Source organism: Choristoneura fumiferana, chromosome 2, assembly GCF_025370935.1.
Source record: "Choristoneura fumiferana chromosome 2, NRCan_CFum_1, whole genome shotgun sequence".
NCBI classification, from domain to species: domain Eukaryota; kingdom Metazoa; phylum Arthropoda; class Insecta; order Lepidoptera; family Tortricidae; genus Choristoneura; species Choristoneura fumiferana.
The window spans coordinates 11227600-11299688 of NC_133473.1; the positions used below are offsets into that span (position 1 = coordinate 11227600).

The following is a 72089-nucleotide window of genomic DNA, read 5'->3' on the forward strand; positions in this document are numbered from 1 at the left end:
CAAAAAATCGCTTTTTCCGATGCAGATTGCAGAGTCGTTATTGGAGTCCTGGTGTTTCACCACCCGTTCCATTTCACCATATTACGCATTACGAGGAGCATAAATTGCTTAGCAACTGTGTTAAAATAATTGCAATTAAACCCGTGACACAGTATATATAATAGTACTAACGTACAGAATGGCCACGCTCCGCCCCGCACCGGTTCGAGTTACCCCACCCCTCAAGCGCAGATTGCAGGAAATGTTCAGCACGGCACTAAGTTCGGAAGCAATAAGTAATTTTGCGAAATGGTAACGGTACCCACCTAAGTACTTCCTTTTTCTAAATAAATAATGATTTTTGAAATTATCGCATTCATCTGTTCTCCGTGCTATATGGCCTCCCATTGCCACTTCAACGAGCTAATTCGCTTGGCTGGCTATGTCGATGACCAACCAACCAATACGTCTTTAACCAATGTGTGTTGCCAGTGATGACATATCGATGGTGGAAGTCTCAATTGACGTAAGGGACAAAATGCTACTTTTCAGGAGAGCGAAAAGAAGTTTTTGGTAATTTTCAAACCCTCACAGCATTGTTAATGTTTAACTTAGCAGGACGTTATAATTACGTAAAATCTTGAATTTTCTTGCTTTTCAACGTGAAACTATAGACATTTTCGTAAAAAGCTTAATAAGAAAAATAGCTGTCCCTTACGCCCGTGACGTACGGGTGTCATAGCCCCTTACACTCATAAACCGTAAATAAATAAATAATGTAGTAACCGATTTTTGGTCTTATAGGACATCATATATTTTATTTGCTACATATTTGGACGTAAGTTCCAGTAGTAAAATTAAAAAAAATAGTGAATTAACTCAAAGAACCACTTTAATTATTTAAAATAACGCGCAAAAGCCATATTTTTTGCACGTCCCCTTAAATAATATGTAATTTGTAACATTTTCTTAAGTTTTAGTTTTAGTTTTTGCGAGGTATATTAGGACACCCAAGGATGTCGTTCCCTTCCAAACACCGGGTGTTTATAGGGTTGATTGTACTTGTGGTAGTTCCTATATCGGACAGACGAAAAGAACAATAGCTGAGAGGGTCAAGGAACACATTGCAGCTGTTAAAAATCGCCAGGTAAACAAGTCAGCCATAGCCGAGCATTTGTTGGAGTCAGGGCTAAACCACTGGATTGAGCTTCACAATCTCAAAATTCTGTCCACGGAACGTCATTTTTACTCAAGAATGGTAGCTAGGCAGACTTGACACCCCACACTTCAGTCTACTCGTGACCACGGCAACTGTAACGTTGCCGAAACGTCGAGGTAAGTATTACTTGTGTAATAATAGCGTGATAAGTCCCGTTTGTGGTATTTTGACTATGAGCGCGAGTCCTTCGAACTACCCGCACTTGATCATTAATAGTACCAGCACTCGTATCACTAACTACCCGCACTTGGTGATTTTTATTTGTCACCCCATCACACCGACTCACAACACTCATCCCGACGTCGACACTTATTTATAACAGGATTCCACGAAGATGAAAGCTTATATCCATTGTCCCGGTTGACATTTTTATGCTTTATTATTTCAACTGCTTCACGTACCATTCTTGAGTAGAAATGACGTTCCGTGGACAGAATTTTGGGATTGTGAAGCTCAATCCAGTGGTTTGGTCCTGACTACAACAAATGCTCGGCTATGGCTGACTTGTTTGTTTATAGCTGAGGGTCAAGGAAGATATTGCAGCTGTTAAAAATCGCCAAGTAAATAAGTTTTTATCCCGGAAAATAGCATAGTTCCGGCAGGATAGCGATAAACGAACTGATGATGTTGTTGATGTCGATGATGATGAACTGATTTTCACTACCACCACTGGCGTACTAACGCTGCTTGCTTGCATTATTGCTTACATGCTTGCTTGCTTGCTTGCATGCTTGCTTAAATGTTTGATTGCATGCTTGCTTGCACTATTTCTTGCACATTTGGGAGTATTCTTGCTTGATTTGTTGTTTGCATGCGTGCTTGCCTTCTGGCTTCACGATTGCTTGCATGCATGCTTGCACTATTTATGCTTCCTCCAACACACTGCTTGCAGCTGTGAGGGAGTGGGACGCCAGCCCGCTTCATGAGCGCTGGAGGAGATACCATAGACCGGTCATCGCGGGATCGGGGTAGCCCGCGATGTTCATCTAACCCAGGCTGATAAAATTGCATGTTTGTTGAGTTGTTTGACAAAATTACATGCTCACTTGCAAGCTTGCTTAGGTGGTTGCTTACATGCTTGCTTGCTTGCTTGCATGCTTGCTTGCATGCTTTCTTGCATGCTTGCTTGCACTATTTTTTGCACATTTGGGAGTATGCTTGCTTGAGTTGTTGTTTCAATCACTATAAGTTCTAAAAACCATCTGTTTTGATGCCCCCTACGACATAACATTAACAAGGTATTTTAATGAACTAAAAGAAGCAAGCAAGGTATTTTACTTTAAGTGCCCCTTTCACCCAAAAGTAACCTCAATTTTTAAAATGTCTGTTTGTTACTGTCCCTTACGACCAACAATTTACTCTAGTTTTAGCTTTTGATGTCCCTTACGCCCATAAGAGTATTCCTTATTTTATAAGTTGCTGTTGTTTAATGCCCCTTACGACGTACCAATTACACCTTTTTTTTAAATGTCTGTTTGCTACTGTCCCTTACGAGCGACAATTTACTCTAGCTCTTGCTTTTTATACCCCTTACGCCCATAAAAGTATTTCTTATTTTATAAATTGCTGTTTTTTAATGTCCCTTACGACGTTCCGATTATACCATTTTTAACTCTCAACATACATAATTAATTATACAGGCCAATTATTATTATATATGCATCATCATCTCGGCCTATATACTTCCCACTGCTGGGCACAGGCTTCCTTTATTAGGATCTGTCAGGATAGCTTAAAATAAACAAAGTAGCTAAGAGAAATTTACCTCAACATCCTTGACTGAAATTCCATTACGGAAATGTTAGCTCGACGTCAAGCCATTAGGGGATTCATCAACTTAATCTTCTTTTTTTGTTTTGCTTTTGGCATCTTATAAAAAAATACGCGCGTTGACAAAGAACAAACGTAGGCAATCAAATACGTCCTCCGTGTTTGACGTGTCTGGCACGACTGACCGAATGTGCAATGCGCAAACGCTCGGCGCGTGGAAGGTAGGTAGACGCGTTAGTATTTTGATGTTAGGTACAAGAAATAGGTACAGGCGGTAAGGTTACGCCCAACAACTTCTTGCTTTTTTATCTTATTCGTTATAAAATATTGGGGTGTAAAGGGCAATGAAACAATAATTGACCCATACGCCCTTTTATTATATTTGTTGTTTTTTTTTTTAACGACATGAGCCGAGTCGTAAAGGACATATGAGACTGCCACAGCCCCTTACGACCCAAATATTAAAAAAATAATACATTTACGCCATTTTTCAGCTCAAATATTTTATATCATGTCCCTTAAGCTATTTTATTTTAAAATAATAAATGTTGATAACAGCAAAAGTAAGGGCCGTATCGTAACTTGAATACTATCAATCGACGGAGAAAAAAAAACTCTAATTTTCTATGTTTAAAAGTGATTTTCGGTATTTTGTCCCTTACGCCAATTGTGACTTCCACCATCGATATGGATCCGAGACGTGGTGCTTTCACTATTATAGATAGGTCTTATACTCGTAAATAGGCTCAGAATTGCTCAGCGAGCTATGAAGAGAGCTATTATGCTTGGGATTTCACTACGGGATCGAATCGAAAATGAGGAGATACGTAGAAGATCAACGGTCATCGACATAGCCTAGCGAATTAGCTCGTTGAAGTGGCAATGGGAGGCCATATAGCACGGAGAACAGATGATCGTTGGGACCGAATGGTTCTCGAGTGGAGACCGCGGAACGGCAAGCGCAGCTTAGGACGCCACCAACGAGATGGACAGAGGACCTGGTTAAAGTCACGGGTTCACGGTGGATGCAAGCCGCTTCCAACCGAGGCAACTGGAGGTCTATGGAGGAGGCCTATGTCTAACAGTGGACGTCCTATGGCTGATATGATGATGATGTAAATAATCAGAATCACGGAAACGGGTCGAACGATTTCGATGAAATTTGGTTTTCGGGGATGAAAAATCGATCTAGCTTGGTTTTATCTCTGGGGAAACGCTTATTGTCGAGTTTTAGCCCGAGCAAAGCTCGGTCGCCCAGGTACTGACTATTTATGAATGACTGGTAAAAAACAAGATAGCGATCCGATGCTGTCGATGTAAACAGGCGCCGTTTCCACCATTTAAAAAATGGCTAACTGCCAGTGGCGTGGCGCCGTAACAACTCGTTTCCCCCGGGTAAAATACATATTGCCATGTAGATAGGTAACAATACATATACATAATAAGGAGTAAGTATTGCAAAGCGTTTGTACAGAAACTGCAATCATTTCTCTATGGATAGTAATAATAGGTACTCTTTGAAGGTGATGTATCCTAACCCACGGCCACGTTTGTCTTACTCTTCGGGTTATCTTACGAATATGTTCACTCTACGCTACTGCAAACTGCTACATATTGCAAATAACCTGCCTGCACTATCAGAGTAGGTATTAGCGAGCAACTGATTAATTATGAACTTAACTTAAACTAAATTATTACACGATGCTTAGGTATTTATTAACCCGTATGATCGAGTTAGCATAGCTATGGCTATGCACTCCTTATAAAGACAAATACTAAATACCTACGTACATGTAATAAATTACAATGAGCAAGTCGATTGTGCAATAAGGCCGTTTCCTGAGGCGAGAATTCCATCTATGGCCAAACCGATACGTATTGGCACGTGGGCGTCGTCGCCCACAATCATCACAGTACAGGGCAATACTAAACATATTTTATAAGGCTACATCAATCATAACATAGGCTACCGAAGGATATAAATAAAGAATGACATCACAAAGTTTTTTTCCCCTTCAAATAGACCCGGCCTTCTAATGTTAACAACTCTAAACCCCTGACGCGAAAGGCGGTGTTATAAGTTTGACTCCAGACGTAATCTCTATCTCTCTGTCTGTGGCATCGTAGCTGTCAAACAGATAGACCGTTTTCACAGCGGTTTTTTATTACGTGAAAGCGATGAGTTTCCTTGCGGTGGCTCTTAGCTGTTTGATAGAAATTGGTTCAGCCGTTTTTAAGATATTGAACTATGAAATATGTATACCCACCTACTCAAATACCTGTTACAATGATAACGTCGAGGGTTTTTCAACTTTTGTAACTGTATTGTTTGTAAAGTTCAGGGGTACATTAGTGACATTAATGAAACTACTAGGTATACAGGGGATACCTAATAAATATTACCCTCTTTTTCATACTGTAACTGCTTAGAAAAGTCGATACTTAGGTATGTTAGGAACCGACTGCACCACGTTACCCAAGCCTTTCATGTTATTTCTATCTCAATGTTCAACAAGCAGAAACTAAGTAGATCAGTGTTTTTCAACGTGTGGGTCGCGACCCCCCGCCGGGTGGTCGCCGGGGGGTCGCGAAGCCCCTGTCAGTTGATGGGAAAAATGTTAACTAATAATATTTGTCACAAAATAAAATACACGAAAAAAAGCAACAGGTAACTAGGAGGTCGCGAAATTTTTCTTCATTAGTTCTACTCGTAAAGGGGTCGTGTCAAGAAAAAGGTTGAAAAATACTGAAGTAGATGAAAGCAGAGCGTGCAGAAATATCTGTCACGTCCTACCGGCCCTAGAAATAGTAGTATCAGATATTTATGCACGCATTGTTGTGTCAGATATTGGTGCTGGTGACTGTACAGTTGACGACGAAACGAGGGTACTTTTGTTTAGGATTGAAAACCTGCCTACCTGTAGGATATACCTACTATGGCCAAAGAGCGCGAGTGGGCACGTAAGAGCGAACTGAATTAATTAGTTCCTAGAGATAAATATCCAAATTTATAAGTAGGTATATAGGTACAACCTAGGGATTATTGTGCGTTTTGTGTAGGTATAATAAGTTGAAATCAAAGTCAGCCAGTTTATAGAGAAGACGTAAACGGTGTAGTTAACTAAATAAGTAGGCATATATTTACCCATCTAATAAAAAATTATGAATCCGACGCCTCATAAAACTTGAAATAAAAACTTAAATATTATAACATAACTTATTTTTATTTTATACCCCTATTTTTGTAATAAAAAATACCTCCTTCATATTTTATTCTCGGGCGCCATTTTCATACTTACTACCTATAGCTATGTCACTCTAGCACAGTGCCGTAGCGTGGGTATCAGCCGCCCGGGGCGGAAGAAAATTTTACCGCCCTCATGTTTAGGTTTTAAAAACCATAATACTTATACATAATACATTTTATTATTGTACCATTCAATTACGTATATAGAAAGGGAATTCCGCGATTTCGTCACTATAAGAGATTGTACCTAATGGTAAATTTCGTGCTCACCCTAAACGGTACGAATCGTAGGTGCGAAAAAATCGTGAAATGTACTATTATTATCTAGGTATTATTCAGTATTATTTATTTTGCCGCCCCCTCAAAATTGCCGCTCGGGGCGGACCGCCCCCCACCCCCGCACCCACTGCGCTACGCTAATGCAACAGTTTTGACGAATTTAATGACACCTCATTCCAGTCGTTTAGGCTTATAGAAAAGAGAAGATCAAATAAATAGGCACACATACATACGCTTCGAAAAATAACTCTCCGGGCAGTCGAGTAAACATAGCTCTACCTTCTAATAAATAAAGGAACTAAATTTACCCAGTGCCACAGAATAAGCGATGTATGTACGTACAAGCCAATGATCCCAAAAATGGAAGTTAAATACCACAATTATACAATATGGGAGTATATTACTTAGTTACCAACTATGTAGGTACCTACAGCTACTAATTATCTAGCTTAATGAATGATGAACTGTAAACACTAGTGAAGTCACAGCCAATTTACGTTGCAGGCGCCTCTACTTATAGTTATGTCAGTTGTGTGAAGGTCTTGGTTTCTGCCGTCACTGTGGAGTAACTTCTAAAAATATCTACCTACCGTCAAGGCAATATGCACTCCAACGAAAGTGTGACTCATGTAAACACGCAGAGGGTATTTAAATGTTTCTGGAACGATCTATGGTTGCAGTGGTTGTGGTTCCCAAAGTTTCCGGACCATGAGTCCAGAGGCGGCGCTAGACATTGGCGACGTGGGTCACCACCGAGGCCTCACGGCCGAAGGGCCTCACACCCGAAAGTTACTCGTTTTTTTTGCTCATTTAAAATCCATCATCTAATGTGTGGTGTGCCGAAGGGCCGCGCAAAATTTATTTTGCTTTTGCTTTTTACTCTAGTCTAGGAATTAAACGACGCGTTTTAGGTACCTATTACCGTTACGTGACGCTATACTAGGTAGCTACATATTAGTAATCTGTGCGCTATACTGACGTACTTTTAGAGAATGGGAAGTAAAAATACTTAGACAGTATCGACCTCTTCACATCACTCCATAAGAGCTACAGTGGTGTGGTATAAGTATCACAGTGGTCATTATAAAATTACTCTAGGTATAATGGGCATGTTTTTTTCATTTTCTCGAGTAGATTATTTACAATTGAGTTCATAAACTTGTGAGCAAATTTTTGATCAAAAATATCTGAACACGACCCTATTGTTAACGGCGTAGAAGCGTGTTCAGATATTTTTGATCAAACTTTTGCTCACAAGCTTATGAACTCGACTGTACCTAGACTAGAGGTAGTAGAGTACTGATCGAGCGAGATCGTCAATTTTCCAACTCGCATTAAATTTCGCCTTTACAAAATAACTACTTACAGTCTTATCCTATACATGTGAACCTAACGCCATACTCTACTCGCATGCAAATAGTTTTAATATTACATACCTACCTAAGTGCTTAGTTTGAATATCTCGGTTCTTAAATACTTCATAAATAAAACGTCTCCGTAACTGAAGATGTGGAATTAGCATGCATATTGGATTTCGTTGAAACTTTATAGGCTTGTGAGTTTAATGTGGGAGCAGGCGGTTCAGTTCTATGAAATGTTTCGGTCTGCTTGACGCCGGTTTGGCGTTGGCGTTGGTTGGTGGTTGGTTGGTTGGGTTTGGTCGCGACTATATATTATATTACACTACTTACTTACCTACCCATTTACTATATAACATAACTTCCTCATATTTTTACCGACAATGTTGAACTTTAACGGATCGCGAGCATGTAGAGAGTAATTGTATGTTATGTAGGTTCGTATAATGTAGATATAGATACACATACCTACACATTAGCTACACTGCGCAGGCAAGCCTCGCTCGAATTCCTAATAAGTAAAGCTCCTTGATTACGTTACGCTCACGTTCTTCGTTCCTAATTGAGAATGGTCGATAACCCGCTCTTATTAGTATTTTGTCAACGGACTTGTCCACGTCCACTGATATTTTTATCGCCACAAACTTTTTGTCTTGCAGGTGGCTAAGCAAAAACTGGAGTAGATGTTTCTTATCTATTTTTCATTGTAAGAACATCCTGCTTCCCATCATGGCGGGATGTGAACGACCTCAAGTTTATCGCTTTCATCAACATTCCGGCGCTGTTTCGCGGAGCAACTATTGCGGCTACTGATTTCATGCTTAATTGGAGGCGAAATAATGTCAAGTGGGATTTCATAAGTACCTATGTAATTAATTACATAGACTGAGGTCCGCTCCAGATACATCAGGCACCAAGTCTACTAGCTCAGATCTCTGGGATTTGGCATGGGTAGGTAGGTAGGTACGTAACCATTCAGCCATGTAAATAACTGTTCTTGCATACCTAATGGAAGCTATAAAATATATCTTCTAACATATAAAGAATTTACTTAAGTTAAGGGTTTTTTTTTGTAGGACGTCGGAATTCTAAAAAAAATACCTTGAAACTATAGACTGCTATAGCCCGTGGGCGTTCGTTTTGTTTAGGTCCGACTATATGAAGGGTCCACGGAAAGAACGTGTCTAGTCACCCAAGCAACTTTTTGAGTTACCTATAGCGGTTTGAAAGTTAGTCATCACGAACAATTACTATGGTTACCATTTATTTAAAAGATAAAAAAATAGATTTTATATTGTTTTCAGATTATTTAATTCAGTGGTAAGTCCCGTCTGTCCCACTAGTCCCATAAGTCATAGAACTTTGTGAGCTCTACATTTTGAGATTAAAATCTCAATTTTAAAAAAAGGTGACTTGGCATGTTCTTTCCGTGGACCCTTCATATAGTTTTGATCGTTTCGAAAGAACTCAACTATGAAAAAGATCTTCTGAAAAGATCGAAACTAGTCGGACCGCTCCTGGCTTATAATCGTGAATTAAACCGTTTAATTTAATAATTTTATCAATATGTCTCACTAGATTTGAAGTAATATTATAATAACAAAAAACAGTTTAACACTTCGTGAGGCAGATGATACGAAAACCCCATTATAATTCGATAGCGGTGTAGATTTCAGGCACCGCGAACAAGAGAAGCGTGATTTGTAACTCTACTGCATTAGATAAACGATAAGAAAGTTAGACAGAGTCGTGACTGCCGAGCGATTTATAAGCCAGATTTATTTACATCACATGCATAGCGAGAGAACACATTATCTGGCGCCTTAACACCGTCTCGTTTAATTATCATCGTCATCGTCATCTAATAATAGCATCCATATCCAAATGAATCGTGACCCACTGTGGAACCTTTTCTTAGAAAAAGTCATAGTGACATCGCATTGCTTGACAAGGAAATTTATTATGACACTTGCTGTGAGAACGTTCTACGGTGGGTCAGGAATCAAATGATTCGACTGTACAGTCAAAGAAACTGAATCACGTACGTACCACGGTGGAATTTTTGTGCTACTAATGTCATGTTGACATCCCATGCATCTGCCAAAGAAATCGTAGCGAAATTGAGTATGAAAAAAGTCCACCCTGGTACGTGATTCAGTTTCCTTGACCTACCTACCTACATTGAGCAAAATTAAATGGCAATTAGTAAAAGATTCTTTAGGCACTTAATCCTGGACAATGAATAACAGTGGAGTAAGACATTGTCTAGGCGTTAAGGTAGTGTTTAAGTAGTTTGTATTTAAGTAGAGGGTTGGACATTTGGTGTTAAGAATCACTTACTCATGAGCGTAGGTATCTACAGTTACGGACGACTGGACGTTAAGTCAACCATGTAGGTACTCTTAGTTTCAAGTCAGATTAGTCCAACTAAGGTCAAAAGGTTATAAGTATTTAAACACAAATAGTGAAGTGTTATAAGTATTTAAACACATGTCAAGTGCCCCACTTATCATTCTGTGTGGACAGTCAGCATCAAAAGTAGCTTAATGTCGCATTTACAGATTGATTTTGTACGTGTACTATACTAAGTACGTGGCACCAAGTACTTTAGTTTTATTGCTAGTTTTAGTCTTATTACTGTAAGGTTTCTAGGGTTTCTCTCTTTAAAATACCAAAGTACAAAAATGTGCAGCTACTTTTGATGCTGGCTGGACACAGATGCAGTAGAGACGTAAATATGCAAGATGTTTGCAAATTAACTTATTATTTCAAATCAAAATATTTCATGATGTGTTTCACTTAGTTTGAGTGAACACGCACCTTTATTTTTTTACTCATTCGAAATTAACAAATATTTCCATACATTGCGTCGGTGTTCAAATTTAATTCAAAAATATTAATTTTTCAGTGTTTTAATTTTTTATTCAAGGTTGTTCAGTCAAGCTAACCCAACCATCTGCTGAAATATTCCAAGGTACTTAATTCTAAAACTCTTTGTTAATGTAGTGTGTAGATAGATGATGAAGACATACGTAATCATATTTTCGGCGTCGATAAAACCATATCTAGTTAATCCTTATAAACAGCCGAATTATGATTTTAATTTAAAAATTACTTAGGTTCGCATGATTGACCTTTTCGGCAAGTACCTAGGTAGAAAAAATATGTTTCATAAATAGTACCTACATATTTTATATAGGTACGAAGCCATAGAAATATCCACGCAGCACCTGATATACCTGATAAATAAACAGTTGGAAGTACTGGTTAGCCATAAAATTGGCAGAGGCAAATAGCCTTGGCCTATTAGTCTTAATCCACGAAACGCAGCTACTAAACAGTTGAAATTATCAAATTAATGTTATTAGTAGGTAAATGTAGAGCAGACTTTGTATGAGCGCTCAAAAACAACTATTTTAACCAAATGACATGTGCAGGGAAGAATTCGAGACTGAACACAGACGCACCGCAATCATTCCTAAAAATAGTGGCAATGAATGCGTTCCCTTTCAACCATTATAATGTTTCCTGCACGACGTTTGTAAGCTGACAGTAACAAATGGCCCGAAGAACAGGGTAAAAGTTTTCTTGGGGAATACTATCCGGTGTTTACATTATTGAACGCACGGGCAGGGGATAGGTTCAACACGCCTCGCCTCGAGTAATATTGTCTAGTATGGCCTAGTTTAGGTATCAAACAAGTTACGCCATTAATGAAAAGAAGAGGAAATTGATTAAGTAGTTCATTTTGGGTAGAGCTGTCTAAGGGGCATATAAAGATGTAGAACTAGATCTAACACCTTTTTTAAAAAAACGACCAAGAGCGTGTCGGACACGCCCGAAATAGGGTTCCGTAGCCATTACCAAAAAATAAGTAATATTTTTCTAAGGATTTCGTATTTTGTACGGAATATTCCAAGTTTAGGTATGTTTTATACCTTAGGCTGCTATTTACTCTTAAACTATTAAAGAAAACTTAACCGTTATAGTTTTCCTTTTAAGTTTGATTTACTTACTACCCATCCCATCCCGGTATTTTTTTTATTATTTTTCCACCCATCGATTTAGATTTTAGAGGCGGAGGGGGAACGGGGGGTTGGGCGGACGCTCGATTTGAATGAAAAATATTTTGCAAACAAATCACTGAATCGAAAAAATACCTATCCAACGATATCCCACACTACAAGGTTGGATGAAAAAAAATCACCCCCCACTTTACATCTCTATGGGAAGTAGGTACTCTAAAAAAATAATTTTAAATTTTTATTGTACCATTTTGTCGGCATAGTTTACACATATATTCTTAAAAAATTACAGCTCTAGCATTGATAGGGTTACATATTTGAATATCGAAAGTTAAAATATCTACGGGTAAAATGTCGATGTTCAAAATATCGAAAATTAAAATATCGACTGTATCAAAATATCGAAAATTAAAATAACGAAAGTTAGTTAGTTTTCGAAGGGTTAGATAATCTACGTCCAATATATCGAAAATATATTTATCTACAAAAGTGACATCGAAAGATATAAATATCGAAGTCCAAAATATCGAAGTACGGAGTATCGAATATCTTATGTATGAACTATCACCTGACAGGGTCGACGGAGCTCCGCTTTGCGGAGCTCCTATTCCGCTCAGTTGAGGCGCTTCGCGCCTTGACGCAATACTAACCTAACCTAACCTATTGAACATGAATTAGCAAAAATAATTGGTTCGGTTAGGTTAGAACTGTGACCACAACAACGCACGAGCCGAGCGAGCGAAGCGAGCGTGCCGCGGGAGCGGCCGGCGAGTGCTAAAAATGACTAGATTATGTAAAATAAATGCTATTAAGAGAAAGGACCAAGAAATAAAGCAGATTTGTATGTACGATACTTTAATTTTCGACATTCAAATATGTTGACATTTACAACTTAGATATATTGGCTATCGATATTTTTACTCATTCGATAATTTAATTTTCGATATTTTGAACATCGACATTTTAACCGTAGGTATTTTAATTTTCGATATTCAAATATGTAACCATTGATAGTCCCTGAGCAAAGCCGCGAACGGACAGACAGACAGACAGACATAGCGAAACTACAAGGGTTCCGTTTTTGCTATCTTGGCTACGGAACACTAACGAGCAATTCTATTATATATATTATACATATATTAATCAGAATCTCGGAAACGGCTCCAACGATTTCGATGAAATTTGGTAGGTATGTGGAGGTTTTTGGGGATTACAAATCGATCTATTTAGCTTGGTCTTAATCTCTGGGAAAACGCTTGTTATCGAGTTTTAGCCCGAGCAAAGCTCGCCCAGGTAATATTTATTTATTTAAGAACTGCTTAGCAAGGATGTAGGTAACGCCTAACTTTGAATAAGTATAGGTAGTACCCGTGCCCGAAGGGTCCAAACGGTGCCTTATTGCTAAGCGGTTTATGAAGCAAAAAATGTATATTTCGACTTTCCGTTGACCTAGGCAAAAATTATGAAATTTGGCAAGTAGAACCTACCGTCGTATTTGTCTGTCTACATATGTCAATAAACCATCTAAAATGACCCTACATTTTGCTTAGGAGTGGGGCTCTGCTAACACTGGATACCTATTCATAACCCTAGGTGCGCTAGTGACTCGGACTTGGACGGTTTTTGTTTTAAATATACATATTGGACAACAAAGGAATGAGAAGTCGTCAGTTAGCTTTTTACCACACTGCGAAGAAGGAGGGTTTTGTGTTTGACCCGTACGTATGTATGTCTATTGCTATGTCCTCTCGTAATTATTCAACGGCTGAATCGATTTTGATAAATGATACGTCATCGGATTCGTCTTGATGACGCAAGTGACACTGGGTAGGTACATGAAATTCTTGCGAAATCAAAATGGCGCCAAATTGTGTCTTCAAAATATTTTTTATTCAAACCTATCGAGTATGGTATTAAAATGAAGGGATTTAAAAAGAAATTACAAAATTATATCAAGTCATATGTTTAAATTTAATTTGGAATAATAAATTGGCAATATTTCAATATCGATACCTATGTCCATTTCTTTGGTCCTCGCTGCAGCTTAGACGCTGGACAAAATAACATTATGAGGTATCATTAGCTTTGTCATAACTGTCGGGAGTGACATAGGGTATTATAATATTACAATCCGCGTCAGACGTCCGCGAAAAAAATATAGCGGGGAATTAAAAAATACATTTTGTATTGTAATAATGTGGATATCAAATTAAAGCTAATAATTAGCTTATTCTAAATATATGTGGGTTATAATTCTTCTAATCCACCATTTACACAGAAATATCAAAAAAATGTGAAATAAAACAATAAATTTAAAAAATCAAAAACCCCTGAAAAAATACCAAAAAGAAGAAACAAGTCTAGTGGTCTAGAAGTCTGTTAAGTAGCTAACTTAAAGTTCTACAGGTGGGACCCATTCAAACCGTGACCAGCTCAAAAACTCTTAGCACCTAATGGGTCCCGACTATTGAACTTTAAATTAGCTACCTACTTAACAGAGTTCTAGACCACTAGACTTCTTTTCTTCTTTTTAGTATTTTTTAGGCAGTCAGGTTTCTGATTTTTTAAATTTATTGTTATAGTTACCTATTATTACAAAATTTTGTACCGAAGAATTTTTAACTTCTTATTAAAATACTTACTTATAAAATAGGATAGAATAGAATAAATAAAAATATTTGGTATAGAAAAAATAATAATTATAAACGTGATAAGTACCTATATTTTACTTAGAGCGATTTTCGTTCTCAACTGGGTGTAAAAAATAGGTTTCATCCAACGTCCAGATTTTGCTATTTTACAACAATGATCCGTTACAGTTTATTGATTAATTCATCCATTTAACTAGATATATATCGTTGAGTATCTACCTGCACAACGACGCAGAACTTTAATTTCCTCTTATAGTCAGTTCATAGAAATATGAATCACCATGTCATAGGTACCTCATAGTTAACTTCGTTAACTTATAATTCATCATGGCACACAGGAAGTGACCTCGTCAATAGTATGGAAATAGTTTTAAGGAAATTTAAATTATATTTCGGCAGAAATATATGATAATGATGTAGGTACAAACTGAGCAAAACCATCCTACACGGTATCAATGTTCTCGAAACGCGGTCATATTTGTATGGTTTTGTTCTTAGTCGAGTTGAGTCATTGCCTTCAAGGTTCAGTTGGTCCAGTCTCGTTAAGTTTAAATGGAATTATGCGACACAATTCACATTGTTCTAAACTACAATGTCGATTTTGTGAAGCATGAGTGTGACGAATGTGACGATCCGAATTAGTGTAAATTAAATGATGACACCAATTCGTTGCATTTGTTTATTTCAGAGGTTATATATTCTAGCTAGAGAGACTAGTAAGTACCATACTAGTACGTACTTGCTTTAAGTAATACCTTAATTTATTTCAAAGAACAATACACCTATTACCTCTATTATTGAATAAACAGAGCAAATAAGGAAAAATAAATTAAAAGTACCCACCAAAATCGGTATCCATATCCTTGGGCAACAAACGTTTCAACAAATATTCATTGAACAAATGATATTAAACCATCAAAACATTTATTAACATTTGTATTTTTTTGTGTTTTTTAATGTCTTTTTGTGTTTTTTTTTTGGATATTTGAATTTTACAGCGCATTGGTTTTACTGTAATGCTGTACTTAATTTTTATTGAGAAATAAATAAGTACACCAAAAATTGTCATCAATCCGACTACTGGAAGTAACTAAATCATAACTCACTGGAAAGATTTCATGTAAATTTAAATAAAACCTCTTTACAGCGCATTGGTTTTACTGTAATGCTGTAGTTAATTTTTATTGAGAAATAAATAAATAAATAAGTACACCAAAAATTGACATCAATCCGACTACTGCTGGAAGTAACTAAATCATAACTCACTGGAAAGATTTCATGTAAATTTAAATAAAACCTCTTTCACTTCTCATGCTCCAAAAATGTTAAGTACTTTAGTCTCTGCATATCCCGATGGACACTATCTCACACTATCAAAATTATACTTCAACTAGCCAAAGAAACAGAACTAGCAAAATTAGATATTGTCTACATCCGCCATCTTCGAATGCTACAAATCGAATCTATAATTTTATTTTTCAAGCAAGTAAAACTTGGGCAGACGCTGTCAAATACTTTGGCATTGGCATTAATAACTAAGGTACAACGATGCAAGTAGGTGGGTACTTCAACTAAGCGACACATTCCTGAGTAAATTGGTCATGTGTATGACCAAGATTATCATCCTAATTCTGCAACGGATATATACTCATTCCATTCTGAAAAAAACATTGTTAGACCTAAGACGAACGTTTTCGCATTAAATTACAAACCAACTCTTTAAATGGCGAACGACTGTACCTAACGACGACAGCCCGCAAAAATATCGCAATGAATAATGTGCTTGTAGTCGTATAGAAGATGAACGCCTTAAGCAGAAGTGTCAGAACCAGATGAAATGATTCACTCGCTCAATTACGTAGGTACTGGGGAACTATACTACACTACACTCTGCAGGCACCTTGATGTGGCGCCTCGAATATCGCATGGAGGTATGGAGGAACTACTGGCGCGAGAAGGTGCGACAGGCTTGCTCGAATCATAAGCGAGCGACTACAAGTCGTGGAATGAGCGAGAAGCTGGTGTGGGTCGACTGTCGAGTGACGATGAGCGAGACCGCGGGCGTTCGAACAAGAGGCTATTTAAAACTGTGCGCAGGCCCGTAGCGCCGAGTCGACAACTAATGATCAGTGCTGCCTTGTCTGCCGCCGAGTGCATAGCGACCGCGATCTGTGTTTAAGCAAGAACATAAACCGCCAGTGTTTGTTTAGTTTTGACAGTTTTACTATACATACGTGAAGATGGCCGATAGCCTTAAAAGGAATATTCCCATCAAACTTGGCGACTTCTCAGTCATCGACACAGAATTCTCGAGCATTAGGGAGAGATTCGACGCCGAAATGAGGAAGATGGAGGAAGAAATGAGCAAATTCAGATCGGAACTCATGAACAGAGAAAGCAACAACTTCTTCAAGAGCACAACAAGGTATTTATTAAATTAGTTTACGTTAAAAAGAAGTATATATACCTAAATACTAAATAATAATAACACCTTCTAACTTAATGCAATACTTATAAGAATCTAATAAGAATCGATAGGTAGGGACTCAACTATTATTTCCGTAATAGGAACATAATTATAACCACAATTTTTTAATCGTGGTTCAATAGAGCAAAATAATGGCGATACTTAAAAGCGAATATGAGGTTATCGCACAGTAACAATAAAATTTAACTCGGGCATGCGTAACTCCCACATTTTGTTATTCCGATAGCGGCGGACCGGCGGCCCGGTTTCGGTTTTCCTTTAAGGGAATCTCGAATTAATGAGTTTTGGGGTTTCGCAACGCGTCGCCCACCTCGCCGACGTCGCCGCCGCCGCACGAAAGTATTTCAAAAGGCATTATTCGAGATCGCTCCGCGGAACGGCATCCACTGCAGACATCTCAGCCGCCTCCATTTAAAGCGTGCAGCGATACGTAAGCCCGACGCGGGATGATGTCATAAATAGAAATAGCCGGCCGCAGAGTTCCAACGGAGAATATTGTTACTAAAACACATGAGCGCGTGAAATTGTAAACATTATGTAAATTGGTAGGTAGCTTCAGTAGTGTAACGCGTTTTTCTTTTGCTTAATTACGTAACATCAATCAGCGTATTGCGTTAACGTCTATCTATGGGTTTACCTTAATTCCTGTCATATTTACCTAAATTGTTTGCTATTTAATGGTCACACGCGAATAAGCGATGACGACACAACATGTTTGTAGCTGTAAAAACTCAATGTAATCCTCCATAAGGTTCGCAAAAAACAAGCAAGGAAGGCTACGTAAAACCGGTTTATGATCGTGTTATCGAACTGCAATTGGTGGGTGGATATTGAAATGCGACGCAGACGCTAGACTGAGCGCTGGCGCCGACAGTTTATGCTTACGGTACCTACGAAGATACGGCCCATTTGGACTGGTATCGTTTAGATTAGAGAAAACTTACAACGAACTTAAACCAATTCTTTTCAATTTTGTCACCAAAGGAAACCATAATCACAGAACATATAATAGTACTAACGTACATAAGTTAATTGTTCGTAGCACGGGACACCAAAATCGATGCATACGTAATGAGGTACTCGTATAAGGAATTCCGTCACCGATGACTTCGGGTTTTTGTGAGTACAGCGTGGGCTTGACGGCTGATCTGATCCGCCCATGCCGCTGCGTAATGCCAGCGTAGGCTGTAGTCGTTATAAGTACTAATGCAACAGACGGGAATGTTGAACCGAGCAATCAATGTGTTAGACAGATAACGTTAAGTATATCAAGTATTTGCTGCCGGGGTGCATTCTTTAGTCGGTATCTGAGCAGCATATTAATGAAGAAGTAGAGGTAGTATACTTTCTTGAACTACCTACTGATAATCCGCCTTAATCTACGTCAAACGAATATGACGCTAAATACTGAATACTGATCGTATTACTAGTTACTTATTTTAACGGAAGTTACATAAACACATACTAGACCTGCTGGTTCTGAGACAGTAAAAGTAGTACCTAAAGGGCTTCATTGGCGGAATTTAATCGAAAAAATTAGTAGGTACCTACCTACCCACTTAATCGCGAATATTTATTTATTTTATTTATTAAATGCAATTCACATGTCAAAAGTACAATATAGCACTAACATTATGAAACCCGGAATGGCGCAGCAGAGAAAGAGTTTTCAAAACAATAAATTGGTATCTTGGAAATAATTAAAGTTGTGGCAATAATACAAAATCAAAATAGAAAAGAATAATTAAAAAACAATAACAGTAACATTAATAATTGAAGTCATGCAATACTCGTATGTCAGAATGTTATTGGAATACGTCAATAATTATTAGTGAATATTATGCTATAGGTATGTCAGGACGATTTAATATTAGTATCATAATGTCATATAGTCTTATCTTAAACGATGTGTCAATGAGTGGATAAACAATGGCATTGGTAAAACATGTTTTAATTTAATTTTAGATTAGGTAGGTAGGTAGGTTTAGGTAGGCTCTGTGATAATTATTCTTTAAAATATTCTTCAAGCGAGTAATAACTTTTTTTTTATCAAGAATTGCTTCAGTAGTTTGTTAAATTTAATATCATCTTCCTCATTCTTGAATTGGTCACTTTGTTAAATTTAATATCATCTTCCTCATTCTTGAATTGGTCACTCATTTTATTATAAATTTTAATTGCCATCGAGTTTGGAGATGATTTGTGCAGTTTTAGTTTCGATCCAGTCAGAGTAACTAAATTGTTTTTAAATCTTGTTTCAAAGCGTCTTGTTTTGTCTTTTTGCTTTGTATAAAACTGCGGGTATTTCCTAACATTTGCAAATCTCAAAGATATATAAGGATGTTAGTGTTAAAATTTCAAGTGTTACAAAATGCGGCTTGCAACTTTCCGGACTCTTAATATTGGCGAGTATCCGTATACATCTTTTTTGTAAAATAAATATATCCTGAATATCAGTGCTGTTTCCCCAAAAGATAATGCCGTATTTGAGTCGCGAGTAGGCATATGTGTAAGAAGCGGCGAGTGCAGATTTCATATTTGTGTTTTTTTTTTAGTTCACCTTAAAGCGTAAGCGAAACTAGACAATTTGGTTTTGAGCTTACTGATGTGCGCTTTCCAATTGACATTCGAATCGATTTCGAAACCGAGTAATATAAAAGTATTTACGCAACCTATTCTTGAGCCGTTAAATGAAAAGTTTATGTCTAGAGGAGTTTTTTGGTAAATATTTTGTTTTTGAAAAATTTATTTCTAAGTTATGGTCATTCATCCAATTTATAAGCTGATCAAAAAGATTATTTAGATCTTGGTGCAATTTTATGCTGCCCGTGCAGGAAGTTAGTATAGATCTGCAAGCAAGACATTCGTCTCTTTTATTATTTTTGGAAGGTCATTTATATATATTAAAAATAGTAAACAAGAAGTTACACTTCCTTGGGGGATAGAGTTATTTATCTATATTAATACTTACGTTAAAAAGTATTATTTGTATGCTAATAAAGGTATTGGTAACGTGAGCTATAAAGTTTAGACATTCAAACAGGCGTACATATTTATTTTAATTTCAATAGCAATTAAAAGCAAATCAGGATATTAAGTTACGTGCAACTCCTGAAGTTTTCTGCTTGTTTAATATAATATTTTATTGCGCTTATATATTTAAGGTTTATTTACCGATAGGCACCGCGCATAAATATTTAAATATAGCTACCTATATTAGCACTGCGTACCTATACGTTCGAAACTAAAGGAAAAAATAATAATATCAATAGGTAATTAATTTCCCTACTTAGCTATTACAAAGTTAGGGGAATACTATACCTAAGTATTTTCGAAGGCATCATCTAGTAATTTAAACATTGCAACGGCGGGGCATAACATAGACGCAGAAAACATTTGCCTGGTGCCCCTATCATTAATTGTTATTATGATCAATCAATATGATCATAGTTTTGCTGAAACGCCAAGATTAATAAAATAGGCACCTAAAACATTTTCCTTCCTATTTTAGTATTTGTATTCCTCTAAATTTATAACATTTATTTACAGCATAAACTAACAAGTTATATTGCTTTTTGCATGTCTTACAACTTTGAATCTGTTTCCTCCGGAGGAGTAACGAAATCATCAGAGAGGTAAACATTGCGAAGGAATTACATTATAGGTAGTGGGTAACCATTAACGTTCACATTTGTAAATGTATCTATTAAAATAACTATTAAGCTCTATCATATGGTTGTAACTAAGTTTTTCATCACACTTGCTCGTCAATGACGTTATTCCATGCCTGTATACTAAAAGACAATGGCCTCAATTGTTCCCGCGGGAATCATGGATTTACGTATAGTTTTCCTCCCCAAGGGAGTTATAAAAACTTAGTTGGTACGTCATTTCAGACTAAAGAGGTTTCAAGTCAGCCAACGTTTTATTTACATCTTTAAAACTTAGATATAACCTAATTATACCCAATAAAAATTTGCCACGCTTCATGAAACTTCCTTATTTGACTCGGGTCATTAAAAGCCCTCCGCCTCCGGCGTCGGGCTTCTAATAGACTCTCGTTAGTAATCCCCTTCTTACGCCCCTTAATGCACAATGTACTAATATCTATCTGTAATCAGTGATCTACATTCTTAATAACTAACTATTTATATTTATTGGCCTTTTTATCCTTGTATTAGTTCTACGTGTATTCTGTGGTTGAAGAATAGTGTAGACGATAGATTTTATATCATGTTATCATAATGTGGATTTAATTAGGTCACATACTCTTTAGTACCTAATTAATTACCGTCGTTCACAAAATCGGCTGGAGTTACCACAAAACAAATACACTTTTCTTAAACATTAGCCTAAATTAATCTTTATGTTCAACAATAGCCTAATTTTTTGTGGTAACAGGGGTAAACTTTTTGGTGGTTCCGTTGGTATGTGTTGGTGATGTCTTATTGTTGATAATTTGCCTAAATCCTGTATTCGTATTGTCTGTTGTTGCTCTCCCGAATTCTTGGCACAGAATGTGATGCATCACAATTAATTTTCTTTGGTATCTTAGTGTAAATCCGACTTGGCAGGTTTGTATCATTTACACACGTCACAAATCGGTACTGCCAAAATGCATGCATGATAAGAACTTTTAAAACAAAGTCTCAACTACTTACTGATAACCCAGGTACAATACCTATTCACTACCTACATTGTCATTGGAATGAATACCTATCTAGAATTCATACAGTAATACACATAGTTTAATGATAATGACTACCTATGACCTTCGCTTGCTTCACCTCGATCAAAATAATGTAGAACTGATTTGTTTATGCACAAGCCTTTCTCGAGTGTAGGAGCAACTGGATTCATATTACATTAAAATATGCATGTACTTAGGTATCACAATCGCAGTGAATTTTCACTCTCGGCAAGTAGTTAAACACTTTAAATACCGAAACGGACGGACGTTAACGGAGTAACGGACAGAACAAGAAATTCCATTAACCTGAAAGCCTGCATCTACTATAAAATTAATGTCCACTCAGATCCATATAAACCCGTGGGAAACGAGGCAGTAAAGCACCACAATGTTGCCAATGTCCCTGCTAGTAGGTACATCACGTTATTGGTCACAAATTAGATTGAATGCTGTGCTAATACCGATGAGCTCACTTTGTTGACATGACCTTGTATCTGCAATGCGCATGACATCATCGTTTGTGTGGTAAATCAAATATAAAAAAATAACCTAAACAGTATTGAACATTACTGTATATTTAATGACTTGAATGCTTCTAGCTAGTTGATGTTTAGTAGGAGTCAACATAATATTCCTAACGTAATACACATAATGTTTAACGTTTAGTTAGAATGTACCTAGTCGGGCGATGGGAAACCACTTCACGTGTTGTTCTAATAACACAATTAAAGTTTAATCGACTGTTGGCACGTGAAGTGAACGTGATAGAATTTTTGCATGCTCCTGACATGAACTAGTTGGTACGTTTATGAACATTATTCCTGGACAGTCATGATTGCATGCATTCAATGAAAATGTGTCACTACTGAAACTGCAATTCCAATATTTCTTATTTTCGTTGCATAGTTAGGCATACAATTCATTTGTTGGTACTTTATTGAACAACTATGAGTATAGGTACTAAGTACCTATATTTATGCATGAACAATAAATTTCGTTGCAGTTGTAGCAAGATTGTATTGAATTCATTAAAAATATTTATCTATTTCATAGTTTTCGTGCTTGTTGCGGGTAAAACGAGCATTACCATGACTGCAGTTACGTATGTTCTGTAAATAGTTTTCTGTTTTCATTGGAAAGCATCTTACCATCAGAACATAACCATGTTTGTACCAATATCAATTCAAACAGTAAAAAGTTTCGTGAAAAAATAGCACTCGAATTCAATTTAAACACTGTTAAAAGAAATACCTAATAAAGCAAATGTATAAACAGAAAATATTAAAATTCTGGCGTTATGGTTACAAGAAGCACAACATCGCTCACCTAGATTCATACAAATCACTTGTTTACGTACCTGAATCAACTATATAATTCTAAATGTTGATTTTGAATGTCCACAGCTCGACCACATCGTCACAGCATAGCGACAGCAGACAGCTGGCCGAACCCAGCCACTGGGACAGCCTCAACTCGCCGCTCATCCAGGATGAAGGCGATGGCAAATCCCTGAAACTTCGCTTCGACGTCAGCCAGTACACGCCAGAGGAAATCGTCGTAAAGACAGTCGACAACAAACTTCTTGTAAGCATCTGATTTCTATAATTTCACACCAGTTTTAACTTCTGAAATCTTTGTTTGTGACAAATATTTACGGTAATTTATTACCTCGACACTTTCGTAACGACTAGCCAAGTGCTATCTCATATTCCTTTCTTCTTCTACGCGGTCAAATGAAGATAAATTATGTTAAAAAAATTCACTTTAAAATTTGGCTGAAATCCCCGAGGCAGGCAAATTGCCAGGTCTCGCTATCGCTTTTATGCACGCCAGAGAACATTTAGTTTCGTTTTTTATCGGGGTTGACGAACGGGCGCCGGGGACAAATCCGAGTGTTGTCATTGCTATTTAAAGATTGTGACGTGACGCAAATTGTTTTCCAGGTGCACGCAAAACATGAGGAGAAGTCAGACACGAAGTCTGTGTACAGAGAGTACAATAGGGAATTCCTTTTGCCGAAGGGCACGAACCCGGAGGCGATCAAGTCGTCGCTGTCGCGGGACGGTGTGTTGACGGTGGAGGCGCCGCTGCCGCAACTCGCCATCACCGACCGCAACGTCCCCATACAGAAGCACTGAGCCCGTACTAGCCGAGCAGTTGGGTCCAGAGCAGCTATTCCATACCTACTGTTAATAATTTATTTTAATTTACGTATTACATTTACTGTTTAAGGATTATCGATTGGCGAAATTCTTAGATTTTTATTTGGAATCTTTAGAGAATCTCTGTTAACATTTAACACTGTAATGGGTCACTTTGTTCTCGTGCTAACCAGCGTGAGTGGCACGGATGCCTTTGCACTGTCCTCGTCGTTGCTTTCACTGTGATTGTTAGGAGTCTCGCATTCAATAAGCAGTGCATTTTGAATTGTTTTATTGTGAAGAGTGATTGTGTAATTTTAATTAAGCACTTTCTATGAAATCCGAAATTATTTAAGAGCTTAAACAAGTGTTCATCACCAAATTGCTGTTAAACGACAATCAATTCCAGACTTTCTTGGTCAACTCTTTTTAGGTACCTACAGATTTACACTAACGTAAAGTGGAATAATAAAGTGTCTTATACAAAAAATAAGTCCATTTTTGCTTAACATTAGTTCATAAGAAGAGCCATAACAAGCATGTTTTGAATACACGAATTCAAAAGCTTATACGAAGTACACGTTTATAATTTAGTACAAACAGTTGTTATGAACGTTTTAGATGTCAATAAAACATTTTAAATATCGTTGTTAGCTTATTCTCTCAGTCCGAACTCCAAAACCCATATTTCATAATATAATATTATTATGTACCTAACCTACCTCCCTCGGCACATAAACATACTTATTCCGAATGGTACAAAAAATACCTACAGTAAAATTATTAGTCCACGTCGATTAATTTAATCTATATAAAATATAATATAAAAGGCAAAACTGACTCACTGGGTTATATATCAAAACATCGAAGAAATAAAATTACTTAGGTTACTAATTTACGATATACCTAGTTCAATTCTATTATAATCTTACTTCCAACGCGATATTCTTTAGAAGTTAGATAAATTATTATCACAAATAATCTTAATTGAGTTAAAACAGTAGCCCAGTGTGAGTTTATTTGTTTAAACCGTGACCTTCTGCGAGTAAATGTTTACAGAGAACAATGAATAGGTGTTGGGGCAAACTGGGGCCGTATTGTTAGTTTCCAGCCAACTCGTCAGTGGATTGTTACCGCATGACGTGAATTAACGGAAACGGATGTTGCCAATATTAGCCGAAACAAACCGTCAGGTCACTTTCAACATAACTCCAAACAATTAATTTTGCACAGTGCATAACTGCACAGCGTTGCGTAACAGTGCTTCGCAAACAAGGAAGTTCAACAGAAAATTTAAAAAGTCTACTTTTTGCGTAGACTTTGAAAACTGACTCTAACAGTAAACAGACTCTACAAAATTACTTGCGATTTCAATAAAAAAGTATTAATAGATAATTTCATCTGTTTAACACGTACCTATACCTAGTGCCATCCACGAAGACGCATGATTTTGTCTAAATTAGCTATTAAAAAAGAAAATAAAAATAACAGTATTTCAATAAAAAAAATACACGTACTTACATTTCATTAATAATCCTTAATTAATAGGATTGCTGCAGTCAATGTTTATAATTTTACTTGATTATTTGGAATGAATGGATACAATAATTATAATTTTAATATTTTGCTCTGAGTAGGTAGGTATACAATATTTATTTAAGGAGGTAGGTTTAACCATCGCACAAAGATATGCTTAATCTTGTTGTGTTTGCTATTCACAATTTCTTGCACAGTTTCAATGTAAATTTATTAAGTATGCGAGGCAGAGTGGACGTCCACACTCTCTGGCCATAAACATTATGACATCTGGGTATAACATAGTTTGGCAAGTTAGATGGATTTCTCAAGTTCTTTGGTCTATTCTTCCTATTTAACTGGTATATTTTATCACGGTACTGCGTGTAATGACATTGTAATAAGAACCACGGCACGCGTCATCGTGAATGACTCTACCTATAGCGGTGTGTGTGTTTGTTGCTACCCCTGCACGCTAAAATGTAATGTTTGGGATTAAATTGGGTACATAACCTAGGTATGTGGATAGCTGGGCGTCTAGAATAACACATATAGGAACTTTTTATCCCGGTATTTCCACGGGATCTATGTAAAATTACAGAATCTTAACCACTAGGTAAGTGCCGAGACAGCATGCACGAGTGTTTGTCATACAGCGTAAATGAACACCAAGATGTAAATTGTTTTTTTTTTTATTATGACAGGGAGACAAACGATTGGAAATTAAATTAAATCCCTGAATTTCAATTCGACTGCCAAATCTAATGGTTTACGTGAACGAAGTCGCGGGGTAAAGCGTTGATATTGTAAAATACTGCACCTATTTATTGATGCCCGTAATTAAAAAAAAATGACATTATTTTTTTAGTAATTATCTTAATGATTCGCTGTAACTATAAAAAATACATTTATAAAAACACAAAAAAGGAATCGCTTGATTATTTTTCAGTAGGCTCCGAATATCTTTGGGATTAAATAAGGATAGATATTTTTTATTGAGTGGTGCGGTCAAAGAAACTGGTTGACCTACCTGTTGTGGAACCTTTGTGTTTGTGCTACTAACGAACGTCATGTTGACATCCCATACATATATAGGTATGCCAAAGAAATCATAACGAAATTGATTATGAAAAGTTTCCACCCTGTTACCTACGTGATTCAGTTTCTTTGACTGTACTTGGAAGAAATATATAATTGACTAAGATATGCAAAGCCGTGGTTGGCCTAGTGGTTTGTCCTATCGCCTCTCAAGCAGAGGGTCGTGGGTTCAAACCCCGGCTCCCGCTCCCCGGTTTTCGAAATTCATGTGCGGAATTACATTTGAAATTTACCACAAGCTTTGCAGTGAAGGAAAACCTATTCAGTTAGGTAAAGGAACTGCATGAACACGCATATTTTGCATAAGCTTAGCTATCGTAAGGTCGCGGGTGAGCAAGGAAATTCTTTTAGTTCAAGAGAATTATAATTGTTTTATTTAAGTTTTATGCTATTGTATATGTCGACGGCCGATCGTAAAATCCGCCAGATCACGAAATTACCTACCATATAGGCATATCGTGAAATGGCGCCATTTCATGATATATGCCTAAAAGTTGGCCAGGCATATCACGATGTGCCTGAGAAACAATACAATACGGTAACGCATTCGTCAATATTCCTAGCTCTATACCGGGCACATCGTAATATCAGCCAATAGACCCGTAGGGCTAGGTTTTGAGGCTTCAAAAATATTAAAGTTGTTTCTTTTTCGCACATAGATTCCGGAGCATTTGCCCAACCTAATACAAAAAATTGTGTCATTTTGGGTACCTGAATAAGTAGAAATTTAGGTATTAGTGTTTTCCATTAGTATTGGACGAAAAAAAAATTAAAGACGAAAATTTTACTTTCTTATTAATACCTGAGCAGTAACTGAATGTACATAGGCATTTTGTGTCATATCCATACACGGGAATCCTGATTTTTAAAAAGTACCTAACATGTCGCCCAACTAACTCTAAAAGAATATTACAGTTTGTTAAAAAGATGTCAGACGGTTTAGAATACTGATATCTGTTATCCAAAATATTTTGTGTCAAATTCATCCACGATATTTATAGTTTTTTTTAATACAATACCCTGTAAAACCCACAAAAGAAAATTCAAGTTTTTAGAGTTTACGTGTCTTGATTATTAACGGTGTAAAAAACACTATTCATAATTTGTGTCATTTTCATCCACGGATTCTCATTATTTGAAAAGAAAAATTGTCTATCGATTTTTAAACAAGTTCCTATCAAACGTATATGTCGCTAAAGTCGAACTTTCAAGTTGACAGACACGTCTATTGGCATTATTGTTGTATGACATCCAAACGATTATCAACTTTAAGGTGGTAGACCACATATTTGGCTGATGGTACGACGAGCGAAGCGAGGAGTGGTTAGTATGAATTGTGACCACAAAGCACGAGCCGAGCGAGCGAAGCGAGCTTGCGCGGCAGCGGCCGGCGAAGTGCCAGAACCGATATGGCGGCGTTTCATGGTATGCCTAGGAATTTCATGATCTGCCTAAACGTCACTAGGCAAATCTCTGAACGGAGAGTTTTGAACGATATGGCGGATGTCCCTTAGCCAATTCTTGAAATGACGCCATTTCACGATATGCCTAGGAATTTCGTGATCTGACGGATTTTACGATCAGCCGCCGACATATAGATATCTATTTATCTACACGTGCTAAAATTTGTTTACATTGCCACCACCACCTGTTGCAATCAATTCCTTGTTTTCTTTCCGTTGTAAACGGTTCCCTGGCAGAGATCGCCTTTAAGCGATAAGGTCACCATTGCTTACGTTATTATATTCCATATAGCTGGAATATATAAGGTAAGAAATGCAGTATAAAATAAAGAGTTATTGTCATGTATTTTAAGCAGTTTAAATCTGTACGATAATACGATTGCATGACATAATACCCGGTCTCATTAGGTAGGTACAAGGTACGTCGTCGAGCGCTGGACGCAACAATAACGACCGCATCTAATACGCGTACATGCCAGTCAATTAATTATGTTAACCCTAATTAACGCTGAAAACTATTTGGTTCATTGCCAAGCGCGTCTCTACTCGGGTTTTAACACAAATAGGTGACAAGGCCGGCCCGTTTATGAGATTTGCTTCGAGCGGACGCCCATAACTCGGTGTCTTCGAGAGATGAACCCGAACCGTGCGGATAATTCACGAAACACGATTTAGTCCACTTGTCTACATTTATTTAGTAGGTAGTAAAGTTACATTAACGTCACATAAACATACTTACACTGTGACATGAACATGAGTGACAAATTCATGCAGGTAGGTGGTTACTGAATAATGAAAAACAAAACAGGGGCGCCACTGTCACGTACAATACAATACAATAACTCTTTATTGCACACCAACACAAACAGCAAGCAGTAAGCAGTAAGCAGTTGGTACAGAAAACACAGGTATCTGAGGTAAGCAATCCACGCACGCACGTATTCAGTTAGGTAGTTGCTTTTAACTTTTTGGATAGGTACGATAAGTTTCTGATAGGTATCACTTTCTTTATTAACCTCATCACCGCCAGATTTATCCAGTCGCGACAGCCAAAGGAATACCTCATGCGCCACGGTCATCTATGCATGACCAATTAAAATTCAACTGGCTTGATTTAAAAATCAAGTTGAATTGTCGCTGGTTTCTCTGTGGCGTACAGAGCACGTCACTTCGTTTGTTTTGTGGCGGTGGCGAAGTTAAGTTACATATTTTATCTACACCCATGTAGTTAGCCATTATGCGTTCAAAAACCATAGATAATGACCAGTATTACGACATTGCATTCTATTATGCACACGGCAGTAACGTACCTACCTAATGGTCTTTACGATACCGTTATCGTCATGAACATTTCATTTCATTTCATTTTCATTGAATCAGGTTTCCACGTGACAGGCTTAGCCTAGTGTGGAACCAACGGAAACCCTTCTTGTAATTTGTTTTTGATTTTAATAAACCATTTTGATTTTGATTTTTTGATTTGACATTACCGCACCGGAGCGGTGGCGCAGGAGCTCGTGGGGCAGAAATAGTTCTGTTTGCAATGCAGGTCATTCTCAATGGTTCTTGAACGCATGATAGAGGATTTAATATACTTATATGGATGTACATAAAGTATAATGTATGCCACTGTACATATTTAGGCCCTATTACGTAACAGTTGCATAAACTAATATTGTTCTTTGACTACATTAAACCGTAAATAGGTACTGACACTTCGTTAAAAAGTCAAATAATTAAAAAAGGCAGTAGATGCAGTGTAGACACTTCCCATTGATATAGAATCAACGGAAAATGCCCTTTAGATTTTGATACGAGTAAGTACCCCAGTTTTGTAAGAAAATATAAATATACTATACAAGGTTGTAGGTATGTTATGTATTAATCTCGAGGTCTTAGAAACTTTGGTTTTTTGGCCATCTTCAAAAACGGAAAAGGTTATGAGTTATGAATGTATTCGACGAAACATGAAATATCTATTCTTTTAGCGTAACCGTAGCCTTAAGTTTTTTTTATTAATTTCAACTTGAAATCTAACTATTCCTAGGAAAAAATAGTCCTGACAGACACGCGCATGACGCGCAACAAACAGATCCTATAAATATGGATTCCGTTTTTATCCATTTGAGAACGCTAACCCTAAAATAACCAACGGTAGTCAACTGAGCCTTACTTCCGAAGTGAGTTTCAGAAATCCACAACGGCTCTATTCGTCTATTTCATCTAAGGCAGTAAATTTAAATAGTAACATAAGGCGATGCAACTCAGGTGTAGGCGTGAATGAGTGTTTCCTTGGACCAATAGACGTGACGCATTCGTTGCCCCGAATTAGGCCACTTGCCTGAAATACTGCACACCAAAATGTCGACAGATACAATGTAGTTATTGTGACGAAATTAATTTAGCTATCTTCTCTTTTTTGGCATACGCATGATTAATAGAGATTTAAGTATTTGTTACCATGACTAAGTTTGAACTGGGAATTGGAAATATAGTAAATAGGGAAGTATGATTGATGACGAGATGGACGGATGACCTGAGGCCGTATTGCCTAACGTTTCTGACGCCCGCGATCGCAATCAAATGACAGTTTTTGTATGCGAAATCTGTCATCGGTTAAAAATGACTAAAATTCTGCTGACGTAATACCCCTTTTTAACCCCCGCCGTAAAAAGAGGGATGTTATAAGTTTGACGCCAATTTCTGTTTGTCTGTGGCAACGTCGCTAACAAACGGATGGACCCATTGCGATGCGGTTTTAGGTATTACGTAAAAGGGAGTTTCGTTGCGGTGGTTCTTAGTTACGGTTCATTAAAATCAGTTCAGCCGTTTTTGTGATATCTTTGAAATGACAATATCGGAGGTTTTTCCTTGGACAATTTAACTTTAATTTGTTGAAGTTATTAAATAGCACAAAAAGTTACAATAAATGGGCAGATGAGATAAAACCATTTCAAGGATGTTATGGAGCTCCGTATCCGGAACCGAAACTATCGGATATCCGAAATAAAAAGCTAATCGTAACCGACTCCGATATAAAAATTTCGGATAGTTTCGGACAGGGGCGGAGTCTAAATGCGACATGTAACAGTTTTTGTTTTTGCCCGGTCGAGCCGACATAACAGCTGCGCGCGTCTTCTGCATCTATTGTTTATTATTTCTATTGCTGTCGTAATTTACGACTCGTAACTATTACAATTATAGTCAAGTCATTTATATTCCTATTCGTAGTTATTATATTTTTACATTTCCTTAAAAATCCAACCGAAACTGCATCCGTAATAATTTAATTTAATATCCGTAACCGAAACCGAAACCGGTACTATGTTAAACATATAACCGTACCTATCCATATCCAGATTAGAAATGTTATATCCATATATAGAATTCCTGAACCATTTGTATGCTACATTAGAGCTGAGCAGCATGGATTGACAATAGAATTTCAGGAAGTATGTACTTACTTAGTAGTAGAAAACAACGAAAATTGGCGCACCATGGACACGGCACAAGTGACATCCTTGTAGCGTGACACGATGTATATCTATGTCAAGTATGTGACGCCAAGATTAAAATTTGAAATACACTAAAAGTCTTGAATATATTTTATTACTTTTTAAGCAAATACCTGGCTATCAACCCCAAAGAACAAATAACTACGGCTTGTGAAGCATAACTTAACACTACTTCATGTATCGTTTTTTCCTTTATTAAATCCGCAGGTTGTGGAGTACTTTTGTTTATCTGAAATTAAAAATGCTGAATTTAACTTTTACTCAAATGGTACACTGCTTGTACATAAACATCTATGACATAGATTCTATGTGAATACACAAATAGGTACAACAAACAAGAATAGTTATAATTATTTACATATCGTGTCTTAATACATAACTACCCTTCCCCTCGCTTCTAGTAAATGGGGCTACATTATCTTTTGTAATAGAAAATAATGTAAATAAATGACATACATTTTTGAGATGTTATTTGGGTGAAACAGTGTCGTAAACGTAATTTTCATAACTATGTCCCTTCTGTTCCTGAAAATTAAGAATTTTTCGTAAACATATTTTAGGGTAACTTTTGCCACCTCTGTCATATTGTTACTTTTTCATCACCATCATCATTATCTCAGCCGTAGGACGTCCACTGTTGGATATTCCTCCCCTATAGGCCTCCAGTTGCTTCGGTTGGCAGCGGCTTGCATCCACCGTGAACCTTGTCATCTGTGGCTTTAACCAAGTCATCCGTCCATCTCGTTGGTGGTCGACCTACGTCCTGCGCTTGCCGATCCGCGGTCTCCACTCGAGAACTTTTCAGCCTCAACGGCCATCTGTTCACCGTGCTATATGGCTTGCCCATTGCAACTTCAATGAGCTAATTCGCTTGGCTATGTTGGTGACCCTTGTTCTTTTACGTATCTCCTCATTTCTGATTCGATCCCGTAGAGAAACCCCAAGCATAGCTCTCTCCATAGCTCGCTGTGCAACTCTGAGCCTATTTATAAGGCCTATAGTGAAACACCACGTCTCGGATCCATATTTCATCACTGGTAACACACACTGGTTAGACTTTCGTCTTAACGCACTGAGGAGTTTTGGACGAAAAGACATTGCGGCTGCCCATCCGAGTTGGATTCGACGATTGACCTCCTTCTCGCGTCAACAACTTCAAGAACCGAATTCCTAACCAAAACAGGGGTAGGCACCACATGGACGTTCGACATGACCTTTGTCTTGTCCTTATTCATTTTAAGGACCACCCGTTGGGTGACTCGATTGAGGCCTTCGACCATCGTGTTGAGTTCTTCCATCGACTTTGCCATGACCACGATATCGTCGGAAAACCGAAGGCGAGTGATGTATTCGCCGTTGATATTGATGCCTAGCCCTTTCCTTTCCAGAAACTTGAAGGCATCTTCCAAAGCGGCAGTAAACAGTTTCGGAGACATGACATCTTCCTGTCTTATACGCCTTTTTTAAAGGGAATCGTCTTCGAACTCTGTCTGTATGTGGCGTTTTTATACAAACATTTCAACACTTCGATATATCGATAGTCGATACGGTATCGCTGGAGAGACTCCACCCACGTTTCGACCGCGTCAAAGGCTTTCTCGAAGTCCACAAACGCTAAACATAGCGGCAAGTTATACTCCTTGGTCTTCTGTATGACCTGCCGCAGCGTATATATGTATGTGGTCTACGGTACTATAGCCTTTTCGGAACCCGGTTTGTTCGGGTGGCTGCAAGTACTCGAGCCTGCGTTCGAGCCGATTTACAATGACCCTGGAAAACTGCTTATAAACATGGCTCAACAGCGAGATGGGCCTGTAGTTCTTCAATAGGGTGTTATCACCTTTCTTGAAGAACAACACCACCACGCTCTTGTTCCACGCTTCTGGCGTTGTGCCTTCGAGCAAGACGGAATTAAAGAGACAGAGTGTTACTTTTTATTCTTTTACAATTATGTTAGATTGGAATGACAGTTGTGAACAGCTACTGTTGAAAAAAAATAATATCTCCGCATTCAAAATTTAGGCGATTTTCAAAACAATGAGCAAATCTATTCTTTAATTTTCGGGAACAGGCGACACGTTTTTAATCATACATTGGTACTAGTACTATTAATTTTTGCCAGGAATTTCGTCTGATAAGAATGCATTTATCGCTATCCCGCGGGAACTACGCGATTTTTCGGGTAAAAAACTACCCTATGTAATCCCATAGTTTCAAACTATCTCCAAACTTTCATATAAATCGATTCAGTGGCTTAAGCATCAAGAGGGAATTTATAGAAAGACGGCATTCTTATAATTAGCAAGGAAAGGCAACATAGTACAAAGAACCCAGATCAAAATATTAGTGAAACAAAATATCAGGCACTTAAAATCTAATGTGTCCAGTTAACCACTTAGCCTTATTCAAAATCCTTAATTGAGGTTTGAAAGCAATTAATATCAAGAAGCACGCTTGCTAGCAAAGTTGTTGAGCTGCTAGACGGATTAGACGCGTTATGTGGCCAGACAAATAATCCTAATCTTGACAGCAGTGACAGCTTACCAGGAAAAACTCCGCCTTCCGATCCGCAGTAAAAAGCCTAACATCCCTAATTTAGAGGATTTTGAAAACAAGTTTTTTTTTAATCTTAGCCCTCTTCACTATAAATATCTTGTACTATGGTTTTTTCTCTAGTCAAAGTCAGCTGTTCAAACGTTAGCAGAGAGATAAAAGGGACGGTCCTTCTTTAGCAGAGCTCGACATTAGCGCAACAACTTTATGAATCATTTAGCAGTTGCCTTCAAGGATCTAACGCTGCTCTTAAAAACTATAAGTAACATACCTTGATGAGTATTCCTCTCATAATTTTCATTTCTCTTCTAATATTGTTAACGTTAGTAAGCATCTTCTTTGCTGCATTGCTCAACTTTAGGAGTGTTGGTGAGTCGGGCGGCTCAAATTTGATTTGATCCTGAATTCTTTTGTAATCACGAAGTGTATACTGTAATGTGGCATCCATGATGTACAATTGTTGAAGGTGCGCCCCAAGAGTTGTTAAGCAGTCTAATACACTGAAAAGATCGTATGTTTTAAAAGGTTTTACGTAATTTCAAAAATGTTGCACCTTAATTTTGATACACTTCCAGTTGTCAGATTGACTTGATATTTGGTATACATGTGTAAGGTTGTGTGATAATGCAAGTACAGTCAAGAAAAAGGACGGTCAGCAAACAAAGCTTGAATTAAAAATGTACATTTAAACAAAAAATATTTTCAGTTAAGTCCTTGATAAGTAAATGGGTTAAATGATTTTTACTAATATTATAACTAAAAGTAGCTCTGTCTGTCTGTTACTTCTTCAGACTTAAGCCGCTGAACCTAATTAGATGAAATTTGGCATGGAGACTACGAATAAATAATAAATAAAGGATACAGGATAGTTTTTATCCCGGAAAATTGCATAGTTCCTGCAGCGATAAGTGTATTATTGGCAGACGAAGTCACCGGAAATAGCTAGTCGTAAATATAAAATGACATACCTATAGTTTTGAAGTTTTTGGGCATAGAGTCCCGCCACAGAGTTAAGATTCCAGCCTTTGATGTGAAAATTACGCAGCCCCAAAATCAGTCTCTGTCGTTCGAATGGCATATTGATTCCTAACTTTATCATATCACTTTCTTCCAGCAACAGAAATGTTTTCAGGTCTATTCCACTTTCGTTTATTATCGGGGCTAATCTCTCGCAATTCATTCCATAAAGGAGATGTTGAATTTCACATGTATAATTGGGCCTGAAACAAATAACCATGACAGTCAAAGGTTTGTGGATGACTGCTATAGCTGTATACTAATAATGTATTTTAAAAAGAGCCTTAAACCAGATGACCAAATATTCCTTATTTCTGTCTCATCTTATTAGTTGTTCAATATTTATTGTAAGTAGATTAAAAGTGTTTGATCCTATTATGATCCTACTAACGTATTCAATCAATGCTGTATGAAGTTGATAGATACGCTAAATTAACACAAAAATAGACCTTAATTTACAAGAAAAAATATAATCAGACTTAGGTACGCAAAAACCGGAAAGTAGACAGCTAATAAATGTTCTTGATTTAATCGAATTTCAGCAGTCTCAGATCTATAGACCTATTGTAATGGAATAAGAAAAACCAAGGCCTGCATGCAACAACCACTTACTTGAACCCCTTTTCGACACCAGGATAGAAATCATGCCAAGAAGTAATTTGATTAATGCTGTTAGCATTAGCTTCATCCGAGGCATCATTTATTTTCAAATGTTTGTGCAGGATTGCTAGAATATCTTGGTGGTCATGTGTTTGAGCTATTTCTAGTGGGGTGCGTCCCGACTTATCTACTTCGGTTAATCTAGCACCATTTTCTATGAGAATTTCCAGGATTTCTGGTTGGTTGTGGTGTACGGCCCAGAACAGAGCCTGCGAACAGCAAAATATAAAGAATTCAGGACCATGCCACTAGCATGCAGAATAAAAAAGAACAATGGAAAATACAGTCTTTTGCTAAGTTTTTTTAACATTTTTTTTCTCACTTTCTTTCCTTGAATGTCTTGGCCATTGTATGAAAATAACTAACATAGCCTAACATGTAATCTAAGAATTTAATTTGCTACCACTATATCAACTAAATTACCTATTTAATTATATCTAAAATCTAATATATGAAAATCTCATGTCAGTGCTTATAACCAAACTCCTTTAAACGGCTTGACCGATTTTTATGAAATTTTTATGTAGATTCAGTAGGTCTGAGCATAGGACGTAAACTATTTTTCATACTTCTACGCGGACGGAGTCGCGGGCAACAGCTAGTTAACCTATAAGAACAAGTAAGTTTTTTATAATTTCACAAATTTCCCTGATATTCACCAGCCAGAGCTGTTATACTATTTCAAATAAATATTACTGCATATTTATGTAAACGAAATACACATTACAGAAGAAATTCGTTAAAATACTGAGGCACTAAAAAGCTAAATCAAATTTCACACATGAAAATATGAAAACTGATGCAGTTTCTGTGCCTGTGGAGGCAACATGACATTGTCATACTCACAGTCCAACCATGTTGATCTCTCATTTCAATGTTCACATTCCAGTCTATCAACTTTTGAACAAGTTCATTTCTGCTGCTGCTAACGGCTCTCATTAGTGGTGTTTGTCCATATTTGTCACCAATGTTTAATATACATCCTTTGTCTACCAGGCTATTGAAGATGTTGAGAATTGTATCATGACTAGCACTGCTGTTTGAACAGGCCACCATAACTGGAGTTACCGAATCTGGAAATAGGAATATTTAGTGCATCAGTAAACTAAGGAGTAAAAGTATCCACTTACAACAGTTGTTATAAAATTAATAGAACAAGTCAGTGGCAGGTTTAAGCACCTCTTTTCTTGTTTTTAATGCAAATTTGTTATTTAAGACTGCTTAATTTATTGTTTCGTTCAAGTAGTTTAATGTATTATCTCACTCTACACTATGATTACAATAATAAAATTGATGTCATTATTGTATTTATTCATTAGTACTGACAATGAGTGAGCCATCTAGCGAGGCAGCCATTTTTGGTGTGATTTTGAACCCTTGAAAATAAATCATCCTTCACTTTCATCACTTTCAAAAACACCTTATCTTAAAATCTCAAGTTTAGTACTTACACACAGTAAATTAAAACAAAATAGGAAACATTTTCTTTGAGTGTACTTCATTTTTTATAACTTGGGCTGGTTAATACTAAATTGAAATACAAACTGAAATATAGATGCACAGAAAAACCAGAAAAATAAGACCAGCACTGGGAATCGAACCCAGGTCCTCGGCATTCCGTGCCGCGTGCTATACCGCTACACCACTGCTGGACATTAGGTTTTACGGGATGACCGTAAAAGTAAAAATTTGGAATTGAAATAAAAAATACAAAGATTCCAAAAAACCAATCTGGTTAATACTATCTTTGCCAAGGAATAGTTAACAACCCTAGGTCGAATTTTTAGAGAACTAATTTATTTACCCTTTACCCTGGCAACATCCTTAAGAAGTACACTTTTCTTCACAGGTAATATTTACCTTATTAACTTTGTTTCATACTATGAAAAGATTATCATGAAAAAAAAAATAGTTAGTGTCACCTGAGTGTAAGTTAGGATCTGCTCCATGGTCCAGCAGGAATTGAACAATTTTATCTTGCGCATGGAAGCAGGCATGCATCAGTGCAGTCCAACCACTGTCCAGTTTCACATTGGCATCATTGTTGAGATCTGTAATTTGAAACCATTTTTATAAGAATAGAACTAAATTACAAATATTGCATTTATAATGCCTATGAAGATAATCTGTGCAATTTTTTTTACCTTTCTATATGTTATTTCTGAATAAATAGGTACAAATTTTACTTTTGATCCCTTCTGAAATATAACATGAATGGGTTGCTTGACAGAAATATAGCTCTTCAATCTCTCGGGATATTAAGTCAGCCATTGGGCTTTTATTATTATTAGGAGTATTATGCTATTTCATTTCTTATATTCTAAGGGCCCGTTGTTTGATCAATAGTTAAACTGATAGTTAAAATGTATGGCAAACCTAACAATAGTTAATGCATTTCAAAGGAAATTTGACTATGTATTAGTTATCTTTAACTACTCATCAAACAACAGTCACTAAGTTGAGAGTGAGGCATTGTTTATGGAAATGCAATATCACACTACTTATATCAGTGACCAATTCTTTTTTATATCAGTGACCAGCCATGGGAACCAAAAATCATCTTTTTAAGTATCTACGTCCAGGAAAAACATATCATAATTACCACAAGTAATGATGGTCTCAACTTGGGGCAGGTTTCCGTTGATGATAGCATCTTGTAAGTTGTTTTCGGTCTTTTTCCAAGCACTTTGCTGCTGGACAGCGTTATATTGTCTGGCCTGTAAGTTTACAATTAAAATTATGTTGGAGATTGCTCATAACCAGAAAGATAGAGGTGACTAAGAAAGTATGTTGAGGGAGATACATGGCACGACTGAAAAAAAAATTGAAAATAAATTGATTTGGCATTCTTTTACACGTTTTATGTAAGTACATAGCCCTGCAAAACTGTTTTCACAGATTGTCTGCAGGATACAGTCTCTATAAGAACATAAAGTATTCAATAAATAACTTGTGAAATTTAGAATTGCATAAATGATTATATTGTTACAATTATGTTAGGTACTGTGTTATGGAAGAGTTTCTAACAAAAGTATGTGATTTTTAAAATAAGTCGGTACAATAAGAACTCACCGGTTTTTCGTAAAATCCATAATCATCACTATCCGAATCGTCGTCGGAAAAACCTGCTGGACGAAATGTCGACATCCTACCACTGAAAATTGTGGAGTCAGTTCTTTAAAAAATCCAGTATTATTTCTATCCTCACTTGACAAACAATAATAATAAATTAATAACAAATACCGTACCGGAGAAAAAGCCCTTCCTTGTAGTGAACGTAACGTACGGTACGTTATTACTGTCAGTTTCAGTGTCAGCTTGACAGTGACGGACAATGACAAAGTGACGTGCTTCGGTCCGAATCATAGAATATTTCTATTTGCTGATTGAAATATTATTTGATGTAATTACATATGTAATGACTTATACAATTCCAAATCTGTGGACACTTTTTCATGATTAAGTTATGTACTGCGAAGCTACAATAAAAAAAGTTTAAAAAAAAATTATGGACAATACGACAAGATTTTAATGAACGTGTGACGTGCATGAGGGTGCTTTATTTCTTTTATATAATTTTTAAATAATACCTATAATTAATGACTTAATCTTAACCCGTCGAACGCCCTGCGCGCCACAGTGGTGCGTATCTAAGTACTCGTGATTAGTAAATTTTTGTTACTAGTTTCGATCACCCTTTAACATAGGATATTAGTCCAAAATAACCCAAAAAACTCGTTGATCGCGCGACGGGTTAATATTTAAACTAAAAACTACGAACAAGTTACAACAAGATAGCCGCATTAGTTTCGTTTTTTGTCGTTCATATCTTCTATATTAATAATTTCGTACCGGTCTACGGTAGCCTCGAACGAAATGCACATCAAATTGAAGAGCGTAAAAAATTAGTCAATCCGAGTCGACAACTTGTAGGCGGAAAATTCGGATTATCGAGTATTTTCAATATAAACTTGAATAAATTACTAAGTATATAATGGCGTTGCGAAGTAAACATGTCAAAGTCATCACATAAAAGTGGCGTTAGTGTCACGTCATCACGTGTCACAAGTGTCACCGGTTTGCATTTCGTTCTCCGTTGTGACCTCTTAAGGGCGCCACACACGGTACGATTGGTCGATTTTCATCAGATCGATCGTACAGACGAATTGTACCGTATATGGGGCCCTTTAGGTCTTATTTCTTTGATTATGAGACAGAGACATCATAGTTATTTGGGCAAATAAGATTTAGGAGAAATATCTACTTACTGGTGAAATACCGATACGTAGGTTAGCCGTTAAAGTGTTTGTGATAATAATTAAGGCTGGGAATATACGTCAGATTTTTCGATAAGTACGACAGTCTTTACTGGCAAAACATTTTTTCAAACATATTATGAGTCTACATTTTACCCGAGCGAAGCCGGGTTTTCATCTAGTCATAATTATGATCTTGTTGTATATTTGTATGAAAGCACTGGCCAATATTGATAAAAAAATCGTCATAAATTACAACAATTGCCATTAGGTACAATGAAAAAAAGTATATTACTGTTTTAATTTTCTTATGGCTTTAAATATTCGTAAGGCCAGCACTTTATAAATTGAAAAATAGGTTTACATATTTATATTATTGCATTAAAAATAGGTTTTATATATCGTTATTTCGGTAAAAAGTAAAAGGTATCTCAGGGGTCTTTATAAATGGTACTTTGTTAAAAGTAAAAGTTCCTCTCTATAGGGACTACGCTTTGAAGTCCATGCTTAGTAGGCAACATTAGTACATTACTGTAGAGGCCGGGAAGTAGGGGGTTGCCGGCCAAACAGATATAGACAGATAGGGATGCGAGGCCGGCAACCCCAGGTTCCGGCCAAGGCTTGTATAGTGCTTTTCTCCAACATTACATGGAATAAAATTAAAAAAAAAAACAAGAAATGAAGCTGGCGGGACGCTAGTCTCGTGTGTAAGCGCGTGTCTCGCTGGCTGCTGGTGGCGGGCGGCTGCGGGCGGTGGTGCTGGGCGTGGGCCGCGTGCGTGTCGCAGAGCGCGCGTTGAAACAAAAGATGGTCGCATTGCCGGCCAGCGGCCTGCAAAGTTGTATGAAATCTCTTTGCAGGTCGCTAGAGTCGCAGGCTGCCGAGTCACATCGCCTGCAGCGCGATACTTCTCAGCCTATTATTTGTAACACAACGTCAATATTTCATGTCATGTTTGAGAAAAGTAATTTTTAACAGTGTATTTGGAATGGCAAACAGAATATTTAATAAATTACCAAAAACTATTATTAAGTTGGAAAGCATAAACGAATTTAAGCAGGCTTTGAGAAATTATTTAATATCAAAAGCTTACTATTCAATTCAAGAGTATTTAAATGACACTCATAATTTAGATTAGAATATATGCAGATAAGTAGTTACTATTATAGTTAAATGAAAATGATACAGACAACTTTAAAATATTTTGCATGTCTTTCTGACAAAACATGCTAACTAATGTAATGTATAGACAAACGTTACTCTGATGCATAATAATTTATTTCCATCAGCGGTTTTTTTTTACCAAATCATTTTATTGGTAGAGTTTTACAAAAATACGCGTCAGAGCTGTCTTTCATGCGAAATATTTCCATTATAAACCACCACAAACAGTGCAACTTAAGTATTTACATGTATCAAAATATTAGTTATTATTATTCAAATACCATTCTACAAAATGTCTAAATTGGTCTTAATCATTTTTTTTCTCATTTATTAGAATGTATTTTCCAATAAAACAATTTTATTATAAATCTACTAGTAATGTTTAGTCTGTAATATTTTTTTCAGCGCTTAATAATAGCTCATTTAATTTTGTCAATTTTCTAAACTTCGCTCCTTCTTCCTTCTCTCTTCTATAAGTAATTTATAAAATTTAAAGCCTTGACTGACTGACTGACTGATATGCTATCCAGAATTAGAAAGGGGAGGCTTTTACCCTGCAGTGGGACACATTATAAGCTAGTTAAAATAATAGTATTACTTAGTTTAGTGCATTATTGTCTACGTGTACGAAGTCGCGGGCAAAAGCTAGTTAAGTATAACATTCAAAGCCTAATGCAAGTAAAAATGGTAAGCACCTACAATATACCTACAATATACCTACTTGAATTTCAATGAAATGATTATTATGAAATATGTGCCTGCAAAATAATGTCGGTTATGTACTTGAACTTTTAAACATATCTCACATCTGTGTAGAGCTCTTAGAACAACACGCAATTTCTTTGCTGTAGCCGTAATTCATTAAGAAAATTAAATTGCTTTCCCCGTAATGGGCTACTTGAATTAATGCCTCTTTTTAATTAGCGTTAAGCGAGCTTCTGGGCGGAAGTTGACAGTTGTGACTGCTGTATACTTAGTCTCGAACCACTAAGCTAACTTTTAAAGGCCCACCTAAATTAGTCGATGGTTTTTAAGATATAAGTACGAATAGTAAGATACACGCGATAGGCCCATGGAGTTATGAGGGTTTTCCGACAGGCGAAATATCGTTAGATGGCGTTAGTATCGTGAGGTCCGTTTGACGTTTCAGTCTTGCTTGCGATTGGCTTATTTAGTTTTTTAACCAATCACAAACATGACGCAAATGTCAAACGGACCTCACCAACGCCATCTAGCGATATTTCGCCTGTCGGAATAACCTCATTATTCGATAGGTACTCATTATTTTACAACGCTACATTATTTTTGCCCGAGAGTGTAGTTCATAATTAACTGACTCGTTATAGGTTAATACTTTAAAAAATACTACATTATGTACTTTAGTTTCCTGTTAACCTTAGCGGTCCTCCGACACCGACGACGCTTAGATAAAAAAATATAACTAGGTACTTATACTAAATTAACTTAGGCTAATTTTGCGGGAAATCAGCATAGTTCCCGCGGGATAGGAATAAACGAATTCTTCGCAGATGAAGTCGCGGGCAACAGCTAGGTAGTGCATAATTATTTTTTACTTATTAATTGTCTTTTTTAGCGGCGTTTTTAATCAGGGTTTTTATTTTTATTTTTGCTGGCGGTTTTTTATGAACAAAATCAGATTGAGTTTTCAAACATACCTATTATGTCAAAATAAAATGTAATTTAAATCAAAAGCACCAAGGAGTATTGATATCAACTTCGAAGCAAATCAACCCCAAAAATTCAATAAAATACGAAACACGTCTTCCATCAATTCTGTTAAAGAATGTTTATGCAAGATTTGAAGTAGATTAGACCAAGGAATCACGCTGTCCCATACAAACTTCGCCCCCCCTTTTTACCCCATTAGGAGTAGAATTTCGGAAAATCCTTTCTTATCGGATGCCTATGTCATACAAGGAACACACCCTCCAAGTTTCAGGTCTCTACGATCAGCGGTTTAGGCTGTGCGTTGATCCGTCAGTCAGTCATTCAGGACAAAGCATTTTATATGTATAGATAGATAGATAGATTAGAAACAACAAAACTATTTTTTTCCTGTTTTTCGTTTCTCCTGAAAAGTTGTGTTTTGTGCTTTACGCCCTTTGAGCCCCAAGGTACCTATCGATGCTAGATATTTTTTCGGTACCTACCTGGATATTTGGGACACTGTGTAAGTGGAATGTACTAGCTTCTCCCTTTAGATCCTAGTTATCCAGGTTTTATTTATATAGTCCAGAAAACTACAATGAGATATCCGGAGCGCTACTACGAAATTCGAAAATCGAAGTTCGTATCGTACAGTCCCGCCGACACTTATATTATTTAATAGGAGAGTGAGAGGGACGGTACGATACGAACTTCGATTTTCGAATTTCCTAGTTTTCGTTGCGAATTTCGTAGTAGCCCTGCTGCTTTAGCGCATAGTACATTTGGCAGCTGCTAGCTGCTACGATATTCTGTCACGCGCAAGCGCGCTACGTCGTAGCATAGAACAAAACGAAATGGAAGGCGTCGTAGCGACAGTAGATAAGTACCTACTACGCTGCGACAGCGACTTTTCTTCGCACAAAAATCACTAAGGGTTTGTTGTTAAGGGTTGTAAGTGCCTTCTATAATAAGAATTTCTAGCCATTGTTGATTGTTTCAAACAGGCGTATAATAGTTATTTTTTGAAACTTATTTTTATTGCACAAGATTCAACAGTATGTCGTACCTAAGGTTCTTGTTTTAATTTGTAACGTAAGTAAGTTCCTGTTGTGCCGTTTTTTTTGCAAATAAATTTATTACTTCTTTCTTTCTTTTCTAAATCAGTTATAATACCACACACACACACACACACACACACACACACACACACACACATACGCACACGCACACGCACACCCAACGGGGCACGCACAGCACACGCACGCACCGCACGCAGCACACACACAGCAACACAGGTTTGACACACACACAAAACACACAATCAGTGACAGGTTGCTAGGCAGGCACCTACGAAACCTACGCTTTGCAGCCACTTTCAGGTTTGAAGTTTGACAAAAACGGTATAATAGTGACAGGTTGCTAGCCGGTCACCTACGGGTTACCTTAACCTATATCCTCAGTCGCCTCTTACGACATCCACGGAAGAAATGGAGAGGTGTTATTCTAACCAGACACCACATAATACGCGGGGGAGGGATTTATAATACCACTGTGCAATTGATTTCGATAGATCATAGATAATTGAAAATTGAAATTTCTGGTTCCGTACGTTATTAACTATCAAAACGCTACATCGATGTCGTTCGAATTTGTGGTCAAAACCAAACTATTTCATTTCACAGTTGTATGACGCGATAGAGCTATAGTTATCCTGTAGGGACGTTAGCCTGGACTGACTGTCCATTTAACTTTGGCAATAGGACATTCTAACCGTGCCGTCGTTTTATGTATTTAAAATTGTAATTATATTTGTTAGGAAGAATAAGGTGCGATTTTTAAAAATAATTTCGATCCGCATTGGCGATCCCTTACTTCAAATACATAGTGAATTACTGTGTTAAAGATGTAGTCGTGTTAAATGCTTATGGTGTAAATCATAAACTCGTAAAATTGAAAATCTGTTGAAAAAAAATTTTTAACAGAGGTTTTTCCAAATCAGTGGTAGATTTTATTTACATTAAAAAAAACTTGTTATAACCTAAATTGAATAAAGATATTTTTTGACTTTGAATACACAAAAAAAACCGTTTTTTTATATTTGCCATCCAACAGAACTCTAAAATCAAAACAAAGCCCAGAGTACCCCCGACAATCTAGAATAAAAAGTGTGAAGTACTCCTCGAGCTTGGAAGTCATTCTGCGCGTCGGAACGTAAGGATAATAGGCAACAGTTCCAATTAGGCGTGGAGGGCGTTTGTTAACATTTAATTAACGTCACAGGGCATTGTGTCGGCCGCCGGCGCCGCGGCACAGGTTGCCATACAGCCTCGCTAATAAGCTGTAGGTGGTTACCTTTATAAATTAGGCTAAGCTTATAAAACCTATCACATATATCTACATATTCTTATCTGAACACACTTATCGCCCTTGAAACTATAGTTTTGTTCTTATTTAGGGTTCCGTAATCCTAAAAGGAACGCTTATAGTTTCGCCATGTGTGTCCGTTGGTCTATCCGTCCGATTGTCAGCAACTTGGAGACTGTTAATGTTAGGAAGCTGTAATTTTGCATATAGGTAGGTACTATACTAAGTAGGTACAGAAGGTGGCAAAATAAAAATAACGAAAAACATTTCTAGCAAATTTTTGGGGTTCCGGAGCCAAAATGGCAAAAACGGAACCCTTATAGTTTTACCATGTCTGTCTGTCTGTCCGTCCGTCCGCAGCTTTGCTCAGGGACTATCAATGCTAGAATGCTGTAATTTTGCACGGATATAGTACAATTAAAAGATCTTAAAGCAAATTTTATTGGGTACCTCCCATAGACGTAAAGTGGGGGTGATTTTTTTTTCTCATCCAACCCTATAGTGTGTGATATCGTTGGATAGGTTCCAAAACCAATAGGGGTTTGCTAAGATGATTTTTCGATTCAGTGATCTGTTTGCGAACTATTCAACTTTATAGTGCAAATTTTCATTAAAATAGAGCGTTCCCCCCCCCTTTAAAATCTAAACCGGTGGGTGGAAAATTTTGAAAAAAATCAGGATGGTAGTAAGTATATAACGTTTTAAACTTTCGTGATTCTCACTTATAGTCAAAATACCTTAAACGTGTAACGTTGCCGAAACGTCGAGGTAAATATTACTTGTGTAATAATAGCGTGATAAGTCCCGTTTATGGTATTTTGACTATGGTAGTAAGTATATCAAACTTTCAAGGAAATCTATAACGGCTAAGTTTGCTTGAGAATTATTAGTAGTTTAAGAGTAAATAGCAGCCTAAGGTATAAAATATACCTAAACCTGGAAGATTCCGTATAAAATACGAAATCCTTAGAAAAATATTTTTTTTTTTTTCATAATGGCTACGGAATCCTATTTTGGGCGTGTCCGACACGCTCTTGGCCGGTTTTTATAAAAATCTGTGGCGAGATGTTTGAGCTGTCGCAGATGTCGTGCTAACGACGCGCCCGCGGTGCCACCCCGACTTCAAATAACTCTTTCTGTATCTAAATCTTTCGAGAGGGTGTTTGTTATAATTGGCTGGCATTGCCCCTTACAGTGAAAGAATTCATTTACTTTCTACTATTGGAAAAGTTCCGCAGTGTGTTTTTATCGGCGGTTTTTGAATGAAATAAGTATTTTCTTAGAGTAGGTAAGATGATTTATCGCAACGCTCGGCGGCCGCCCGCTGCCCGCTGCCCGAGCCCGGACGCGTTATTAAACTTTTCCCCATATTAAACATTCCGGAGACGAATACATTTTATTGTTGCCTCGGACCGACGTCAGAGGCCCCTACAAAGCGAAACTCAAAGACGGCAATTGCGAAATAAATTGAAAGCAATTTGATATTGCGTTGTAAGTAATAGCCGTCAGCAACCTACGAGTCTGTAGGAGACATTTTGTAGCTACACAATTTGGTTGGATTTAGAACTCGTACGTTCAATGGGTCATTTGACTGGGTTTTTGTTCAAATGGCACGGATCGTCGTTGCTATTGTATGAGAACTATCAATCTTATTATTATTGAAATTCATTGATCTCAATGCTACGTAACCGCCGAGTATAATATAACCGTATAAGTAAATATAAGGTTAGCGGGTCGACCTCGGAAGCTAAGAATTAAGGCGCTAAGCAATCAGCGCTTAGATTTTGTTGCACTGTCGCTATTGTTGAGCAATTAAATAAAATATGTACACTGTACCTAAAATAATCATTCATGTTGACATCAAATTACTTAGAGCTCTTTTCAGTCAAACAATCAGTATTATGTATGCGCTCGTCCTTCCTGTCCCGTCAACTTGTTTATTTTGGTTATTTCATGGCGACGCGCCGCCGGTACCTACCTATCCTTTCCTTATTAGGCTGAGGAAAAACAATTTTAAATAATTTTCTGGAACCTAAATCATCTACAGTCGCCTCGGCATTAGCTGATCCTCGCGATCGTATTAATATCAGTCTTAATTGTTTTTTCGTCCCGTCCATCTCCTCAGCGTCTTCATCAGTCGACGTTCTAATCCAAAATCTCATTTCCGACGAATAATTGTAGGAAATAGAGCTCGCCTTGCGTCGCAGTGGAAAAATCTGAAGCTATATTTTGAGCCGAGTGGCGTGGAGGTGTTATAAAGTTATAATTTATAACTCACCTGCCAGATGCTCTATAGCTTTTGATCAGAGTTGTGATATTAGGTTTGTCCGAACGGTAACTGAATTACCTACATCTCGACTTGTCTACAATTAACACGCGATGTTTGGATTTTGTGACACATTACAAGTTTTACTTAGTAATTCAAATTTCATGGCTTTTGAAAGTGTTTAATTATAAAATTATACGAGCCGTTTCCAGAATGCTACTAGCCGTTACCGTATTTTTTTTTATACGACTGAATGGCAAACGAGCAAGTGGGTCTCCTGATGGTAGAGATCACCACCGCCCATAAACATCTGCAACACCAGGGGTATTGCAGATGCGTTGCCAACCTAGAGGCCTAAGATGGGATACCTCAAATGTCAGTAATTTCACCGGCTGCTTTACTCTCCACGCCAAAACACAACAGTGCAGGCACTAGTGCTTCACGGCAGGATTAGCGAGCAAGATGGTGGTAGCAATCCGGGCGGACCTTGCACAAGATCCTACCACCTGCAAAACCATAATTTCCATACTCGTATTATCACCGCTCATCATAATAATAATCCTTTCGGGATATTTATTTCATAGGCAACCCTTAGCTTATAAATTCTCAAAACTAGTTACTAAACGGTTCTGTACCTACATACAAGACATAGTCATAAAAATATATTTATTATAAATAGTATGACAGAATCAGCAAGATCCCGCATCTCGATAGCCTGATTACCATAAAGCAAATTTCATGTGAAAGAACGAAACATACAGCAAATCAGGGAGCGTCTAAATAACTCAGCCAGCTCTGTATAAGTTATCGAGGTGGACTCGCCACGCTAAGAGATTGGACCATTATCTTGTATCTGCCGATTTCTACCGAGTCTTCTAACTCCTTTGAATCACTCCAACTAATGAATGTAAATGCGCCGTAAAGAAGCGTGGCTGATAGTTGTTACTTGTTTACTTTAGTCATGCAATGATATTAGTTTTGAATCAATGATATCAGTAAAATATTAGATTTTTTCGCTTTTAAAAGCGAAACTTAAGCGAGCTTTCAATTTCATAAAATAATTAAATAAAATAATTTATAAGGTACTTAATAAGTATTTTGATATTTGACATGTTTTAGTTCAAAATATTATTATGTATTGAATATACCTATAGGTATTAAAAATGCAAACAGTGCCATCTTTCGTCCTGGGTGAGCAGTATATGTAATGTGGTCTATATAGAAGCGTCTGGCTCTATCGTACAGACGAGGCCGTATTGGCGCCTAACGTTTCTGACGCTCGCGATCGCAACCAAAGGACAGATTTTGCAAACAAACACTGTCATTTGATTGTGATCGCGAGTGTCAGAAACGTTACGCAATAGACCCTCAGATGCCTTATTCCCTAACGTTTCTGAAGCTTGCGATCGCAATCAAATGACAGTTTTCGTATGCGAAATCTGTAGTTTGATTACGATTTCGAAAACACATATTTGGAAATTTCGTCGTGAAATGAATGCATAAAATGAAGGTGGTGTCCTTGCACCACCCCCACGTCACGCGCCCCGGGCTGACGAAGACTCAAGTTCGATTCACGGCTCCGCATTTCTGTTCTGTTTTTTTTTCAATGTGTTCAGTTACAGCTTATATATATATAAATTTTTAAAACGTTTCTTGCGTAGTCGGTTAAAAACAGGAGGTACTTAGCTTCATCATCATCATCATGTCAGCCGAAAGACGCCCACTGCTGGACATAGGCCTTCTTCAAGGCTCTGCACTCAGACCGGTCTTGTGCTTTCCGCATCCATCGCTTACTTGGCTTTATAGATTTTAATTTTGGATTGAATGTTAAGTCTGTAGAAAGTATTGTAAGGAGAATCGTGAGAGTTACGAGGTAGACTTATGGCTTCAATTCAGCGGAGGAGAGATAATGCTTGCAGGCAATCACATAAGTGGATCAAATAGCTGTAGTCCATTTGGATAATGAACTAGCGACTCTGTAGCCTCAGTGAGTTCTTTTTATTGTATTACTCTTAGATAATATTTTATTACATGAGAGTAATTCTAATATTGTACTGTTTAAATGAGGCAGCATAATATTTAAGTAGGAACGTGAAAAAAAAAGGTCATTACTTAGATAATTAATTGTCGGTAAAAAAGGTAAATGCTTAATTTAAATTTACGCTTGATGATTTTTTTACTTAGTCAACGGTAAAAATGGTATAAAAGTTCAATTTATAAACTGACGAAGAAAAAATACGATTATTTGTATGGAATGTGATATTACGCTATTTATGCCTATGCGGTATTAGCATATACATACATACTTAATTCTGAAATATGAATTCTGTTTTTGCCAATCAAGGTACGAAACTCAAAATAAGTATAGTGACATGAAGAAAATAAAATTACGGCTTACTTTTAGAATAGTGGTAGATTTTTTTACATTCATAAGTAAATAAATAAAATAAATATCACATATTATGGGACACTTGACACCAATTGACCTAGTCCCAAACTAAGCAAAGCTTGTAATATGGACACTAGGCAACGGATAAACATACTTATATAGATAAATACATACTTAAATACATATTAAACATCCAAGACCCGAGAATAAATTATTCATACAAATATCTGCCCCGGCCGGGATTCGAACCCGGGAACTTAAGCTTCGTAGTCAGGTTCTCTAACCACTTGGCCATCCGGTCGTCAAAAGTGCTTGTTATAACCTAAATTGAATAATAGTAGATTGTTCAGCAAGGGACTGAAACAAACCATGATGACACGAGATGTTTAGCCACCCGAGCAGACTAAGGGTGGCTATACTGTAGTTCGAGTGTTATTATGGTTGTTTAGTCTCGCGCTAAACACTCTACTTTTCACTTTGAATGCGAGGAAAAAAAGACGTTCTGTTTAAAATTACTTTTTAAAAACGTACGCTCCATACGAATAGTCTGTTCAAAATTCAAATTCTAAATAATTTGTTCCGCGGGTTTCTCTTCTTTTTTTTTAAGTGACGCTTTAAGTTCTAGCGTATTTAGCCAACAGATTCAATCTTGAAAACTATTTTAAAACTTATTGGACCATGCATAAAAGTTTTTGGTATAATAAAACATTTTTAATACAAGCTTTTTTTGCTGACTGTACTTTTTGTTGACTGTATTTGTATTGTCACCCAAACTGCATTTGCATACCAAATTATAAGTCGATGCCATTAACCGTTGAATAGTTCCGTCCTGTGGAGACAGACAGAAACTAAATAAAAGCATTATCCTTAATAAGAAAGTAGATTCATATTCGAAATATTTGCACATTGGTGATATACAGGGTGGATTTCGACGAGGGACCTTTGCGGAGATATTGCATCATTTGAGTGATACACAGTCGATTTATAATGTGAAATGGACAATTGGCAACACATTAACGTAATATCCTGACGTCTCAAGATTGTTTACAAGTAAGAACATTGACCCAGCCACCTGTTTAGGGTTGGCACAAAGTAGTTTTTGGTATGAATCTTTAAAAGGCTATAACTTGAAAACGGTAACATATATTTCCATAGTTTCTATGGGGGAAATATAGTGCTAAGGTTGAACTATCTGCCAGTTCCGCAAAGGTCCCTCGTCGAAATCCACCCTGTATATGTAGGTACAGTTGTCCTTTTTAAGGTTATTTCCACGCCCTAAAATTTTCTATAGGCAATCACTTAAAATGGCGATAATACTCCGTTATTGACTGTTTAGGGCTTTCCGTAGTAAATTAAAAAAATACTTTAATCCCTTTAAAGAGATTAATGAGGAGCTTTAGTCCCGATATGCAGACTAAAGTGACATTTTAAGAGCATGAGAAGTGAAAAAATACTTAAGCTAGCGCAAATAAGCCTAATGAGCCTATAATATCTCAAAAACGGCTGAACCGATTTTGATGAAACGTGTCTAAGGAACCTCGCTAAAATCGCTAAAAAACCAGCTTTTAAATAAAAAAACCGCATTCAAATCGGTCCATCCGTTTAAGAGCTACGGTGCCACAGACAGACACACATAGCGGTCAAACTTATAACACCCCTCTTTTTGCGTCGGGGGTTAAAAATGCCATGCGTGTATTGTACTTATTTGCAGGTTTGCAGTTAGAACCCTTTTACAGGGTGTTCCGTCCGTAACACCGCAGCAAGGTTCGTTTCGTACGCGCCGAGTAATGAGTTGAAAGCAGATCCTTGTCGCATGCTCTCATCGTAACGTGTTACCCACTCCGATATTATTATCAATTCGTTTCTGAATTAGGTACCCCACCGTACCGTGTAGCGTAATGGAGTCTTCTTTAATCACTTAGTCTTACTTGCGGTATCACTACCATCTTATGGGAATAAAAATATGACCGTGTATGCAACTTGCTCAGTGTTGCTAGTTATATTTAAAAACTGTGAAATCATTTTACTTTGTAGAGTTGTTTTAAATTTTTGCTATTTTCATTAATCATTATTTTTTGTTAATTTCAGATTATTTCCAGTCTATTCGTAACCACGGTCGGCTGTTGCATACAACAGAAGTGCTGTAGTAATATATATTTTTTAAATATTGTACTTAATTAAGACCTGAGGCTTTATTGCGTAACGTTTCTGACCTTCGCGATCGCAATCAAATGACAGATTTCTCATACAACAACTGTCATTTGATTGCGGTCGCGAGCGTATGAAACGTTACGCAATACGGCCTCTGGCCTAAACGCTTTTGATTTCATTCAGAACTCTGCAACTTTACCGTCAGTACTGTAGGAACTAGGCTGTATACCGCTGGCAGGTGGTAAAACTGGCAGGTTAGATTAACCTTGTTTTGTATAAAAGGATAGGATTTTTTATATTGTTTTTCTAGAATTTAACTTTAAAACCGATTGACAGCGGTATACATGCCGGGAGCACAGATTGCTCCCGACAGCCTGAGCGGCTGGAACCATTTATGTGAATCTATTTATAAGTGCTACCAAGTTCTAAAATAAATCCAAATAATTGAAGAATAACCATTTTTATTTTGAACTGAATTTAAAGTCACGCGCGTTGATCCCCAGTACCTAAGCTCTTACCAAGTTACAGTCCCCACAGTACCTACCTTATCAGATTTGCCGATTATTTTCTCTTTGGAATGTTATTAATTATTAATCGTTATACTAGTATCAAAGAACAAAACTATAGCAAAAGAGTATTACGTAGTAAGCAAGTACGAGAATACATATTATATCCAGTCATTTCGTATACCTAGTGCCATCCACGAAGACGCGTGATTTTGTCAAAATTAGCCATTAATGGCATTGTAATAAGAACCACGGCAGCGTCATCGTGAATGACTCTACCTATACCTTCATGTATATCGAGGCATGTAGGCAAAGTGGTATCTGATCAATCCATTATCGGAGCTTGAGCTGTGTCCAGTAGCTGTTAGGCTCGCAAGTTGACGACACACATTTTCCATTGCCCCCCCCCCCACCCCCTTGTCCTTACTCAGGCCCAGATACACCTCTTCCATAATTCAATCCATACCGAATCCATTGTGCCTCGATACATGGTACGAATAGTTAGTTATGTATACGCAAGTATATTTTTAACATATAGTTATTCGCAAGATTAAGGACCAAAGTTTTGTGTGACGTTCGAATGTTTTCTTTGAGTATTTATCTAGTTGAATACTCAAAGAACGTTTTGATGATCTGTAGAACTTGTTTAGTCTCCACATTAAATTTGGTAAAGAAAGACACATTAAATATTACACAACATGAGTAAGTAGGTATAAATTAGTAGGTACATACAAAGTCAACATTTAAAAAAATCAATTGATAACGGACTAGTGTAAATAAAGAAAGCCATGCACTAAGCCAATAGCCATCCGCGTTTTCTTGATCCAGTCCATTTGGGCGAGATCCATTACTTGGAGAGTGGTGGCAAGAAGCAATCTCATTGAATGACCGTCTTCACCCCCGCCCCAACTCCCGCCCGCCCGTCACTGATCCACGCCAATCGGTAAATATGCGTGTTTAAATATGCATGACGCTCTTAAGTATATGACTCAAGCACCCCTGTCCTAACACCTTGCGAGCTTTTTTGGCGGTGTCATGTAATAAATAGATATATCTAAGACTGTACCCATGCACAATGCTGTGTTGGCTATTTAACAGCATGCATTGAACAGTGGTAGTTTTCATTTCAAACTGGTTGGAAATTTAGTGTTGATCGCGTAAAAATTTAACTTAGGTTTTACAGTCTGTAGCTGCAGCAACATCATCGCTTCAGCATCGTACGTATTAGCAACATTACGATTCAAGTAGGTATATACATACATATTTATCCAAAGTCTTGTTACCTATGTACATTCTTATATTAAGTGTTCGTGATTAAGTAAATGATAGGTAACAGTAGTCGTAGTAGTCGGAGTATAAAAAAGTTATTATAGTTTGCGCTTTAAAATATGCCAAAGATTTTGTTGCTATTATGTTACTAACATTCATTTTAGACGTTAGATTTACACTTTTTTTGTTCTTGTATTATTATTTAGGCTAAAGTAATGAATTCTAAAAAATAAAGGCAAAATTATAACCCAAGAATAATGTCTGTCGGAAACAAAAATATAAGTTATAGATTAGTATGTAGGTATGTACTAACGTATACATATAGGGCAGATTAAACAGAGTACCTTTTAGTAAAGTACGGCTTACGGAACGCAAATAGACTGCAATATCCAAGTGGATTCCTATTAGGCTGGTTGTCCGCAAGGCTTAAGTAATAACTTATATCTGACAGAAGCGAAACTTGGAATGCACTTCGCACGAAGCGACTAGACTTTTCCATTAGGGGCAATTATCAGGCACAACGAAGGATCCCGTGCTTTTGCCACTTTGGAGCAACCCCATCTCGGCGACGGAACCTGTTAGAGATAACGTCATAAAGTCGCCGATGCAGAGAGCCGGACTAACGTCTTTGCTGTTGCGATGCCCTCACCTCGAGATAATGGACGCCCCTCGCCACCCGCCTCACCCCAGCAGCAGTCCGTGCACTCTGTGTGTGATTTAACGTCGGACTTTCCATCAGTCCAATTACTTCACCTTATTCATGGAAATAAAACAGACACGTTCCAATAGCTACAGTATAATCGCAGACTGACGCTGGAGGCTCGTAATAGCTAGGTGTAGGTACGTTAGCTTATGACAGGCGCGTAAGACTCTACTAATGAACTAATGGCATATCAAACCTTCGAGCGGCCACCGCGCCGCCCCCGCCGCCCGCTCTCGGTTAATGGAGCAGCGTTGATGGTCCGTCACTCCACATTTGACTAGGGGCTTTCACATTGCCACTTACCTAATGCTGATGATCTTACACACTATACAAACATGCCGGAGATAATGTTATATCTCGTTCACTTCTCGGTATACATAATAAATATATTTCGTTCGTAAGCAACCAAAGCACTTTGTTGTTATAAAGGCCGTAGTAGAAATAATTACATGAGTAAAGTTGGAACATTTCGCTAGCAATGCGTTGCTGTTTGCGATGTCACTGTATTAGAATTAATTCCTCTCTTAATTGTTTTCTTCACAACGTTCATCACAGGATATTTCCCGCGCGAGTTTAATCTCAGGTTCTATTTGTTTAAAAGATATTACAGAATGAATTTACATTCGAGAGCCTCTGTGCACGTACGTCTAGTGTTGATGCTGTTAGTAATAATAAAAAATACTTACATCAGCTTACAACGAGACCAAATATTATTTTCGGAATAACAAAGTATGAACGTTACTCGGCGAAAGAATCTCAAATAGTAAAAATGTCAGATGTTTTTAGGCTTATGTCCAGTGTTGAGTGGGTCCACAAATGTCGCTAAAAGGCTGGACGTCATTGTTTATCCGGGCAGCATTAGGCGGGTAACCGGACACGCGCGCGCTGAGTGCGCTACAAGTATCCGCTTTCAACTCATTACGGCTCGGACGTGGTGCGTGGGCCACGCCGCCTCCTGCCCCGGCTTCGTCCCTCAATCCCTCTTACAATCTTCGATCCAATTGCGAAAACCCATACATCTACCCGACGTTAGCTTCGCATTAGATTAGATGACAACGTTTGGAGAGGCCCGATGCCTATGTCGAAACAAAAAGCTGAGACTTATTTCCCGTTCTTATCCCATTTATCTCGAATTGAAAAAGGTTCGAAAACATAAAATGTGAGTTCTTTATTGTTTACCTACATATATACTGTGGAAGCAAATAAAAAGAAAGTACCGAATACTTTGCGATCTTTTCTAATCCTGAAGTCGTAAGGGTAGACACATGACCCCAATCAAGGAGATTTATATCTTATTAACAATAAAAAAGATTGCTGTGGCGTTTTGTCAAATGTAATTGCAAAGTAAAGTGACACCAGTGTCTTAATCAAGCGTCCATTCCGGGGAGTTAGAAGCGCCTGGGCTGTCAGTTATGGCCGATTCTGTATAAAAGTAGCGGCAAAGGTTGCCCTTCCATGCAATAACAGTTTCGACAAATTGAGTCCACTGTTATTGAGGTTGGCATTGACAGGGTTAGACTGCGCAATTAAATTGAAACCTTTTATTTAACAAAACAAGATTGGACAATTCTTTTGATACTTATTCATACTTAGCTTAAAATACAAAATAATAGAGCTTAGGTAATTGGCTAAGCATGAGTCGTACTTGAAGGATTTCAGTAGTAAAGCAGACCTTGCACTAAATGTAAGTACATACCTTTTTATTTAAAGCACTTACCTAACTTCATATGTGGGTTATTTTACCTAAATGTGAATCGCTCTATAGGTATCTAAATCTAGGTAATGAGAATAACGGGTTATTTTACTAACTGCAAGAAATAACTTTGTATCTCTTTGCAATATCTCAAAATAAATGCTTTGCCCGGTTTCATGTTATTTTCAAATCACTTCCACTAAGTTGCCTTGTATCAATTATTTTTTCAGTTATCTTCAGACTATCTATAATCCATATACCTGCGACTCATTATGGGCACACGCAAGGTTTGAGCTTTAACCCAAACCTAAACGGGAACTTTTCACACACCAATATGATTTACTTCGCTGGTGGGTGCAGGTTTCCTCACAATGTTCTTTCACTGAAAAAAGTTCGCCGCAAAATTTCAAATTTCATTTTGATCATAAATTTCAAAAATTGTAAGCGCGAGTTGTTGAAAAAACTTTTCTTTAAGTACATGGGCAATGACTTGTTAAGTAGATAGGTAAGTATCACTAAGTAAGATAATTTTAATTGATGGAACTGCCTTCCTAAATTGCAGGTTACAAGCAATTTTGTGAGAAAAATCATGGCGCGATGCGAAGCGCGCGACCGGCGGCAGCTTACCGACCGCAATAACATAACCGTTTGGACAAATTGTTACTCGCTCGGGCCCGGATTAGCGGCTTTATGGAACAACCTTACATCTAAAGGAACATTCGCGTACAGTACCTACACAGCGCCAGTCTCTGATAATTGATATCAATGCGCGACGTCCAGGACAGAAATTAAGCGGGCATTTATCAGTGTTTCCTTTATTAGCTCGCAGCATGACTTCAGACTTCAGCAGGGACAGATGCGACAGCAAATACGGCGGAAATGAAATCCACATATTTTATTTATATACCTAAGCAACAGTCGTTTCATTGTTCCGGCAGAGCTCTTTGACTGGATATTGAACTGGTGGATAATTACCTTGATAATTTCTCGGTATAAAAATAGCGTTTAATTGTACAGCGACCAGAATGTCATTTTACTTTATGCCACTGGTCTTTTATCTTAATGTTTAATTTAAAAAAAATTATGTATAACAACAGCTTTATCCATAACCATAATAAAAGATGTTGTCTGACTGAATACACGTAATAATCATCATTCCAACCTATATACGTCCCACTGCTGGGCACAGGCCTCCTCTCGGAATGAGAAGGCTTGGGCCGTAGTTGCCACGCGGGCCCAGTGCGGATTGGGAACTTCAGACACACCATTGAATTGCTTCGCAGGTTGTGCAGGTTTCCTCACGATATTTTCCTTCACCGTAAAGCTCGTGGTAAATTTCACATGTAATTCCGCACATGAATTCCGAAAAACTCAGAGGTGCAAGCCGGAGTATGAACCCACGATCCTCTGCTTGAGAGGCCATAGGTCAAACCACTCGGCCACTATACGGCTTCAATGCACGTTATATATTTACCTACATAAATATCGCATCGTTAAATTAGCACATCAATTTGATTGGATGTATGTAACTAGCTCTAGATATCCTGCGGCTTCGCTCGTGTGCAAAGTTAAAATATTAATTAGCTCTCTATCTCGAGGGAATATCGAAAAATCTCTTCTTCGTGCACCTTTACGACTGTCAAGAGACATATATATGTCAAATTTCTAGTCTCTACTTCCAGTGGTTTAAGCTGTGCGTTGTATATCAGTTAGTCATTCAATACCGTTACTTTTTAGGGTTCCGTGCCTCAAAAGGAAAAAACGAAACCCTTATACTAGGACCACTTTTTGTCCGTCTGTCTGTCTGTCAAGACCCTTCTTCTCGGGAACGCGTGGAGGTATCAAGCTGAAATTTATATCAAATACTGATGTCTACTGCCCCTTGGAGGTGTGAAAAAACCAAATTTCTAAGCCAACGCAATCTGAATATTGTTGCAAATTTCCGCAAATTTTCGAAACTCGCAAAATCAAAACTTACAGGGTACTTCCCGTGAACTCAGAATCTTGAAATTTAGTATGGAGGTAGCTATTATAACACAACCAACTAGAAAAGTCTGAAAATCTTGATTTTTTATGTCTGTCTGTAAATATCAATATCCAATGTAATCTGACCCCATACTGCGTACATTTTGCTTAAGAGTAGGGCTCTGCATACACTGGATGTATTAAATCACTAAAAAAGCGAGAAATATCTTCAAGACACGATTCCCGTTTACTTACATACCTATAATACGGAACCCTCGGTGCGCGAGTCCGACTCGCACTTGCCCGGTTTTTTTAGTCAAGTACTTATAATAGGTACAGACTATTATGGTGGGCGTGTGAGGGCGTGTGTCGTGGAACATCGAAAACTTTACATTTTGCACCTCTTAAAGATTTGGGTGATTCCATTAAAAAGTTAGATAGTCACATCCCGAACTCCGAATGTAAATTAGTTTTTCTTAATACAAACCGTTCTGAATAGTAAACAAAATGAATGAGCTTCCCTAAGCAAAGTTTAATCCGTTTTTATTACAAAGAAAAGAAGTAATTACTCTACCCTTAGCGCTTTAGAGGGTTGGGGCTCGAGGTAAAAATTTCCATAGATTTATCATAAGCAAATTAAGTTTATAATTAAAAACAAGAGTTCTGAATGGAACCAATTTGAATATGTAGGTATCTCTGAAATTAACCAACCAATCTTTTCAAATTGTTTGTAATAAAAATTTGGACTTTTCAGAGGGAAAATATTGCGCTGCTTTATTGCTATTTATTTTAGCTGCACGAACTAGAATTTAATTATTTTGTGGGAAAGTTGGAAGCTTATCGATAAATAAGTAAGTGAAATAACGACGTGAAAGGTTATTACACTGTTCGCGGAACTAGTTTGGGCATCATTATGGATTTTGTGGAGAGGCACGCGCCGCCTACGAGGTATTATATCCTTCTCAAAGCACCGTCATTATTCTATTAGCTGAGCAAATAATTATTAACCCCCTGATTAACTAACGGGCGTGGTCTGTACAATATATAAGATTTTTTTTAACAAAAAAGTAAAACCGACTCCAAAAAAATAAAAAAATAAACCAAAAATGGAACCGACTACAAAACACTTGAAAATATTTTTCTACGTAGGTACCTACTAGCTCGAAGTCGGTGCCTCAGCACGAGCCAGCAGGAATGGAACAATAGTCGTCTACCTCACCTACATACTATGGGTTTCAATCGATCCTGCTGGGTCGTGCTGAGTCACCGACTTAAATTCGAGCTAGTAGGTACCTACCTAGAAAAATATTTTCAAGGTTTTTGAAGTCGGTTCCATTTTTATTTATTTTTTTATTTTTTTGGAGTCGGTTTTACTTTTTTGTTAAAAATTTTCTTTATTTCTCACTTTTTAGTGATTTGTAGCCAAAGTACATCTCATAACGATTCCATGAAGCCCAAAGACGGCTTAGTTCCGTTGTTTTATAACAGAGTTCCGTTGCCTACCTTCCGACTTCAGTATCAGATCAGTTCGAAAAAATCATTAACTTAAAGCTCCTTCTTAGTCGATTATCTAGGTATATTAATCATGATTGTTTCGGTTTGTCTCATGACGAGCGAGCACTACTTAGCTTTGACGAGTTCCATTGGTCATCTCCGGTCTTCTTCATGAGGTCCAGTTTACTTGATGATACTTTCTGAATGTAAATGCTTATATTAATGCAAAAAATGCCAAAATCGCTTTAGGTGTGCCTATAAAATTTGAGGTTTGCCCTCGATTTCCCTAGGATCCCATCATCAGATCTTGTTTTGAAGACAATGTGACTATCTCAAAAGAGTACCCTTTCGAATAAAAAAAGAGTTTTGAAAATCGGTCCACAATTGACTGAGTAATCGGCGAACATACTTACATAAAAAAAATACAAATATTGGAACATAGAACCTCCTCCTTTTTTGAAGTCGGTTAAAAATGAAATACCGTTTTTTATGATATTTTTGCTACCACCATCTTGCTCGCTAATCCTGCCGTGAAGCAGCAGTGCTTGCACTGTTGTGTTTCGGCGTGGAGAGTAAGGCAACCGGTGAAATTACTGGCATTTGAGGTATCCCATCTTAGGCCTCTAGGTTGGCAACGCATCTGCAATACCCCTGGTGTTGCAGATGTTTATGGGCGGTGTTGATCTCTACCATCAGGAGACCCACTTGCTCGTTTGCCATCCAGTCGCATGAAAAAAAAACTTGTCTAATTACAGCGTTCAGAAAATGAATTAGGAACTATGACGATATTTTAAAACGGTTTAAACTTTCGTGATTCTCACTCATAGTCAAAATACCATATACGTCGAGGTAACTATTACTTGTGTAAAAATAGCGTGATAAGTCTCGTATATGGTATTTTGACTATGATATTTTAAAATATGGTCATTATCAATTTCTACAATACTACGAATATCACACAAAACTTGAATATACTTCTCAGTGTAATCCCCTTTCAGATGGAGAACGACTAAAATCTATAAACGGCAATTATAATTATTTTTTATTGCTGAAATTATCTACTCGAAAGTGCCTACTTGGGTTTTAGAATGGACAGCAATTGGACCTGATTAGCATGCTCACACGAAATTCACTCACGAAATTTAGCATCAGGCCCTTTTACGATTGTCATCTTGACAACCCCAAGGTTATGAAAATAGGGGCAAAAGTAGTGATCACCATAGCTCAGACAAGATCGCAGAAACGGTTTACTAATGTTTCGTCGAATAACGTTTGGCAACCTGTTTCATTTCGCAACTTTTCATTTCCCAACTGTTTAATATTTCTGAAATTGTAAATATTTCAGGTTTTATATAAAACTAACCTAACCTAACCTAAAGGGTTCCACACGATGGCCCTGAAATAAATCCTGAAATATTTACAGTTTTAGAGTTTGCGAAATGAAACAGGTTGCCAAACGTTACGTTGCGAAAAGGCAGTACTCGCGCAAAAACAGATATGGAAATAGAAAAAGATTCAATAGAGCCGTAATACCTAAAATTATAATGATCTATCTAAAGCCGATGTTATCATAATTTAACATGTGATTTTTTTGTTGCCTGTCTGCCATAGTTTTGTCAAATTGGCATTCCTAAAACAGTTTTGTGACAATTGAAATTAATACAATAATTTACTTATGGTTATCTCTAAATATTTTAAATTTGGTGAAATTAGAAACGGATAATATTTTTTCATCACACTTGCTCGTAAACAGTGTCGTAACATGCAGGCTACCTTGGTTGCAACCCCCCAAATAAAACCCTCGACCTTAATGTGCTTGTCATGAAAGCCGTGGTCGGTAAATGAGTCATTGCCGGTACTAATTTTCTTGTCATGAAGCCCAAGGTCGGTAAATGAGTGTGATACTGCATGGCGTGCAGGAGCGCGGCGCGCGCACGTTGGGCACATGCTGCGTGGGGTGGGACGGCGCGGAGGCTGGCGCTGCCAAGAGCGTAGTCAGCGGTATCGGCAATTTTTGAAAAAATATTAGTTTTTCTTTTACAAATATACAATTTTACTCGCAAATGTGATGAAAAACATTGTATGTCACACGGGCGGTACTAGAATTACGAACATCGACTCACTAAAGCCCTCAGTCTTCGACTTCGGGCTTCTAATAGACTCTCGTTCGTAATTCCTTGTTTACCGCCCTTAAGACACAATGTACTATTAATGGAATAAAAATACTTTCACAAACATTTGGTAAATTTTGGGTTACCGTTATAAGTTTAATCCCACTAATATTATAATTTTGAAAGTTTGTAAGTCTGTTTGTTTGTTTGTTACTCCATCACGTCTAAACCACTGAACCGATTTAGATGAAATTAGGTATAAAAATAGTTTGAATCCCAGAGAAGGACATAGAATAGTTTTTATCCCGGAAAATTGCATAATTCCCGCGGGATAGCGATAAACGAATTTTGCGCGGACGGAGGCGCGGGTAACGGCTAGTTGAAAAATATAATTAAATAATACTGTAGGTACAGTTACTATAGCATTATTATCTGCCACAGCGGAGCGTGCAAAAATATCTGACACGTCCTTCCGGCCCTACAAATAGAGTCGTATCAGATATTTATGCACGCTTGTTATGTCAGATATTGGTGCTGGTGACTGTATATAACAAGACTCTATTAATCTTATTCTATTACCGCGCTGCGATTGTTTTGCGATGACCTGTCCAAGCTATAGTGATGACGACCGTACCTTTACGGATTCTCTTTAAATAATAACTGACGCAATGTAAGACTTCGCATTTGTCTTCCTTCTTCTTCCTGAAAGTAAGCTCACAAATCTGACACATGGATCTCTTTGGATGTATTGCGTCTCAATAATCGAATTATTTTTGTAAGCATGCCCCATGGTATGTCACAAGAAACATGGATGCGGCATTAGCATTTTTATATACGCCACTCATATTCTGACGGAAGATTCAATTAAATTTTCTGAAGACTCCTAATCGAATCTCAGGGCTGTCTTTGTTTTGAAATAAAATCGACGCATCGATATTTTCAGTTCTACGCATTTTCCTGTTTAAAAATATATCTGAATGCCGACGTTGCAAATTACCCAAACCTTGAGAGGCACCCACATCTGTCAATAACCTCGTCCCAAGTGTCATCCGCCCATTTTATCACTTCATCAAGATACCAGTAAAATCAATTTAGAGTCGGTAAGGCCGGGCGGACTCACCTAAGAGTCCCTAAAAGTCCCGAAGGCGGGCGTCCCTGCCGCCCGTCTCGTTCGCTCGTGCCCGTTTATAAACGGTTTTATTGCTTTCGGAGCAACCGAACATTATTAAACTTTTCCAATTTCGATTTATCACGTAGCTGTCGGAATTTAATACCGCCCTACCTTCGGCGGAGGCGATCGCCCGCCGCGTGATTACAATACATGCCGTTAATAATACGGGCGCTGCGACCGGGTGCTCAGCTGGCTGCCGCGACTTAGCCCCATTGTGACGTGACAAGTCGGACCTCGCCTCCGCTGCAGCGCTACTCTTGCTGAACTCTCGCCTAAGCCTGCTTACTACAGCTACAAATGAATACTTAGAGCTCAGATCAAATTGAAATCTTTCCTTAATAAAAAAATCTTTCACCATAAACCCGTCACATACTGCTGGCAAAGTAACTCGTTTCTCTAAGCTCGGCGCGCGCTAACTTTTCATATAATACTGAATTTCATAACAAAATGAAGAATGTAGTCTAATATTGGCTTGAGCTTAAATTTTGAAGTAAAACCGAAGGTTATTGAAAACGTGACTTACATTTCCATGGGCCGAGGATGTTGTACGTACACAAGAAATCTTTGGAAGAGTTTATATGCGAGTGTTTTGCTGATTATCTTCCGGGTTGGAGTGATGGTTTAGTGGGTACGGGTAGCAGTGGGCAGTAGCGGCAGCGGCGGCGGTAGCGGCAGGTAGCGGATAGCGGACTCCGAGGCGATGCAATCTGCTCGCATTCATACGGCCAATCAAGCACCAACCCGCCCGCCGCGCCCCCCCCCCGTACAGGGGCGAATTTTGACCATTGTGTTTACTTTTTGGTAATATTTGGAAAGAGTTATTATGTCAACACCATTGATAAGGCAACACTAAACTTACCTCGGTAAGCGTAGCAATAAACGTGTTTTGGCTGAAAGACTAACAAGCAAAGTTTAACAAGTCTTGTTAGTTACGATCGAAATTCGATCGACTCTTATATTAATTCCCTGTACCCTTATTGAAACTTGTTAGAAATCTTTTTGGTGTGTTTTGATGTATTAGGTAGCCTTCATATACATATCAATATTTAATTTAAATGAGCTAACCAGTAACCTAGTATAAAGTTAAATAAAATGTCATCATCATAATTTACCGGAAGACGTTTATTGTTGAACAAAGGCCTGTCTATTCGAACGCCATGGAATTGTCATTATAATATGCATGGCACAATATATATACTCAGCGTTCGGCACAAAATTTGGCCCACTCTAATAATAAAATGACCTATTACTGCATACATTTGAGGCCAGATTTTTTCCCGCTTCAGAACAAAAAAAAGTTTTTCCCATACAAAAAAAGATAACGTCATAACTTCTCTCTTTTTTTCTTTTTTTTTTCTTTGTGCTACAGGTCAAATTGATTGTTATGGCCTAAAGATTAATCGTTCCGATTTTCATGCTTTTAACACCATTTGCAGCTTTTTTTGGCGTACCGCTAGCACTAGAAAAGGTTCCACTCTTAGCTTCACTGTTATATACCTACAGGAATCGAGAATCAGATCAGTTAAGTGGTCAAAACGAAACAGCAAGTAAATTCAGTAAGGGTTTACTCCAAATACAGCCCTGTACAAAGAGCTCACGTACGACCGCTCGTAAGTTCAATGGAGGTGTTGATTAAAAATATTTCCCATGTGCGGGCGGATAAGGCCCAATTGGGCCGGCAATCAGCCCCGCTGTCCGCTAATCATGCGCCACTGCTTATTGCACACCGACCTTTTTGTAATAACGCGCCCTGAAAAATATAGTTGTTAGTACCTACACGTTTTTTTGTTTTAATAAATTGGTGTTTTGGGAGACTTGAAGTTCATCATTACCTCAGCCGATACACGTCCCACTGCGGGGCACAGGCCTCCTCTTGGAATAAGAGGACTTGGACCATAGCTCCCACGCGGACCTAGTGCGGATTGGGAACTTTACACACATCATTGAGTTGCTTCACAGGTTTGTGCAGGTTTCCGCATGATGTTTTCCTTCACCGTAAAGCTCGTGGTAAATTTCGAATGTAATTTCGCATATGAATTTTGAAAAAAAAATCAGATGTATCTCTTTATATTTATCCTCTGCTTGAGAGTAAATATGTCAAACCACTAGGCCACCACGCCTCATTTATTTTGGTGGGAGAAAAAGGCTGGGTGATTCTAACTAATATCATATTTTATTGAAGATCGTAGACAAAGATTTGTGCCAGACAAAAGAGATCCTATAACTCATTGTCGATACTCAGTGGTGTACTAACCACCACAATAGGAAGAAGCGGAGCGCAAAATAAAACTTTATTTTACTTTCTACGTTTATAAATCTATGCCTTTTATTGACGCATCTTAGTTTTTAAGGTCTCTTTTCTACCTTAAATCAGATATTGATTTATTAACTCCCGACGCAAAAAGAGGGGCGTTTTAAGTTTGATCGCTATGTGTCTGTGTGTCTGTCTGTGGCACCGTAGCTCTTAAACGGATGGACCGATTTGAATGCGGTATTTTTTATTTGAAATCAGGTTTTTTAGCAATATGGTTCATCAAAATCGGTTTAGCCGTTTTTGCGATATTGAAGTTTGAAGTGACAAAGTCGGGAGGTTTTCTAACTTTTTGTTGGTTAGGTTATTTTAAGTAGTTTTCATCACACTTGCTCGTCAATGGTGTTATTCCATGCCTGTATACTAAAAGACAATGGCCTTAATTGTTCCCGCGGGAACTATGGTTTACGTATAGTTTTTCTCCCCAAGGGAGTTGTAACTTTAGTTTTAAAATTTAGTAGGTAGGTACGTCATTTCAGACTAAAGAGGTTTCAAGTCAGCCAACGTTTTATTAACATCTTTAAAAATTAGATATAATATACCTAACCCAATTTTACCCCATAAAAATTGCCGCTCTTCATGAAACTTCGTTATTTTTATAATTTAAATTTATATCAAATGGTTTTGCAACAATTTTAGTAAATATATTTTTAGCACGTTGGAACAATCTGGCCGTAAGACCATTTGAATTCTAAAATAAACACAGTTCTTAGCATTATCTATGGTAGACGACGCGAAAAAGTGTCAATCACGGGCTACTACGAAATTCGAAAATCGAAGTTCATATCGTTTTACTAACGCTAATATTATTTAATACGAGAGTGAGAGGGACGGTACGATATGAACTTTGTTTTTTGAATTTTGTAGTAGCCCTTTGCTTTTTTTTTCGCGCAATGTGATGAAAATTATTGTGTGTATCACGGGCCGTAGGCGGAGGCTCGAGTTTGTAATCCCCTTCTTACGCCCCTTAATGCACAATGTACTATAACAGTATACCCGGTAATACGATAGAAGCTGACTAAAATAATGTGGTTTAGTAACATGACTAAAGCATTACAGAGCATAATACTTATCACGAAAATAAATAATAGTGTATTTTTCTTATAATAAGTCAAAGTCAAAGTCAAAACATCTTTATTCAATTTAGGCAATAACAAGCACTTATGAATGTCAAAAAAAATCTACCACTATCTGCTGAGAAGAATACTCGCTAATGCGGATCGGAATTATTTATATCCCTTCCCTAATCATTAACTTTATAATACGCCTTTGATATTAATGTCTTCTTGACAATAGATCTGAATTTTGTATCCGTTTCATTTATAATAAGCTATTATGAAGGCAACAAAAACAATACAAGATCTAGGTAGCAATCAAGGGCAAAGATATCGACACGACCAAAGTAACAAAAATATGTATATACACGACTTATGCACTTAACATTAAGGCCGTGTATACATATTTTTGCCACTTTGGCCGTGTCGATATTTTTGCCCTTGACTGTACCTACCTACATTGACAATGTTTCGGCATAAGTTTCATAAATAGGATTTGAATTTATCAGTGTCGTGTCGAACATGTCTACGTTGTCATGAAGGTGACATGCCTAGTTATTAAACGTATAGGATGGTGACGATTACTAACTGCCACCAAGTCCTCCAACAATGGACCCACAAAACACATTCAATTTGTTGTAAACTTTGTTCCTCTACGCATCAAAGAAATAATGAGCAGAATGCCAGGTATGCGACGGCGCAGAGTTATACGAGGAGCATTCTGAAGATCAAAAAGATTGAGAGTGAATGTCTAATGCTTGCACCAGTCGCATGCTTGTCATTGCTCAAAACATTCGGCATCGACAAAGCGCGCCGGAGTTCGCAAAAACGAACACTTTCCATTCTTGGAGTGCGTTTAATTGGCGCGCTGTGCCGAATGCGTTAGCTGACAGCTGAGATACCGCCCCGTCCCGGCAGCCATACGTTACGGTATTCCAATTACAGCTTCGTTATGCTGCGAACTGCACTTTATAAAAGCATGCACTAAGGTTTCACGAGCCGCTATCTAGGAAAAATCATCTTGGTCCCTAAAAAGATACCTGCTGCGATTCAACAAAACACTACCTAATTTATTAATAACCTAATAAAAAAAACGTTTAAAAACTTTAGACACTGCCGTTTCAAAGTTCAATATCTCAAAAAAGGCTGAACATATTTTGATGAAACATAGCTAAGAACAACCGCAAAGAAACTCGCTTTCACATGAAAATGTCGCATCGAAATCGGTTAATCTGTTTAAAATCTAAGATGCCACATACAAACAGACATCAAACTTATAATATCCTATTTGCGTCCAAAGTTAAAAATATCTATCACTATATCGGTAACCTTTTTAATCGCATCCGTTAACGATAAGTCGACAACTCCTAATGTCGTTATAAAGTGTAATTGGTGTTTAATACTTATATGTGAACTTTTTATTAGTTCTGCAAACAAGTTCACAGGGACACATTACCTTTAGAAGCCCGTACAAAGTGCTCGCCGACTCGTAGAGTTCGCGGAAAACAAAAAACTTAACGATGACGGCTACGTTAGAGCCTCGGCAGGACAGGATGAGTTTTTTTCCAACCGCTTGATCTAAATTCATTAGAAAACTCGAGCACGTCGCTATGTTTGAGGTAGTTCATTCTAACGTACCTACTCGTATTGCGGGGCAGAAATTTTGTAGGAATTATTGCTCTTTCTCTTTCATTCCTCTAGTACTATAATGAAAGAGAAGCTTTATTCGTTTGTTCCTAAGCATGGGAGTGGCAGGGCGGCAGCGGATTGCGGGCTGTCGTCGCATGCGCCTGGGCACGATGTCGCGCGGCGCAGATTCCGAGTTTTTGCACTCCACTGTGTCTAAGCAGATTGAAATACTCACTTTGAACATGGAATTTAATTACTTAGTCCAGCTTGGTCCAAAGAATGAAATAAAATTGAGCTGAGACAAAGACATATGGCATCTTATTCTAATTATAAAATTAATCTTTCGTTCAATCTGCGACTCTCGTATTACTGTGTTAGGTTAGGGGAGATTTAATAACTAAAAATGACAATTTATCTAAATGTACATCTGAGTGACCGATTACAATTAAATCTAGTTTTTTTTTTTTTTTTTAAAGTCGGTATTACTCATATACATTACATATATACACAAATCTCTTTATTTTGGAACCGAAAGATAAATAATGTATTGAATTGAATCAGACGTTAATTTGTGGAGGTCCATATTAATTAACTAACAATTAATACTTGGCTCACCCTTATGACGACCTTATGATGCTACGTCTACTAATGGAATTTCATGCAGCTCCGCCACCTCCACTCTATAAGAACACACAAATCATACAAACCCATCACCACCACCATACTGTAAAAATGTAGGTAGATACTTAAAGTTATTTCTTCACTCCTTTTCTGTGCACGCATCGTTCTCCTGGGCAGTGACTGCGCCAAACTCGTTGTAAATCCTCTTTACCCTAATGCGGAACTTAAGTGGACTTAACCATTTTATAAGTAAGAACTACCTACCATGTTTTGCTCGAACGAAAGGATACGTCCGCTTAAGCTTGATCGTACCTATAAGAAAATAGTTAAGCGCGTTCGCTTCAATAGTACTCTAGAGTCTATTCGATTAAAGTTATATCAAAATTTTTACCGTAACATATTTAAATAGTTTTAAATATCACTTAATTACTTCTTTATTAGACTCCAATTTACTAAACAACTTGCAATCGCTGTCGTACAATTGTCTGGCTTTAAATAACGGCTAAATTAACTAACTACCTAGGGCTATTATTTTAAATACCTCATAACAAGATAAAAAGGGCCGAGCCACCTAATGAAATTGTTAAGCCCCAGCCTGTAGGTTAAATAGTTTCTGTTATGCCCGAACAGTTTTATGACCTTTATAGAGGTTAGTAAAATTGCGGTGATAGTGATACTAATTATGCATTTGAAATTATGGTGAAATTATGGAAACACAAAGACTATTTAATCAAGGATTTCAAACAAAGGAATACACTGTGTCTTATTCCAGAATTTCAGCAAGTGTTTGAGTTAGTTTGTCTAAATACCTATTCCTACCAAAGTTTATCGCTTTTAACGTAAAAAGAAGGGTGTTAAGGTAAAGGCGCCTATTACCGTGGTACTTAAGGAAGTTTTCAAATGAGTCACAAAAATTAAGGGTATTAAAGAACGTTTATTGAACTTTCAGTATCTTAACTTTTTGGGCTCGTTTTAGTTATTAGTATTTGATGAAATAATTATTGAAATCAAAATACCCAAAACTTCTATTACCGTGTTAATGGACAGGCTGTGATTCTATTACCGCGAATTGAGCTTCTATTATCGAGGTTATAAAAAAACAGCAATTTTCTACCATCGGTAAAAGGAACCCGACACATGTTTTGGACCTTAATACCGAGGGATTAAAAAAAGGTAATGGCTTTGGTTCTGTATAATATTTGAACACCAAATATTTTTTGAGAAAATTTAAATAAAAAACTAAAGTATGATTCGAATAGTGTATCCAGCCCATTGTAGGAAAAGTCACAACTTAATCAAAAAAAAACTGCACTTACGGTACCCTAAATGTGAATTATTTTAACAGAAAAATAAAATGACACTCGGTAATATGTACTTCTTTAAGAACCTATTACCGACCCAAAGACAATTGAATGGGTCGGTAATAGATTCCCAAACATTCTATTACCGAGGGTTATGCGATCATACCATCGTTAATTGGCTTAATTTGAAGTATTGTAAAATCTAATTTCGACCTATAAAAACAATAGGATAGAGTTGTGTTTGAATTACAAATCAAATATACTTATTACATTCTTGGCATATAACCAAAATTACATAACTGGTAAGTAAACATAAAATTTCATCGCAATATTTAAAAAACTTGGCAAAATAACGGTTTCTATAGAAACTACAAATTCAGTATTGTAGTTTTTGTTAAAAATTAAGAGTTTGTTAATACTTTTCATACCACGGAAATCTTTTTTTAAAAGCGTGAATAGATCAAGATTGGAATAACTGTAACAAATTATATAAACGATAATTTATACCAAAAATAAAGCTTGAAGAACCAAAACCACCACTTTAACTATTACCGTGATATACCACGGTATAACAATCAAGAGTTAAAAATGGCGCCTATCGCCGGTGTATTTTATTTTCCATTTTAATCATATTTCCGGGCCAAAAAATATACAAATAGTATTTAGAACTCGTACAAAAAACTATAAAAAGCCATTTAAAAACCAAAACATTAGTTCAATTGCCATAAATATTTTGTAAAACACTAAATAAGATTCGAGTCTGCTTGTATGTGGTGTCACGCGTTAGTATGGGAAATCCTCTTCCGTCGGTGCCATTTCGGAAAATCACGAATTGCGAGATCTTTCATTCATTCACATACACTAGCGCTCATAGATCCGTGAGTCGACTAAATAAGCTTTTATCGTGTAAAATATATTTTTTAAGAAATCTATCGGTTTGATTATAAAATGTGTATTTTAAATTGCCGCGGTGATGGCCGTCGATTTCGATACCCCCGGTAATAGGCGCAGTTACCTTATAAATTTGATAGACCGATTTCAACGTGATATTGACGTGAAAGCGAGTTTCCTAGCAGTTGTTCTTATATTAGCTATGTACTCGTACCTATCGTTAAAGTCGATTCAGCTGTTTTTGAAATATTGAACTTTGAAATGACAATGTTGGGGTTTTTTCAACTTTTCTCATGAGACATCGAAGAAAATAACAGCCATTGCTTTTAATAACGGAAACAATAGTACATTGTGCATTAAGGGCCGTAAGAATTGGATTACTAACGAAAGTCTATTAGAAAGTCTTTTAATGACTCGATTTTGTAATCCCCTTATGGCCCGTGATACACACAATGATTTTCATCACATTGCGAAAAAAAAAATTGCAAAAAATTAAATTATTTGTGTGTAAGCACTTCACGAAAAAAAGACGCTAATAAAAAAACTGAATAAATTAATGGCTACCCGTCAATACAGGGAGGCTAATACAAAATTCGTAAATCGAAGTTCGTATCGTACCGTCCCACTCACTCTTGTATTAAACAATATTAGCGTCAGCGATACGATACGAACTTCGATTTTCGGATTTCGTAGTAGCCCCCTGATTGTCACTTTTTTCAAGTCGTCTACCATAGAAAATGCTAAGAACTGTGTTTAGTTTAAAAACCCTGCAACTCCTCGCTACCTCAAAGAGCGATTTAGCTACGTAACTTCTATTCGATGCTCTCAGAACTTTCTCCTTTCCGTGCCTCTATCTAACTCCAAATTCTATGTATATTCTTATACTGTCCAGGCTATTCGGTTGTGGAACTCCTTACCGATTGACTTACGACGCGCAAAGTCTTTGTCACTATTTAAATCTATGCTTAAGGAGCACTATCTGTCATCTTGTAAATATTAGCCTTATTATAATTTATTTATTTATTTGTTGCTGTTTATCTCACTACCTATATTTATTTTGGACGTATATTATATGTACGATATAATTATGTATGTATTCGTAGATGTATTGCTGTTACGTTTAAATTTTCTGATCTACTTTTGATGCACCACCTGTTGTAAACTAGTCCTTCCTTCTTTCTGTAAAAAAGGTTGCCTGGAAGAGATCGCTCTTAAGCGATAAGGCCGCCTATTGCTCACCTTGTAATTTTAATAATTTGTTTTCTGTATCGCTTACAATGCCTGGTGTATAATAAAGAGTCTTTGTATTGTATTGTATTGTATTGTAAAATTAGAATGGTCATAAGGCCAGATTCTTCCAACATGCTAAAAATATATTTACTAAAATTATTGCAAAACAATTTGATATACATTAAAAATATTGAAATAACGAAGTTTCATGAA

At 37.3% G+C, this 72089-nt stretch overlaps 2 protein-coding genes across 2 annotated transcripts; one reads left to right on the forward strand and one right to left on the reverse strand.

The window, feature by feature from the left end:
• Positions 1 to 16567: 16567 nt before the first annotated feature.
• Positions 16568 to 24493, forward strand: LOC141443305 (heat shock protein beta-1). The gene is made up of 3 exons (XM_074108545.1): positions 16568 to 16953; positions 23110 to 23290; positions 23650 to 24493. Exons 1-3 carry the CDS (start codon positions 16769 to 16771, stop codon positions 23842 to 23844), a joined length of 561 nt encoding a protein of 186 aa, XP_073964646.1. The 5' UTR covers positions 16568 to 16768; the 3' UTR covers positions 23845 to 24493.
• Positions 24494 to 31513: 7020 nt separating this feature from the next.
• Positions 31514 to 38979, reverse strand: LOC141443325 (uncharacterized). Its single transcript, XM_074108567.1, has 9 exons — positions 38917 to 38979; positions 38741 to 38822; positions 38271 to 38385; positions 37591 to 37719; positions 36515 to 36741; positions 35621 to 35877; positions 34960 to 35211; positions 34263 to 34491; positions 31514 to 31667 (listed from the first exon to the last, which is right to left on the reverse strand). Exons 2-9 carry the CDS (start codon positions 38813 to 38815, stop codon positions 31533 to 31535), a joined length of 1419 nt encoding a protein of 472 aa, XP_073964668.1. The 5' UTR covers positions 38816 to 38822; positions 38917 to 38979; the 3' UTR covers positions 31514 to 31532.
• Positions 38980 to 72089: the final 33110 nt, after the last annotated feature.

Coding starts and splice junctions, on each gene's coding strand:
- LOC141443305 (XM_074108545.1), top strand. CDS start 16,769: ATGGCCGATAGCCTTAAAAGGAATATTCCCATCAAACTTGGCGACTTC. Junction 16,954..23,109: donor TTCTTCAAGAGCACAACAAG/GTATTTATTAAA, acceptor GAATGTCCACAG/CTCGACCACATCGTCACAGC. Junction 23,291..23,649: donor CAGTCGACAACAAACTTCTT/GTAAGCATCTGA, acceptor ATTGTTTTCCAG/GTGCACGCAAAACATGAGGA.
- LOC141443325 (XM_074108567.1), bottom strand. CDS start 38,815: ATGTCGACATTTCGTCCAGCAGGTTTTTCCGACGACGATTCGGATAGT. Junction 38,386..38,740: donor ATGGATTTTACGAAAAACCG/GTGAGTTCTTAT, acceptor GTAAACTTACAG/GCCAGACAATATAACGCTGT. Junction 34,492..34,959: donor CAAAAACTTCAAAACTATAG/GTATGTCATTTT, acceptor CGATCTTTTCAG/TGTATTAGACTGCTTAACAA.